Below are 72,089 nucleotides of genomic sequence, written 5' to 3' on the forward strand. Positions count from 1 at the left end.
ACTGGAAATACTGACGAAAAAAATAAGTCACTTGTATTAATACACACTTGTAAATAATAACTCACTCACAAGTAAAATGTGTGTTTATCCTATTCATCAGCATCTGACTCTAAAGGTGTCAGGTTCGATTCTCCAGTTCATAATTTATATTCATGTGATTTTTCTCATGCACATTTGAATTGAGAAAGTAATTTTAACAAACCAGACTTTATTTGCCTCATCTCCGATGACATCAGTAGATTTTCCTTCCCTCAGTTGCCCTCCCTCCACCTCACCGTCCAGCCCAGGGCACACTGCATTACCCTCAATTGTTCTCTGGATTGTCTGCCCAACTAGCAGTGAACCCACCAGGCAGAACTCAATTATTTCTGTCCCCTGCCCTCCACCCCAGGGGGCTCAGCACTGGACGGAGACCCCTAAGTAAGAAGTCACACTGTGTGATGAGGGATTATAGGGGGTTCTGGAAACCTTTGGAGTGCATCAGTTACACATTCATTTACTCGTTCATCCAACTGCTATTTCTTTTGTTTGTTTGAGGTCTTTTTTTCATTATTGAGGTAATATTGGTTAATAACATTATATAAGTTTCAGGTATACAACATTATAATTCGATATCTGTATACACTATAGTGTGCTCACCACCAGAATTCAAGTTTCCATCCATTACCATACAATTGACCCTCTTTACCCATTTTGCTCTCTCTCCTCCACCCACTTTCCCCTCTGTTAACCACCAGTCTGCTTCCCATATCTATGATTTTGTTTAGTTTTCTTTGTTCATTTGTTTCTTTTTTTGTTTGTTTTATATTCCACATATGAGTGAAATAAGATTTTTGTCCTTTTCTGTCAGACTTATTTCACTTAGTATAATACCCTCAAGGTCCATCCAGTTGCCACAAATGGTAATATTTTATCCTTTTTTAAGGCCGAGTAGTATTCCATTGTATGAGGTCAGACAATTAAGTTTGCGAACTCACCCTAGAAAAAGTGCTACATACCTCATTGCTGAATATCATTACGGTCACCTTTGAAGTACTCCCCTTGGGAAGCTATGCACCGAAGCCAGTGCCTAGTCCACCCTTCAAAGCAATTTTGGAACTTTTTTCTGGAATGGCCATCAGAGCTGTTGTCAAATTACCCTTGATGTCCTGAATGTCATCCAAATGTCTTCCTTTCAATATTTCCTTTACCTTCGGGTAAAAAAAGAAGTCATTGGGGGCAGATCAGGTGAGCAGGGAGGGTGTTCCAATACAGTTACTTGCTTACTGGCTAAAAACTCCCTCACAGACAGTGCCCTGTGAGCTGGTGCATTGTCCTGCTGCAAGAGCCATGAATTGTTGGCAAAAAGTTCAGGTCATCTAACTTTTTCACGTAGCCTTTTCAGCACTTCCAAATAGTAAACTTGGTTAACTGCTTGTCCAGTTGGTACAGATTCGTAATGAATAATCCCTCTGATATAAAAAAAGGTGAGCAACATCATTGCAACGAGTTCGCGGACTTAATTGTCACACCTCGTAGAAACCTACCATATCTTGGTGTGTTTTTTTAATTTACTTTTTTCTTTCTTTCTTTTTTTCCCAAGTCAAGTTGTTTTCCTTTCTATCCTAGTTGTGGAGGGTGCCATTCAGCTCAAGTTGTTGTCCTTTCAGTCTTAGTTGTGGAGGGCGCAGCTCAGCTCCACGTCCAGTTGCCGTTGCTAGTTGCAGGGGGCGCAGCCCACCATCCCTTGCGGGGGTCAAACTGGCAACCTTGTGATTGAGAGGATGTGCTTCAACCAACTGAGCCATCTGGGAGCTCAGCGGCAGCTCAGCTCAAGGTGCCGTGTTCAATCTTAGTTGCAGGGGTCAGAGCCCACCATCCCTTGCAGGACTCGAGGAATTGAACTGGCAACCTTGTGGTTGAGAGCCCACTGGCCCATGTGGGAATCAAACCGGCGGCCTTCAGAGTTAGGAGCACGGAGCTCTAACTGCCTGAGCCACCGGGCTGGCCCTACCATATCTTCTTTATCCATTTGTCTGTCAATGGACACCTAGGTTGCTTCCATATCTTGGCTATTGTAAATAATGCTGCAATAAACATAGGAGTGCATATATCTTTTCAAATTAGAGTTTTCATATTCTTTGGATAAATACCCAGAAGTGGAATTGCTGAGTCATATGGTAGTTCAATTTTTAATGTTCTGAAGACTCTCCATACTGTTTTCCGTAGTGGCTGCACCAATTTACATTCCCATCAAGAGTGAATCAGTGTTCCCTTTTCTCCATATCCTCTCTAAAACTTATTTTTTGTCTTTTTGATGATAGCTATTTTAACAGGCATAAGATGACATCTCATTGCAGTTTTGATTTGCATTTTCTTGATGATTAGTGACATCCAACATCATTTCATTTGTCCCAACAGCTATTTCATGGACATCTTCTGCACACGTGAAACTGGGAAATAAGGCCGGCAATTTGTCAATTACAGAGGCGGAACACACGAGTTTGTAGTAAATGTGATGGGGTATGTTCAGGGGGCTGCGGGAGCACAACAAGAGGCACAGAACCTGAATTTGGGGTGTCAGGGTAGAAGTCCCAGGGAAAGTGAGGTCTCAGCTGAGATCCGAAGGATGAATAGGAGTTTAATAGATGAATGAGGTTAGGGGATAGGGATGCTGGGGGCCCGATTTTAAAAGACATTCTCAGCTTTATTTGTGATGGCTGTATGTCCTTGAGCAAACGAGTCACCTAAATTCTCTGAATTTCAGTTTCCTTAGTAGTAAAATGGGGACAAAAGTATCTACATTGTGGATTTGTTGTGAGAGGTTAAAGGAGAGAATGTATGTAAAACATTTGGCAGAACATTGGCATGTAGTAGATGTTCAATAGACATCCAATGGAGTAGAGATGCCTGAGTCATTCATCAGGTCATTCCCCCTGCATTAAAGCAGGGACAGAGCTCTTGTTTGGGGGCAAAGATTCAATTTGAGATCCAATTCACTTTGGCTTTGCAAACTGAGTGGATTAGACTAAGAGTGGACTAGGAAGGCACCAAGAGTTCTGCTATCAATGACAGGTGACCAATCCAGCAGGTGGTTAGTACAGATGCAGGCCATCAGACACCAAGTAATTGTGTTTTACAAGTTATATATTAGAGGCCGGCCCGGTGGCTCAGGCTGTTGGAGCTCCATGCTCCTAACTCCGAAGGCTGCCGGTTCGATTCCCACATGGGCCAGTGGGCTCTCAACCACAAGGTTGCCAGTTCAACTCCTCGACTCCCACAAGGGATGGTGGGCTCTGCCCCCTGCAACTAAGATTGAACATGGCACCTTGAGCTGAGCTGCCACTGAGCTCCCAGATGACTCAGTTGGTTAGAGCGTGGGCGAAGGTTGCCAGTTCGACTCCCGCAAAGGATGGTGGGCTGCGCCCCCTGCAACTAATAACTGGCAACTGAACCTGGAGCTGAACCATGCCCTCCACAACTAAGACTGAAAGAACAACAACTTGAGTTGGAAAAAATCCTGGAAGTATACACTGTTCTCCAATAAAGTCCTGTTCCCCTTCCCCAATAAAATCTTAAAAAAATAAAAAGTTATATATTAGACCAAAAGGGAAATTGCTCCTGAAAGTTCCAATTCGTGGACACAGGGCTGCACTAAAGAAATCTCTACCCCAAGGCTGGGGAAGGGGCGGCTGATGGTGCTCTGGTCAGTCTAGTCATTACCTCATGTCACCAGCAGTAGTTTCCTGTTCTAATAAGAGGGCAGATTTGGTGTCTTTTAGGGTCCTTAATTTCACTGTCTGGAAGTGAGTGGATCAGATTTATTCAAGCAGGGAAATTCTCAACTGTGTGCCCAAAACAGAATCAGGATATTGAGATTGAGAAATCCCACATTTTTGCTGTTAGTGAAGTTTGGGAAACATAATTAATTGTATTCTATTTTTTTATTTATTTTATTTTTTTTATTTTTTTAAGGAGGGTGCAGTTCACAGTGACCCATGCGGGGATCGAACCAGCAACCTTGGTGTTATTGGCACCACGCTCTAACCGGCTGAGCTAACCGGCGACTCCAATTAATGGTATTTTAAAAGACACAATGATGTAACAATGTCTTTAGAATGAGATAGTGGTTGCCAGGGGCTGGGTGGGGAAGGGGCAGTGGGGGAAGTGGGAGATGTTGGTCACAGGGTACAAACTTCCAGTTATCAGATAACTAAATTCTTGAGATCTAACCTACGTGGTGACTATAGTTAATAATACTGTGTTGTATACTTGAAAGTTGCTAAGACAGTAGATCTTAAGTGTTCTTAAGTGTTCTCACCACACACACACAAAGCAACTCGGTGAGGTGATGGATGTGTTAACTTATTTGTAATCATTGCACAATGTATTGGTATATCAAATCATCACATTGTATACCCTAAATGTATACAATTTTTATTCATCAATTCTATCCCAATAAAGCTGGGGGGGAAATGAGATGGGTTATTAGCTTAACTGATCACAAATTCATCACTTTGGAGCCAAGTAATCAGTAATTGTCTGGTGACTTGCCCATCTTCCCTTCTGCATAGAGGCTCTGAGAGGGCAGCAGTTCTGCCCATGTTGTTTGCCATCAGGCTGAACACAGGACAGAGCTGGCGCTCAAAATATTTGTTGAATTGCACCAAAAATAAAATAAAATACCTAGGAATAAATTTAACCAAGGAGGTAAAAGACCTATACTCGGAAAATTGTAAGACACTGAAGAAGATACAAATAAATGGAAGCATATACTGTACTCTGTACTCATGGATAGGAAGAATTAACATCGTTAAAATGTCCATACTCCCCAAAGCAATCTATAGATTCAATGCAATCCCTATCAAACTACCAATGGCATTTTTCACAAAACTAGAACAAATAGTCCTAAACTTTATATGGAACCAAAAAAGTCCCTGGATAACTACAGCAATCTTGAGAAAGAAAAACAAAGTTGGAGGTACCATGCTATCTGATATCAAACTATATACTACAAGGCTATAGTAATCAAAACAGCATGATACTGGCATAAAAACAGAGACATAGATCAATGGAACAGAACAGAGCCCAGAAATAAACTCACACTTATATGATCAATTAATCTATGACAAAGGAGGCAAGTATATTCAATAGGGTAAAGGCACTCTATTCAATAAATGGCATTGTGAAAACTGGACAGATGCATGCAGAAAATGAAATTAGACCACTTTCTTACACCATATAGAAGAATAACCTCAAAATGGATTAAAAAATTAAATGTAAGACCAGAAACTATAAAACTCCTAGAAGAAAACATAGGTGGTAAACTCTGACATTTCTCTTAGTAATATTAGTGTGTGTGTGTGTGTGTGTGTGTGTGTGTGTGTGTGTGTATCCTTAGGCAAGGGAAACAAAAGAGAAAATAAACAAATGGGACTGGGTAAAACTAAAAAGTTTTTGCACAGCAAAGGAAACCATCAACAAAATGAAAAGACAACCTACTGATTGGAAGAAGAAGATATTTGCCAATGGTACATCCGATAATTGGTTAATATCAAAAATTTATAAAGAACTCATACAACTTAACACCAAAAACTAATAATAATCCAATTTTTAAATGGGCACATGACCTAAAGAGACGTTTCTCCAAAGAGGACATACAGATGGCCAATAGACACATGAAAAGATGCTCCACATCACTATTCATCAGAGAAATGCAAATTAAAACAACAATGAGCTATCACCTCACTCCTGTCAGAATGGCCATCATCAATAAATCAACAAACAAGTGCTGTTGAGGATGAAGAGAAAAGGGAACCCTAGTGCACTGTTGGTGGGATTGCAGATTGGTGCAGCCACTATGGAATACAGTATAGAGGTTTTTCAAAAATTAAAAATAGAACTACCTTATGACCCAGCAATTCCACTTCTGGGTATTTATGTGAAAAAATTCAAAACACTAATTCAAAAAGATATATGTACCCCTATGTTCACTGCAGCATTATTTACAATAGCCAAGACATGGAAGCAACCTAAGTGGCCATCAACATATGACTGGATAAAGAAGAGGTGTTACATATATACAATGGGATATTACTCAGCCACAAAAAAAGAATGAAATTTTACCAACTGCATCGACATAGATGGACCTAGAGTGTATTATGCTAAGTGAAATAAGTCAGGCAGAGAAAGACAAATACCATATAATTTCACTTATATGTGGAAACTAAAGAATGGTATAAATGAACAAACAAAACAGAAATAGACTCATAGATACAGAGAGCAAACTGATTGCTGCCTGATGGGACGGAGAGTTGGGGACTGGGTGAAAAGGTGACGGGATTAAGAAGTGCAGATTTGTAGTTACAAAATAGTCATGGGGATGTAAAGCAAAGCATAGGGAATATAGTCAATAATATGGTAATAACTGTATATAGTGACAGGTGGGTATTAGACTAGTCAGGGGGATCACTTCTTAAATTATATAAATATCTAACCACTATGCTGTACACCTGAAACTAATTTAAATGATATTAAATGTCAACTGTAATTGAAAAATTAAAGAAAATATTTGTTGAATGGCTGAATGTTGATGAGACAGATCTAACACATTCTATAAATTTTAGATTGGTTCTTCAGCATAACTGGGTTGCCTGAAAGCAGATAGTTGCATTATTCCTCAATGTTCCTCTCCTGCCTAAGGTCGAATCCTGAACTCTTGTGTGATAACTTCACTGAATTATTTTAGAAAAATAATTGGATATCGAGGATAGGGGTGTCACCTACCAAATCTCTTCAATAACGCCACAATATTATATTAGGCTTTTCCCCTGAGACCCCCAATCAATCCATGGCTCCATGATCTGCGTGTGAGTGCGCATATAAAGTACAGACACACATTTGTTTGAAGAAGTGCCATGTAAAGGTTGTGTAACTGTTAGGTGCCTTTTCAACTCATTAACTGAGTGTCTGGAAATTTTTCAGCCTGTGGTTCAGCTTTCCCTCTATAAAGTGGCAATGTATTTCAGTTTCCTATTTCAATGAAGATGTATAAGAATTACTGTGATATCAGTTTCCAGGATGAAAAATGCCACTTGACCACAGGGAATAACTTTGGCAATATTGTTCAAATGTAAGGTATTTTCCTGAAAATAAGACCTAACCAGAAAATAAGCCCTAGCATGATTTTTCAGGATGCTCATAATATAAGCCCTACCCCCAAAAATAAGCACCAGTTAAGATCATCAGCCAGATGGACGCATTTAGTACATCTATTTCAACACACGATGGACGTATTGAATTATAAAATAATAATATTAATATTAATTAAATATAAATAATATTATTGACATTAACACTTAAAATAAATGATAATATAAATTATAATTAAGCATTTGTAAATACCCAAGCAGGTGCCTTTGGACAAGAGGTAAACACCTACATAAACAGATGAACTCGAGACTTATTGCCGAATGACCAGATTACAGACACAACACATGAATAACGTGCGTACTTGATAACAAACAGATGTGGTTGTGTCTAATATGAATCTTCATAATTCAATATGTCGTGTGTTGTAACGGACGTACTTAATGCACTCGTGTGAAATAAACATTTTCTGAATTTTGGTGCCTGCAATTTTTCGTCGCTTTTGTGTGGACCATCATTCTTAACTGCCATCATTTTTGTTGCCATTCCTGTCTTGTGAGTCTTCAATTAACACTTGACTTAATGATAGATTTAAAGGGAATAATATTTTGACCCCCAGACAAGATGAGTGCAAAAAGAAAGAGCTATTCTGTCGAGTACAAGAAAGGAATCGTGGAAGACTCCAGGACAAGAATCTTATGGCTTTCTGCAAAGAGAAGTTGGATCTCCGAATGGTCCCAAAATAGCGAGCAGAGTACAATAACCTTAGTCAACAGGTGGACGAGGGAAATGCTAAGAAGCGCAAGTGTGGATCGGGTCAGCAACTATTATTTCCTGAGCTGGAAAACATCATCTGTGAATGGATTGCTGACAGGAAAGCAAAGGCTTTGGTTGTGCGCAGGGCTGATATTCAAGCATTTGCTCTTGCAGTGGCACCACAGTTAGAAATATCCCCAGAAGAATTCAAAGCATCACAACACTGGCTGGATGGTTTCCTTCAGCGATATGAACTGTCTCTAAAATCGACAACACTGTTCAAGCTGGAAGATACTGAAGTTATTAAACGTGCGCTTGCATTCAAGTCCTTTGTTGATGGCACCGACTTTTCTAAATACCAGCTCTCCAACATGATTGCTACGGATGAAACTGCAGTGTTTATGGGCCAAGGATCTCAAAGGACCATTGATCAGAGAGGTGTCTCCTCAATCTACATTCCCTCCACTGGTTACAAAGTGCATGTGTTACCTGTATTTTGGCAATTCGTCTAGATGGAAAGAAAGCCCCACCTCTAATTATCACTAAGAAAGATTAGGTTGAATGTGTTTCAGACAATTATGTTCTTGAAACTGAGAAAGCCTGGTGCACATAAGCAGTTATAAGGAAGTGGGTTGATTTAATGCTGCCACTAGTTTTGCGAGGTGGCCAAAGAGGTCTGCTAGTCCAAAGGGATTCAGCCAGCACTCACTGCGCTAAAGACATAAAGAACTTCCTTGCAGAGAGAATAGATCAAATAACGATTCCTGCAGGAATGACTGCCTATCTATCGACTGTTGATATTGCAATAAACAAGCCATTCAAGGACCATTTGCAGATGGAAATCAAGGACTACATTGAAAATAGAATGGAGAAGAATCAGCGTGGAAACTTTGTGAAGCCTAGCCTGCAAGAGGTTGTGACTTGGGTGAAGACTTCATGGGATAAAATCACTGACAGCTGTGTTGCCAGTGCACTACGAGCAGGCTACGTGGACAAAAAGTGCTCATTGAAGGAGAGTGGGCTGGGCTCGAAGTTTCAATGGCCTTACTCACGTGTCTGGCAATTGGTGTTGGCTGTCAGTAGCGATGTCTTGGTTCTCTGGCAAACTCCCTATCATTCTGCAGCAGGCCAGACTATCTTCCTCACATGGAGGGCTCAGGGCAGGGCTCCACTAGGGCCAAAGCAGAAGGCTCTGGAGCTCACATAACAGCACTTCTATTGCATTCTATTGGTCAAAGCAAGTCACAAGGCCAGCCCAGGTTCAATGGGTGAAGAAATAAATTCCGCCTCTGGATAGGGAGGCTGCCCTGCATCTCTGGTGTCTCTTCCTCTTCTTATAAGGACACCAGTCCTATCTGGTTAGAACCCCACTATTATGACCTCATTTAACCTCAATTACCTCCTCAAAGGCGCCATCCCTAAATAGAGTCACATTAGGGGTTAGGGAGCCAACACATGAAGTTTGGAGGGACACAATTTGGCCCATAACATCATCTTTGCAAACAATCTACCCAAATGCATTTAGTTATAAACCAATTATAAGATGTTTTACTCCATTTACTTGTTTTGATTTCAGGTACATGATTTATTTCTTCTGGGAAAATAAATCTTTAGGACGAGGCTCAAAAGCTGTCTGGCCACTAATTGTACGGTAGCCTGGCATCTATTTTTACTCTTTGTAAAACCAAACCACTAGGGTGTTCAGGGCTATCACAAGCAGATACTCAGAGTGTTGGGAGAAAACAGAGATTCTGTATGGTACCTGGCCCCACTCATTGCCAAACACCCGGCACTGCTATAATTCTTAGTAATTCAAATTTTACACGGGGGAGTTCATCTGTTTTTGATAAGACTATTACTAATTAAGCAGAAAAAAAGCTTTGAAAAGATTTTCTTTCTTTTTTTTTTTTAATCCCTGTCTCCAGAAATGCTCCAGGGCCCTTCAGCCCAGCCCTGCCCCCACCCCTACCCCCACCCCACTTTATAGCTTACCCCCATGCCTGGGCAACCAAATATTTTTTTTTTTAAAGATTTTATTGGGGAAGGGGAACAGGACTTTATTGGGGAACAATGGTCAAATTGTTGTCCTTTCAATCTTAGTTGTGGAGGGTTCTGTTCAGCTTCAAGTTGTTGTTCTTTCAGTCTTAGTTGTGGAGGGTGCAGCTCAGCTCCAGGTCCAGTTGCCATTGCTAGTTGCAGGGGGCACAGCCCACCATCCCTTGCGGGAGTCAAACTGGCAACCTTGTGGTTGAGAGGACAGGCTCCAACCAACTGAGCCATCTGGGAGCTCAGCGGCAGCTCAGCTCAAGGTGCCGTGTTCAATCTTAGTTGCAGGGGGCAGAGCCCACCATCCCTTGTGGGAGTCAAGCAGTTGAACTGGCAACCTTGTGATTGAGAGCCCACTGGCCCATGTGGGAATCGAACCGGCAGCCTTCGGAGTTAGGAGCATGGAGCTCTAACCGCCTGAGCCACCGGGCCAGCCCCCAACCAAATATTTTTTTAAACACTGACAAAATCTCCTTCAGTCCTTAATCAAAGAAAATTAAAAAGTGAAAAAATTCTTTAAAAGATTTTGCTTCAATTTTAAGAGAAGAGCATCATTAACAATAAATAAGTTTTTAAAACTTCCTGACCAACGTGTAGCACTCACACAAGCTATGCTAATACTATGCATATGTACAGATTTGTCACCCAATATTTTGAAAGCTCCATTGATCATAAGATTGTAAATACATTGAGTTTTCCCATAGTTGCCAAACTTAGCCCCCGCCTCCCCCCCAAAAAAAACAACAACCCTCTTTTTCTCTTCAAGTTGTCTGTAATCAAGATCTAAACTGGGGGTGACAATGATGAAATCTGTATAATTTAAAGGTCCACAGACATACAATGCAAGCTATATTTATTGGAGGTTTTTTTAAAACAAACATTGTGTTTTATTCAAATAGGTTCATCCCTTTATTCATAAGCTAAAACTTTTCTTTTGTTCCCCTGTCTTCTTTATTTGTATCACTTTTGGGTGGATTTCTGTAAAAAACAAAACTATATAGCTTATTGCATGTTGGATTATACCATACTTTAGGGCAATATCCCCCCCAAAAAAAACTGCACCCCTCACTAACTATGGCCCCTGAATGGAGATACTAAACTGAAGTATACATGTTGCAAACCCAGCCACCATCAGAAACATTCAGTGATGTTAAAGTGCCCACACTTTAACCGAACCTTTGATTTGTTCTACCCAGCACCCCAAGTGCCTATACATGCACTAAAATATCTTCCTCAGGATCAGAACTGATACAAAGGCTGGCTTGTGTTTTCAGCAGTGGAGGCAACCCTGGGCATAGACTTGAAGTTTCCAAGCGTATTAAGGTGAAGCCAGGGGGCTCAGGACTCAGGCTTTCCTAAAATTGGGGGAACCTTGTTCAATTATCTACAGTCTCCTCCCTCTATGCATATGACTGATCTAGGGGAGTGAACTGGGGCCCCACAGCTCCATTTATATAATCTATATATCCCTATAAATCATGTATTTATTTATAGACATTTATATATTTTATAACATTATATATTTATAATGTAAAAATTGCAAACTCTAAAGTAGGTAACTAGCTATATCACCTATGATGTGTATTAAATAACACATGGCAATCACAGCAATCCTGTCCTGTCTGACCAGGCCTAATGCTCCAAAACCATCACTTTGTGCACTGAAAACTGGGCAAAGTGTTATTCTCTTAAACACACTTTGTCAAAGGCCTCACTGTTAGGGCTTTTAATTGCTGTAAACTTTGTACTCAGGAGGAGTAAAATTAATAATTTTAGTACACTGAATCCGAAAACCGCAAGATGTTCGCTGGATTGATGGTATCGGGAGAGCCAGACACCCCACTCTGCCTGTCTCACTGTGACAGGATTTAATTTTATTATCATACTGTCATGCGGGGTGGCCTGCGGGGGTCTCAGCTCCCGCTCCCCACATAAGAATGCAGGACACGGTGAGGCCAAAAAGGAACACCCACGGAGCCATAGATAGGGGAGTCATATCACTATAGTCTCACTGGAGGCTGGATTCACACGACGTGCAACCTGCTGTCCTCTTTTCTGCCAACCGACTCCCACTCCCCAGTGCAGCCACGGCAGTTATATCAGTGGCCAATGGCTCACTGGTTACAGCTGACGGCCAACTAGCCACAGCTGATGGCCATGCAATCACAGTTGATGGCCATTTACTACCTGAGTGAGCACCTTTCCACGTGAGGCCGAGAGCCTGGAAACTGCTCTCTGGGGCTCTGTCCCCACACATACCTTACGACAGTTTTCCTAAAACCCAAACTCAAAGAACGCTTTTTGTTTTGAGGTAACTAGAGAATAAACAAACACCAAGAATCACTGGTGCAGGCATGAAAACCCTACTGGGTTTGTGACTGCATCACCCAGCACACCGGGCGCCAAGCCCTGATGTGATCTCACTAATCACCAACAATAAACACCACCTTCTACCACTTCTACAGGTGAAAAATCTGAGCCTCTGGGGTGATATTTGATTCCACCGGCACAAATCCCCAAAGCCTCTCTTCAGCTGCCCAACACACTGGTCTGTCATCCAGTGCACATGCCCAGAACCCGTGACCAATGGGAGTCTGGCGCACGGGAGCGGGGGCGGGGCTATGTCATTCCGGGAGGCGGGGGTATCCTTAAAGAATAGTAAGGCCGAGAATGTGCCATCGACCAATCAGATCCTACGGCGGCCCCAGCCTGCTGTTCCCACCCTTGAGCCAACTGCCGGCTCCAGCGTGTTGACAACAATCGCAGCGGGGGCGGGGGGGGGGGGGGGGGTGGGTGAAAGTGGTTAAGATGGCGGATGTGAGAGAGGCCAAGGGCGTGGCCACAGAGAGTGAGGTCCACCGAGGTGGGTGGGAGTCGGAAGGATGGGGTGGGGGTCTTGGGGCAACCGGGATTGCGACATAACCCTCTCCGTTAGGGGATGAGGCAGCCTTCGTATTCCTCCCCCACAAACAAAATGGTATGTTTCAAGATGACCGCCCCCTCCCCAGTGGTACGATCCTGGGCGGACTGTTCCATTTTGCGTTCCTTCCTACGCCTGCTGTGGTCCATTCCTGGCTGCTGCCGTTAACCATTATGGGTTCACAGGCAACCCATAGGACATCCAGACTGGGAAGTGGACACACCTTGAGTCGTGCACACAGCGGTTTGGGCACTCATGAGGTCACACACATTGGGGAGTAGACACCCCTAGGGTCATAAGCTCATGTGTGGACACTTCTCGTGTCACAGGCTGGGTAATGGACACTTGGGGTCAAATATTGAGATGCAGGGAGGTAGGGAACACCCATCTAGGGAGAGTTGGTGTGACTTTGAGGGTGTGGGCAGTGAAGGGACTAGGAGGGGTCCTCTGGCTCCCTGGCCAGCAGCCACAAATCTAGAAGGGAAGGAGAGGGCTGGCTGACACAGTGATTTCCTGTGCAGGTGGGGGGAGTAGGGCGGAAAACGTGATGGGTGAGACCTCTGAGGTTGGCAGGAAGGGCTCCAGGAACATATCACAGCCCTGGAGGAGTCTGGCCAGGCCCACGGAATGGGTCTCTGAGATGGGCTTTGCAGCATGGGGAAAGTAGAGAAAGAGTAGTGGGAAGGTGGTCATGTGTTCTGGGTCTCTGACCATCTGCCAATGGTGGTGGGACCTGAAAGTCTGATGGAGGAGGGTGAGGAGAGGGTGGAGAGGACACAGAATGCTAGGCTGAAGGGATGATAGTTCATGTGTCCAAGTTACTTATCTATTTCATAAAAACAACAATACATAATTAGCATGTTAAGCTCTGTCCTGATCACTGTACATGAGTAATCTCGTTTAGTCAACAACCTTAACTGCTATTACTGTCTTCACTTTATGGAGGAGAGAACTGAGGCACTGAGAGGTTACCAGACTAAGTAGCTGGTAAGTGCCAGATCCAGGCTATAGGGCTCCAGAATCTGTGGTTCTACCCACTGAACCATTCTTATTTCTACATGTGTCTCTGCTTTTCTGTGCTTAACTTGTCCTCACTCCACCCCCACCAGGACTAGAAATCAGCTGTGGGGACAGAGCCCCAGAGAGCAGTTTCCAGGCTCTTGGCCTCACGTGGAAAGGTACTGGCTCGGGTAGTAGATGGCCATCAGCTGTAACTAGTTGGCCATCAGCTGTTACCAGTTAACCATTAGCCACTAATATAACTGCCATGGCTAAGCTAGCAAGCACAGATTACAGTTAGCAAGTGGGGTTGGAGGGCAGAGAAGTGGACGGCAGGTTGTGGATAGTGTGGATCCTGTTTCCTGTGTCTCCAACCCAGCCGCCAGTGAGACTATAGTGGTATGACTCCCCTATCCATGGCTCGGTGGGTGTTCCTTTTTGGCCTCACCATGTCCTGCGTTCTTATGTGGGGAGTGGGACCAGAGACCCTGCATGACATCCCGTGTGACATCAACCCCTTCCCTGAGGGTTCGTAAAGCACCCATTTGCCCTTAGCATCAGTGAACAATGTAAACATCTCTGTGGGAGGGGCTGGCCCCTGCACACTCTGGAGTTGAGTTGTTTTTCTTTCCCCTTCCCCTAGGCATGGGGGTGAAGAGATGACAGAGGGGCCTTGTGGGAAGAGGACAGTAAATCACAGCATAGAAATCTAGACTGTACAATGATTATTCAACAAATACTGGTTGAGCTTTTGCATGCAGGATCCTGTGCTAGGGTGGTGGGGATATGGCAATGAACAAGACAGACAAGGGTCCTGATCCTTCCTGCTCTGGGGGTGTATTTTGGGAATGCCTGGTAGGCAGACTTTGGTTGTCAGAGTAATGGGAGTGCCTCAGCATTGAATGGGCAGTGTCCCGAAATGCTGGGGGACAGCCCCACACCACCAAGACTTGTAACATACATGAATGTCATTCCAGGATGGTAAAAGGAGGCCTGCCCAAAGGCTTCTTATTAAAAGGGAGCATTGGGTTGGAGAGTTGAGAACTGCTGTTTTCTTAGGGTGGGATTGTCCCTAGGAAGTAGCCCTCATGGACATGAAGGACTGTGAGGGGCTGGAAGGTAAGGGGAGGAGAAGGATGGTGTGGCAATGGAAATTCTGCCATCTTGACGTCAGTTTGGTCTTAGCGGCCTCCCAATGCCTATATCTCCTCCATGGACTCAGTCACACAGTGGTGATTCGGTTAGGAGAGACACCCCCTCTGTCTTCTTACCTACTTAGGGCTTGAGGCTCGATCTTGTAGGCAATATCCTCTCAAAATAAAGGAAAAGAAGCACAGGATATAAACAAGAAGTGACTCTCCATCTGGTAACCCCTGGGGGCATTGGCAGAGGGAGGTGGAGAGGGAACATTAGGTGAATGTAAGTTATTGGGCACATCCTAGTTCTTGGGGTTTCCTGGGCATTCACTGGATTGCTAAGAAGTAAGTTAGAACTTCTGCTCCCAGCTGTGGTGGACTGAATTGTATTCGACCCACTCTCCAGCTGAGAGTAGCCAGAAAGGTTGGACTAATGTATTGTTCTTTTTAACTCTATTTGAAGGTCCAGGAGAACAAGTAACCTGTGAAGTCATCACCTCCCCAAATACTGTCATACAGTGCAGAAAAGCAAGAGTAGATGGGGACACATAACAATAAAATAAACCAACTCCTAATTATTAATGCAGATCAACGGAGTAAGTCAATAATCTGAACATGAAAAATGGTATTAAGATGATTAATCACTCTTTTAAGATGGAGAAACTCATGCTATTGACTTTATTTCAGGGACTGAAATAAAAATCTACTTTAGCTTTTTTATTTAGAGAAAAATTTTAAACCTGTCTGCCACTTAGAAGTAAGAACAGAAAATATAAAACTTTTAAATGTTAATTGAAACAGCAACCAGCAAATGTAGCAGAGGTTTAAGGCCCCCTGATGTAGACTTAAAAGGGACAGATGTAGGGTCAGAGAGAGAAGGAGTAGGGAGGAGAAGAACAAAAGACAGAGAAGGAGCAGAAGAATTTTGTATCAGCCCCCATGTGGCACTTCACAGTTTCGGAGCTCACATAACTGTCCTCTGCTCCGTCACTCATAAGCTATGTGATCTTAAGTGAGCTAAGCTTCTGTGGGCCCCAGCTTCCCAACCAGTAAAATGGGGGTGACAGTAGTGCTTCGTGTCGTCTGTGAATGTAAAATGAGTTAACACATGAAAGGCATTTAGAAAAAGCTCAGAAAACACTCAACCAGTTAGACATTAATCCCTCATTCATTCCTTTATTTACTGTCTAGTTTGTGCCAGACACTGGGTATATGCTTGGCACTTAGAGCTCAATGAGTAGTGTTAAAATGAATGAATGCAGTGGCGTTTTAAGGAAAAGCAGGGGCTTGCCCTAATGGACAAGCTGGAAGGTGCCCCAGGCCTGGAGGGAGGAAATCACCTGATGAGTTGGTGGCACCATAAACTAAATTGTGAGGGGGGAGAGGAGGGAAGTTGGCTTGAATTGCTACACAAGAAGGGGCTTTGAACTGAGGCTTAGGAGAGAAGCTTTGAACTTGTGGGCATGGGGAGCCTAGCAGGTTTCCAGGCAGGACTGTGGGTCCCACCTTGAGATGTGCTGTTGACCTTCAGGTACCCAGGAATGGCAGTCACACCCCAGACCTGCTCAGCTCCCCCAAACTGCTCTATGTGTGCCTGAGAGCTTTGCGTCCCCCCACCCTCCCCCGCATGGAAGACTGAGGCCCAGGGAGGAGTGGGAATAGCTAGCATTCACTTGGGGACAGTCTGGCATTATCTGGTACCTTTAGAGACATGCAAACCCTCCAGCCCCCTGACTCCCCTCCTGTGAGGGGATGCCTGTGTGACCAAGAAATGTGTACAGGAGTGAACACAGCAGCGTTGCTCCCAACAGCAAAAGCCAGAAACAGCCTAAATATCTGTTAACAAGAGAATGTGAATAAACAAGTTGTACAGTCACCCAATAGAATACTATATAGCAGTTCATATACTAAAAAATGAATAACTGCTACAGGCAAACACGAATCTTAGTAACAGACAGAAGGTGTGGAGCATAGTGATGAAAAGTGTGCCCCCTGGACCCAGCCTGCCTGGCATGCAATCTGGGCTCTCCCACTTGCTGGCTGGGGGCTACTGGGAAAATCACTTAACCACTGTGCCTCAGTTCTCTCATTTTCCTCTGTCAGATGGACACGGTAATAGTGTGTGTCCCACAGGCTGTTAAGAGGATTCAAATGAGTATTTACAAAGGGGTCAGAACAGTGCCTGGCATACATGTTCAGTACTACATGAATGTTGGTTAGATAAAAGTAAAATATTGAGTGGAGAGAAAGCAAATCTCTGAAGATGACATACTTCAAAAGTTTAGAAGCACTGAAAATGAAATATTTAGGCATTCATATATCCTATAAAATTCCTTTCTTCAAAAAGGGGTGATAACTAGAAAGTAATTTGTAATTTGGGAGGTGCGGGGAGGCAGGGGTAAGGGGTGGGGAAGTGAGCTGTGTTGTTGGGGGTCTCAGGAGAGGGATGGGATCCCAGGTGCTCACTGTGTAATTAAAGGAAACGTTTTAGCACAGTAATCCTTCAGCACTAGGGGCCTTGAACCCTAGGCCCAGGCTAACTGGGTGCTGTGGGAGGAAGGAGGCTGCCCAGCCCCATGACTGTTCCCCACCACTGCAGCGTGCCTTGCGGAAGTGCTGTAGTGGCCTAGCTCTTGCTGTCAGCCAATCAGAGGGAGATGGGCCCCAGAGAGTAAGAAAGAAGGAGGAAGACATGAACTGGTCCAAAAGATGAGTTTAACCAGTCAAGTGGAGGAGGGCCCCAGTCTGGTAGAGGGTCCAAGCTTGTTCTAGGGAGGAGGAGGCCAGGCCCACCGAGGGGCCCCTGGAGGACTTGTTTCCCTTGTGGTTTTTTGTACTTCCTGTTCCCTGCTCACTGCGGAAGTTCCTCTTCTTACCCTGCATTCAGAGCCTAGCTGGAGAGGACAAGGGCAGGAGGCACCATGAGTGGGGGCCCTGCGGGAGGCAAGCCTGGGGGCCGTGGAGCGTCGGCAGTTCAGCAGAACATACCCTCCACCCTCCTCCGTGACCATGAGAACCAGCGACTCTTCGAGATGCTCGGACGGAAATGCTGGGTGAGCTGGGGATCACCTAGCCCTCCCTGTCTCTCTCCCTTTCCTCCTCTTCCTCCTCATCTTTCTCATCCTCCCCGTCTCCTCATTTCCTCCCTTTCCTCTCTCCTTATCTTCCCCATTCTTCCCCTCTCCTCCCCTTTCTTCCCCTCTTCTCCTTTCCATCTCCATCATCTCCTCTCCTAGAATCCATTTCTCCCCATTCACCAATCCCAGAGAGACCTCCGTGTCTGTTCACTTTCTCTCTGGTTGTGGCCCTTCCTTGGGGGCTGACAGCCGTGGGTACGGAAGGACCAGGTCTGGCTCCCAGACTCTCTGGTTGCCCCTGACCAGACTGCACTGAGCTCCGCTCTCCCTTCCCAGACGCTGGCCACTGCGGTTGTTCAACTGTACCTGGCGCTGCCCCGTGGAGCTGAGCGCTGGACCAAGGAACATTGTGGGGCTGTGTGCTTCGTGAAGGATAACCCCCAGAAGTCATACTTCATCCGCCTTTACGGCCTTCAGGTGATCCCCACTCCTCACTGGACATGCAAACCAGTTTTCAACCCACAAAAAGATCTGGGTCCATAGCCCTGAACCCTTGGACAGATCAGTGAACCCCTGGACCCCAGAACCAAAGACTTCATCCAGATGTCAGACTCTGGTTTGCCTTTCTAAGTCTGCGATGATTGACTCCAGAGTCTCTATGTCACCACCTATAACTCACCACATATTAGCATACCTCCTAAGTCTAATCTGTTCCACAAACTCCCCCCAAAAATGAGAACTGTATTTTTACCTGCACCTTAAATCTGCTCTAGAGCCACAGTTTGGGTCTCAGGAATCCCCCATCAAAACTTCTGGACCTCAGATGTTTGCCTAGCTCCTAAGTCATAAATCTATTCCACAAATCCCCAACCTGAATATGCCGTTGGGTCAAACTCCAAATTTGTCCTTTTAAACCCACAGCCTGGACCTCAGCTTTCCTGAATCTGTTCCACAAACCCCCAACCTGAACTCCCCAGACACATACCTCCCATTCATCCTTCTAAACCCATAAAGATGAACTCAGCATGACCACATCAAGATCCCAGGACCATCAAATACCGAAATCCTAAGCCATAAAACTCTGCTCCACAAACCTCAACCCCAACTCCAAATACTGGAGCCCTGCCTGCCCAAATGAAGGCCCCCATCGTGGGGGTACGGGCTGGAGTCTAGAATGGGCTCAGTTTCCTAAGACAGGAGCCACAAATCCTCAAATTCAAGCCCCCAAAGTCCCACAGCTAGGATCCCAAACCCCAAATTCAAAGATCTCACTGCAGTGTGTAACTCCCATACTGTACCCCAATCCTCCACATCTGACCCCTAGACCCCCAACTCTTCTGATGCCGAATTGGAAACCTCCAAATCAGATCCTGGGGCCCCAAATTTGGACACATGTTCCCTGCCCAGATAACAGAGACCTGCCCTACGTGTCTCAGTGCCAGTGTGTTCCCCACCTCTCCAGGCAGGCCAGCTGCTCTGGGAACAGGAGCTGTACTCACAGCTGGTCTACTCCACTCCCACCCCCTTCTTCCACACCTTCGCTGGAGACGTAAGTGACCACCCAACCCCTGGGCCTCAGTTGGGCTGTGGGGAGGAGATGGGAAAGGTGGGGGATGGGCCTGGGAGGCTGTTGACCCCAAGGTGTACGCAGGACTGCCAAGCGGGGCTGAACTTTGCAGACGAGGGTGAGGCCCAGGCCTTCCAGGCCCTGGTACAGGAGAAGATACAAAAAAGGAATCAGAGGCAAAGTGGAGGTAAGGAGGCCTTAGAGGAGGGAAGGGGGTTGGGCAGAGGTGAATGCAAGAGTGGGGAGCTGGAAAAGCCCCTCTCATGGTTCTAGTTCCCAATTCACCTGTCTCTCCACAGACAGACGCCAGCTACCCCCACCACCAGCACCAGCCAGTGAAGGTGAGTCCTCTAGTGCAAGTAGGGGTAATAACGGGCTAGCCCAGGAACCCGTGGCAGGGTTGTGATAGCTCTCTGTCCATTCCATCTTCCCAGAGAGAAGAGGAGGGCTCCCACCCCTGCCCCTCCACCCAGGTGGAGACCAAGGCGGTGAGTGCTGATTCTTCCATGTCCCTGGGTGGATGGGTGGGTTAGGGTGTGGATGGATGAGTAATTTGGTGGGTGCAGAGATAAGTGGGTGAATGGGTGGGTAGAAGGGTGGATGGATTGGTGGTGGGTAGATGGTTGAGTGGGGGGATGTATTGATGGGAGGATGAAAATATAGATAGATATATAGATGTATAGGTGAGTGTATAAATGCACAGGTGAATTGGTGTGTGGCTAAGTGGATGAATGGATAGATGACTGAGTAAATTAACGAATGAGTGAGTGAGTGATTGAATGAACCGAACAGTAAATAATTGCATAAGTGACATAAAATTTCAATCAGTGAAAAAAACAATGATTGAATGAATGAAAGAAGGAAGGAATGAGTGAGTGAGTGAATAATTTAATAAACTAGTCAGTGAGCCAGTGAATGAATGAGTCAATACTTAAGTGATAAGCATAAGTGAATGAATAAATAAATAAATCAGTGAATGTATGAATGGTTTGTGGGACCCACCCACCCACCCACTTTTCCATAAACCCTCCTTGGACCCCTCACCCACTCCCTCCATGATCATCAAACACACACAGAGATTCCCCCAACATACTTCCTGTCTCTCGCTCCTATGCTTTGATTGGTCGGTAAGTGGATCAACAGTCTAGTCACCCGATTTTCCCCACAGGCCCAGCAGCTGGTCCACCGTCCCTGGGGCTGGTGACAGTGGACATCCAGAACCCGGACATTACGAGTTCACGATACCGTGGGCTCCCAGTACCTGGGCCTGGCCCAGCTGATAAGAAACGCTCAGGGAAGAAAAAGATCAGCAAGGCTGATATTGGTGCACCCAGCGGATTCAAGTAAGAACCTCTCCCCAGTGGGCCCACAGATCCCTGGGAGGGGGGCAGATGAACAGGTGGGCAGAAGGAGAGCTGAGTGGATGGAAGGATGGGCAGATGGAGGGGTGGGCAGGTAGGCAGATGAGTGGAGGGGTGAGTAGGTGAAAGGCCAGGACTAGGGAGAGGCAAGTGAGGCACCAAGGTTGCAAAATTTATGGAGACAGTCAGTGGCAGTCATGCAAGTACAGTTCTCGACTCTGAGAGTGAGTGCCTCCTTAAATTTTGTACCCTAGGCACCTCACTTGCCTCACCCTAGTCCTACCCTGGGCTGGTGGGTGAGTAGATAGGTGGGTAGATGGATGAATGGATGAAAATGGATGGGTGGGTTGGAGAATGAATGGATAGGTGGTTGGATGGATGGGTGGATAGGTAAATGGGAAATGGGTGAGTAGAAGGATGGGTGCGTGGATGAGTGTGTGGACAGATGGATATATAGGCTGACTGGTTCACAGTCAAGGTGGATGGGGATGGACAGGTGGCCAGACATGTGGATGAATGGACAGAAGTGTGTGATTGAATGGAGACAAATGAGTGGATGGATGGCAAGGTGAACACATAGGTAGATGGATGGGTAGATGGACAAGTGTGTGTGAGGACAGATCGATAGTCAAATGGATAAGCATAGGAGTGTGGGCAGATGAGTGGTGAGACAAATGTATGATAGGTCAGTGGTCTGACAGGTGAATGTGAATGGCTAGGTGGACAAATGGATGGGTGGATGGATGGTGGAAAAGGGATGGGTAGACAGATGGACACCACAAACTATGGACCCCTTCTAATTCCATAACTACTGTGCTCATTCATTCATTCATTCATCCATTCATTCACTTATGGCTTATTCATTAATTCTGGCCCCTCAGAGTCCCTCTGGGCAGGAGCAGGCAGGAGGGCTTCATTAGGAAGGGAGGGAAGGAAGGGTACTGGGGCTTCACTGGGGTCTCTTCACCTCCCATAGACATGTCAGCCACGTGGGGTGGGATCCCCAGAATGGATTTGACGTGAGTAACTGCAAAGTCCCCTGGACCCCACTCAACTCCCACCTACCCTTCCATAGTCTACCAATCAGACCTACTCCCAGACCCCACTCTCCCCACACCTGTCTCAGATCCCTCTCTGGGATGGACCCAATGATAATCCATGCTCCTTTCCTCCCCACCTTATTTGCCCACTCCTGCCCTGGACTTTTTCCTCCCGGGTAGGTGAACAATCTGGACCCGGACCTGCGGAGCCTGTTCTCCAGGGCAGGAATCAGTGAGGCCCAGCTCACCGATGCTGAGACCTCCAAACTTATCTATGACTTCATTGAGGATCAGGGCGGGCTGGAAGCTGTACGGCAGGAGATGAGGCGCCAGGGTGAGTACCCTCTTCTGGACAGCCCCTTCTTCTCCAACCCAGGTAGCTGATTTCTGAAAGATACACTGCAGTCACTCAGTCCTCATGGAAACCCTTCTACCGGGAGTTGGTCAGTTGGGTACCCATTTTACAAATGAGCAAAACTGAAGCTTGGAACAAATTGTAATAACAGCAATATGTCATTTTCTGCCCTCAGAGCCACTTCCACCACCCCCACCACCATCCCGAGGAGGGAACCAGCCCCCCCGGCCCCCTACTGTGGGGAGTAACAAGGGTCGATCTGGTCCATTGCCCCCTGTTCCTTTGGGAGGTGCTCCACCCCCACCAACTCCACGGGGACCCCCACACCCGGGCCGAGGGGGCCCTCCACCACCACCCCCTCCAGCTACAGGACGTTCTGGGCCACCACCCCCTCCGCCCCCTGGAGCTGGGGGTCCACCAATGCCACCGCCACCACCGCCACCACCACCACCACCGCCACCACCCAGCTCTGGGGATGGGCCAGCCATTCCCCCACCCCCTCCTTCTCTGGGGACTATGGGGGGCCTGAGCCCTGGTGGGGGTCGGGGGGCACTTTTGGATCAAATCCGGCAGGGAATTCAGCTGAACAAGGTGAGGACCAGCAGGATGAAGTACTGGGGGTCTGGGACTGTGGGGTGTACTGTGCAAGTCAGGATATTAGTGGTTGGGGGCTGAGACTGATGGGGGTCCCAGGCTTTGGGGGTTCAGTGATAGGGTTGGGAGGTTGGTAGGAAGTGGTGGGCTTGGAGCCTTGAAGGGGACTGGGAGGTGTGGGGACGTGGGAAGGGGCAGGGAGAAGTGCTCTCACAACTCCCTGAGCCCCTGTGCTGCTCTCTGCTTGCTGCAGACCCCTGGGGCCTCAGAGAGCTCTGCACTGCAGCCACCACCTCAGAGCTCAGAGGGGCTGGTGGGGGCCCTGATGCACGTGATGCAGAAGAGAAGCAAAGCCATCCACTCCTCAGGTGAGACCCTGCCCTCCTCTGCCACCTGCGGGCTGCCCTCTCTGGAGCCCGTCCTACCAGGGCAGTGACCCTGCTTCCCAGGGCTAGTGTTGGCCTAAAAAAAAAGCCAACATTCTCCATCAATAGTAACATTAGCCCCATCTGTTGATGATAGTATTACTAACATGAATCTTGTATCAATCTCCTTTGTGACAATACTAACGCTGTCATTACATAACAGTAGTATAGTTACGCCTGTCTTTGACAATAATATTAACATTAATGCCAAGGTACATCCACACTATTGACATTAATCCCATTTGTTCAGTAGTGTTAACATCAGCTCATTAGGTGATGATAATACTATAAAGAACCCCATCTTCGACAGTAACAGTAACCCTAACTCCATGTAACAGTAACTCATTATGTGATAATGATAACCAACCCAATCTTTTTGCAATGATGTTAACATGAATCCCCTAGTGTGTCAACAATATTGTCACCATACAACAATTATGTGAGGATAATATGAACCTCAACTTTTATGTGACAATAACATAATTAACTCCAACTTTGCCAATAATATTAACATTAACCCTAGAGTGTGTCCACAAGGTTAACATGGATCCATTACATGACACTATTATAATGAACCTCATCTTTTGACAATATTATCATTAATCCCATTATATATCAACAGTATTAACATTAGCCCACTATAAAACAATAATATTATAATTTAGTCCACTTTTGCTAATAATATTTAAATTCACCCCATTAAGTGACAAACGTGTTAGCATTAACCCTTTGTGTGACAATAATATCCTAACTAACCACACAGTTTTTACAATAAATATTAACTTCAACTCCAACTAGAAGCTGGACCCCAGTAATAATCCCTATCTTGTCCCAAACAGAAACCCTAACTCTCCCTCCTCTGAGGAGGCCCCATCCTCATCCAACGCATCGGTCCCAGATCTGATTTCCTAGCAGGAGACCTCAGCCCCCCAGGGCCCTGAGTCCTGATCTTCCGGGCCCTAGGAAACCCCTTCCCCCAGGGCTCTTGAACCCTCCTGCTCATCCTGAATTCCACTTTTTCTGTCTCCCTCCAGACGAAGGAGAGGACCAGGCCGGAGATGATGATGAGGATGATGAATGGGATGACTGAGTCACCACCATCCCCACCTGTTCTGCGCCCCCTCGCCTAGCAACCACTGCTTGCTGCTTTCCTCTCTTGGCTTCCAGGCTCCCAAGGTGTATTTCTTCCCCATCAATCCTTCCAATGCTATTACCTCTGACTGGTCCCCACACTCGCCCTAGCAATAACCAGGGCCCCTTTTATACAAAATTTCTCAGTTCTCCTCACTCAAGGATTTTTAAACAAAAATAAAATAGCTGTCTTTCTGTTTCTCTAAATCTCAGTTTGTATACATTCCAAATGTAGGAATTTGGGGTCCTTTTCACCCAAGGTCCCTTTTACTCATCTATCCCATTTCATTTACTTAGCCATACACGTATACAATCCATTCATTCATTTGTTCTCTCAGTCATTTAGCCTTTGTTTCCTTCTGTCCTTCTTTCTTTCCATAAGCATTTATTCCCAGGCACTACTTTAGAGACTGGGGATAAAGCATTGGAAAAAAATTGACTAAAATTCTTGCCCTAGTGGGACCAACATTCTGGGGATGGACATTCTAGGGGAGGAGACAGAAAAAAGAAAGAAAGAATCAGATGGAAACCAAAGATAGTTGCAGATCATAAGTACTACATGCTGAGGAGAAATGACATTTAGATAACAGTGCTCAGGGAAAGCCAGGTGGAGGAGTAATAGTTATGCTGGACCTAAAGAGAGAGGAGTCAACTAGGGGAATATTTGGGGGAAGGGCATTCCAGACACAGGGAACAGCTAGTGCAAAGGCCCTGAGGTGGGGAAAAGGTCGGCATGAGCCAGTTGTGGTGAATGAGTGAGAGTTATTTTTTCATTCACTTACATATTTTTTAAAAACCATTTAATCAACACAGTACTAGATCAAGAGAGTACTAGATGGTCAGACTTCCCCACTCTCCAAGTACATAACAACTCACCCAGGATCCTGATGGGCAGAATCCCCCTCTCAATATTAAAATTTGGTTCTGCCCAGTCCCCAGTGCAAACCAAGTCTTGGCCAATGACAATGGAAGAGGCAAAGACTTACTAATCAGACAGACCTGCTCTAGAACCCAGGGAAGATGCCTCACCTCTGAGCCTCATCTATACAATGGGGGTAACAATATGTAACCGATTTCCATCTTGGATCCCATTCGGTCTCCCCTTCTCCTCCTCCAGGACTTGCTCTCCAGAAAAAAAAGGAGCAACTCAAAACTGTCCCTGGTGTTGAAAGCTATTTCCAAGGGAGTAATGACAAACTCCTGTACATTAAAACCTAGGGTCGCGGTGCCTACTCCTTCCCATTTCTGAACCTGGCGGATTGAAGATCTCAGGTAGCCTAACTTTAGAGGAGGAGGAGGTGAGAGGGGAGAAAGATAAAGGTGAGGAGGAATCCAGAGAGGGCAGGCTTCTTCCATCTGCGAGATGGAAGGTGCGGGTTGGGGGGTTAGGAGAAAAAAAGAAAAAGCCAGGTGGTGGGGGCAGCTGGGGTGGTGAGGTCGGAGATGTGGCTTTGCCCCATAAGAATTCCCCCAAAGCTGGGGAAGCTGGAGAAGGAGGGAGTCTCAGCTTCCCTTTAATTCTTTCATTATTCCTCACCCTCCATTCAACTTCCCACCCATCCCATCCAAGTCTCCAAGGTGAGCATGGAGTCTAGGAAGGTCTTGTCATATCACTTACCCCCACCCCCACCCTCCTGGCAAAGCCCTAGAAATCAGTGTTCGAGGACCCCTTAGGCAGGCTTTGTCCTAGAAAACTTTACAGCACACAACTTCTGAGTCCCCAGGAGCACCAGCTAGAGCAGGCACAGACCTGGGGTAAAAGAATTGACTGTGGGCAAGTTGCTTGACCTCTCTGGGTCTCAGTTTCCTCAGTCCTTAAAATGAGGATAGAAAAACTTACTTCACCAGCTGTGGCCAGAATGAAAATAGATGGTATCTGCTAAGTGCCTGGCTCCTTGTAGGCATCTACGTATAAACATTAGTTGCTGCTGCTGTTGTTATTCCTGGGTGTCACTGATCCTGAGTCACCACTGATTATAAAATGCACCATTATTTTCTGTATCACTAAGAAAGACAAAAAGTACTGCCAACTAGATTATGGCACACCAGTGCATGAGAGATGCAGCCTGATTTTAGAGATGTTAAAAAAAAAAAAATAATGCTTCTGGTGCCCTGGCTGGCGATGACGTTCCTTAACCTGCATTCTGGTTCCACATGTATGTTTGCTGCTGAAAAGACACAGAGCAGGCACAGACCTGGGGTAAAAGGCACAGACCTGGTGTCACTTCACTGGTCACACATGGTCTGTGTACTCTCTGTATGTGTGCTATACTCCAATATGAAATTTACAACAAAAATAGGTCAAATTTGTGTGGCATGTAATGAATGAAACCCCGTATTGGCCCCAGCACTGGGCAAGGAAATATATATACTAGGCAGTAATTAACACAGAACAAACAGACACATGGCAGGGAGTAGGACACAGTAATTACAGTGTGGCCTCTTTTGAGGTATACTGAAAAGGTGCTAGTCTTTTTGAAAGATTCATTTACCAGGTTAGCAGGAGATACCCACTCCAAGGTCACTCATCTGAGGTTTTGAAGATGAAGAAACTACCTAAGGTCACACAATTTAGTAAATGGTAGAGCCGGGATTTGAACCCAGGTCGTGGGGCTACCAGAAGCTAGGCATTTATGCGATATTCTTATACTATTTGGGGGAGGTCCAAGGGAATGCTCCCCAAAGACCCCCACATCACCTCTCCAGATTCAGAGAGAAAGAGGTCATGCTTTGAACCATTCTCATGGGTTGGGCAGGCCTCCTGGACTCCTCAGAGTGGGAGGGTCCTGCCTGTCTGAAAAGACTAGGGGCATTTGACGACAGGCATCTGACTCTCTTCTAGGAGGAATAAAGGAGGGAAGGGGAATCCATGGTGGGACTTACGCTGTTGACCGTTCCATTCATGGCAAGCAGGGGCTGATGGAACCTTCCGTTTCTCCAAGCAGCTCACAGCTGGACTGGCAGGCAGACAGAATAACTTTTGGTTAACTGTATAATCATTTGGTTGACCACATAACTTGTGGGCCAACAGGGAGAGGGGCAGTTTGAGGAACTGACAGTGTGGTTTCCCTATGCTGTGCGGTACTGAATATCTAACTGAATTACAGCCTGCCTTGGACTGCCTGGGGCTGGTGGTCCAACAGTGTAGAAGACAGGAAGTTTCCTGAGGGACTGACATGCTGGCTGACTGCTGACCCATGGTGTTGTTGCCCACCTGGGTGGTGGGACGCTGGGAATGGAAGATTACTGCTAGGAATCACACCCCGCCCAAGGGAGTTTCTGGATGTTAGGCTGGCTGGCAATGTGTAAAGGAGGGCTATCCTGAGGGGATTTCAGGCTGAATGATGGACAGGTCCGTGGCTGTCTGATAGGCACCTGTCTCTGGTGACTGACTATCCGCCCTGACCAAATCACAGCACGCTTGACAGACCAAGTACTCAGTCGTTGAGAATGGCTACCTGACTGATGGACAATATGATGAGGGGCAGACTGAATGAGTCACAGGCTGGCTGACCAACAGAAAGATCAGCGTAGCTGCCTGACTCGATGGCTGTATGAGGTTAGAATCACAACTGCCCGGATGGGTCAGAGGATACTGACTGTCCAATGGAGGGCATGCCTCCCTGAGAAAGTACAGACTGCTGACCCACTGACAGGTGGTGTGGAGGCTTAACGTTACCTTTAGTTTGCTGTGACTATTTTCTCTGAGGGAATCACTGCCTGATCATAGTGGGAACAAGGGGAGAATAACAGTCATAGACAACTAACAGTGGATAGTGTGACTGCCTGACAGAGCTACATGAGATGCTGACAATGCCAGCCAGTCTGGTCAGACCTAATCGCAGCCTGCCTGCAGGCATGGCTGGTGGTTAGGGCTGCCTGAGCCGGGTGTGAGATAACTTCCCCAGGGGGATTCAGAGCAGATGCCAGGCAAGGATAGACGGAGAGACTGATGCTTGAGTGACTGCCACTGTGAAGAAGACACAATCTTAGGCAATGACAGAGTGGCTGACTAGCAGTGTAGTTGTTAGTAAGCACTGTATGTCGGCCTCAAAGGACTTGCCGCTGGCCCGAGAGCACGGATGGCTGCTGCTGGTGACTGACGGTATGAAAGGGGGCGGGGTCTGACTAGACAGTTGTGATGACTGACCCATTGTGTGATTTAAGTCGGGGCTGATTTGAGACTGAGGAGCAGTCTGGGGCCATAGTTCACCCGGGAGGAGAGTCACGGCCTGCTCGGGGTTAAAATGTGGTGACGGGCTGCCTGACGGTGGTAACTGGGATTCTGACAGAACAGAGGATCCCCCCCACGTCTGGCTGACTGACAACGGGATTGGCTGACAGTGTGACAGACAAGCTGGTGGACAGTCAGGGCCTCCAGCAACCTCCGCCGCCGCGACCGCCCAGACGCACGCTGGGAAAACGCCGGCGAGCACCCGCCTTCGAGACCGAGCAGAGTGGCGGGAGGGGTCCGGTCACGGCTTGCCGGTTGGTCCGCGGGGGCGCTGCTTGCCGTACGGCACGGCCAATAGGCTGAGCGTTCTCGGCCACGCCCGCGCGAGCTCTCTTCTCGCGAGGCCGGTTAGGCCCGAATGTCGTTAGCCGTGGGGAAAGATGGCGGAAAATTTAAAAGGTGAAGCAGTGGTGGCAGCGGCGCGGGCCCGGTGGCCGGACCGGGTGGGCTGGAGGGGTCGCGTCGCCGGCTCGGGGCCCTGGCGTCCGAAGCCACGGATCTGAAAGCCCGGCGCCGAAAGGCTGGGGCTCTGGGAGCGCGGGCCTGGCGCGCGCGGGGCTGGGCGGGGCTGAGGGGAGGGGGCGCGTGCTTCGGAAGGCGGTGGGCGCGGGATGAAGTAGGGACTCGGGAAGGGGGCGCGCGCCTCACATCGCGACCGGACGGCGCGCGCACGCGCGGGGGCTTGTAGGGAAGGCCGCGCCCGCGCGCGGGAAAATCAGCCGTCGGTGACCGTTACCCGCTTGGTGTCCACGCGAGACGCCGGAAGGGGACGGACCTTATTTTCAGAGTGGGGGGACAGGGGAATCTTGGGGGGGAGAGTATTTACTCTCAGCCTGATGGGGGAAGGGTCTACAGTAGAGAGGACTCCCCCAGGAAGATGGGCAGGGGGCTTCCTGAATGGGAGAGCTGGACTCCCTCGTGTGCAGGGGAAAAGGGGTGACTTTCTCAGTATGTTGGGGGGTGGGCTCCTCTGGGTGAGGAAAGCTGCGGGAATAATGGGTTCCACAAGTGTGATGGGGACCTCTGCGGGGTAGGAGAGTCCACCTGTGGTCAGTGGGGCACCAGCAGCTGGAGATGTGAGCTGGGACCACTTTAATGGGGTTTCAAATGTAAGTTAAGGGGGTTGAAAGGGAGAGACGTCACAGAGAGAGGAAAGCGTGGGCACAGGCCGAATCTCCACTAGGCCTGCCTCTGTGTGGGGGGAGTGCACACAAAATAATTTTGCAAAGCTCTTGTACATTTTTAGATTGACATCTAGAGCATTTCGTCATGAGTTTAAATGTTTGATTTTTGTAATGGGAGGTAGAAAATACTAACAGGATGAGGACTGACTACATTTGGAATAAGTGTTCTGTGAAATGATCTGATAAAATGGCTTCTAAAGCACATTAAGAATGTGCCTTGAATCTTTGAATCAGAAGGCTTTAAACAAAAAATCTGTCTTGAAAATTTTTGGTAGCCCCAGAAATATTCCAGGTATAATTAAAAGCATTATTGTCCCTAACCTATTAATGTTTTGCCTGTTTCTGAATTCCTTTGGGCAAGCTTTACCCTTCACAGAAATGTGGATGAGACAGAGAAAGTCAAAATGTAATGTGAAAAAATATACCGTGTGGGTTTAAGGCACCAGGACTAATCTTTAAGGAGGCTTCCTGTAATCTGATACCACTCCACAATCTCTTATTCATAATTCTGAAATCTAAAAAGCATTGAAAACTAAAGTTTGGCACCATTTAGTGGAAAAACTAGACTGTAAGGTGGAACTATTCAGTGCGGCTATCTAGCATCTTTATTTCTCCTATTTAATGTGAAAATTCAGACTCTTGCTTCAGAATTATTAAAGTACTTGATTATGGCTTGAAGCCCCTGACCACACTGAGGGTGTTAGGTAATATATGGGAAATACCTGAACTGCACTTGTGAAAAAAAAGAAAAAAAAAACAATTTCAAAACACATCTGGCCTCACGGATTGTGGACCAGTCTTTCCCGTATGTTTGGTGCCCTGGAGGTTTTAACCCCATCCCATCTAGGCCCTTGGGGCACTGCACCCTACTGAGGGGGTGGAGAGGTGTTTCTTTTGCACAGTGTGGAGGAGGAGGATTAGGTCCTGAACGTTAGGCAGGTTTTCAGGCAGGTTTAGGAATGGTATAGAGGGAGTTGGAAGCTCTGGGAATAAATTCCTTTAGGACAATCCATGCAGCAGGTCCTACTTTGAGGTCTGCCACCAGGAGTAGCCTTGGACAGTGAGCCTTGCGGTTGAAGGTAGTGACACATTTTTGTAGTATAAAGGTCTTAGCATTGGGAAGGCCTGTGGATTAAATTTCACTGACTCTGAGGCCGTCCTTTGGAAGTGCCAGGAAGGATTTGGGGTACTCTTTGACCCCTGGGCTCGCCAGGATGCCCAGTAATTGTTCTTCTGGCCCCCTTGTTTTAGGCTGTAGTGTGTGTTGCAAGTCTTCTTGGAATCAGCTACAGGACCTGTGCCGTTTGGCCAAGCTCTCCTGCCCTGCTCTCGGCATCTCCAAGAGGAATTTCTATGACTTTGAAGTCGAGTACCTGTGCGATTACAAGAAGATCCGCGTGAGTCTGGGGTGACCATGGCTGGGGCTGGGGGTGTCTCAAGGAAGCTGGCTTCCTGCCCCCTTAACCCCCACTGCCTACATCTGTTTCCGAAGGGAATTTTCTCTATCTATCTTAGTTTCCGGTGTATAAAACAACATAGTGATTAGACATCTACACCCCTTATATAGTGATAACCCCAACAAGTCTACTACCCATCTTGACACTGTACATAGCTATTACAATACCATTGACAATATCCCGTATGCTGTACTTTATATCCTGGGACTATACATATGTATATATTTTTATTTATAGTTGACATTCAATATTATTTTATATTACTTCCAAGTGTACAACGCGGTGGTTAGGCATTTATATAATTTATGAAGTGATCCCTCTGCTAAGTCTAGTACCCTTTTCTCCTCTGATCTTAAAAAAATAGGATTAGTAGGCTCTCTTCTCATCCTCACCTTACTGGTGGGGAAACTACGTGGCTTTCTGAGGGAGGCAGGAGCCAGGATGAATCTCCAAATCAGTCTCCCCTCCTACCTCCCTAAGAATACAAACCAACTGCAAAGATTGAGCTGCTGAGCTGAGGAGTGGAGATGAGGATAGCTAACGGTTCTTGAGCACTTTCAGAGTGCCAGGCACTTCCTCTCAGAAACTCATTTAATTTCCCCAGCAACACTGAAATGGGAACTGTTATCGTGGCCAGAAGGGGTAATAGCAAGATAGTTAAGAGAACAGACTGGAGCCAGCAGGCTTGGGTTCAAATCCTGGCCGTGCAGCCCCGGTATTCTTGCCTAAACTCTCTGTACTTCATTTTCCTCATCTGTAAATGGGGCTGCTTAGTAGTATCTGCCTCGTCTAGAATGGTGAGGCTTAAATTCGTTAATAATACATGTAAGTTGCTTACAACAGTATGTGCTACATAATGAATGCTAGAAAAATGTTAACTTTTTTTCCTTATTTACATATGAGGAAACTAAGGCCCAGCAAAGTTAAATAACTTGCCCAAGGCCACACAGTTCGGGAGTGGCAGGTTCAGAATTTGTAACTAGTTACTGTGTAGTTACTAGCTAGCAACTTTGTAGTTAAACTATTCTATAGCTGCCTCTCAGGAAGAAAAGGTCCCTCTGGCTGCTTTGTAGAGAACAGACTATAGGGGCAAGGGTGGAAGCAGGGGTACCAGTGGGGAGGCGACTGCCCAAGTCCAGGCCAGCGAGGACGGTTGAAAGTGGTCCGATTCTGGATGGAGTCTGAAGGTGGGGCTGACAGGATTTGCTGAGGGTAGATAAGTGTGGAGTGAGAAAAAGGAATCAAGAATGACTCCAAGACCTGAGGCCTGAACAGTTAGAAAGAAGGAGCTGATGATGGGGAAAACAGAGCAGGGAGTAGTTTGGGAGATTAAATTAAAAGTTGGCATTTAGACGGTAAGGAGAGCAGGATTTGAACCTAGCGATCCTGACTTTATTGCGTGCTTTTTACCCACTGCATGAAGTCATTCCAGGCAAGGGTGGGGAGTGGTTTGGGTGTCATCCACTGGCTTTGGGATGGCCCAAGGGTCTCGCCACTTATGGTGCCCCCACCCCCCTGCCCCCACCAACAGGAACAGGAGTATTACCTGGTAAAATGGCGTGGCTACCCAGAGTCAGAGAGCACCTGGGAGCCACGGCAGAACCTCAAGTGTGTGCGCATTCTCAAGCAGTTCCACAAGGACTTAGAACGAGAGCTGCTCCGGCGGCACCACCGGTCAAAGCCACCCCGGCACCTGGACCCAAGCTTGGCCAACTACCTGGTGCAAAAGGCCAAGCAGAGGCGGGCGCTCCGGCGCTGGGAGCAGGAGCTCAATGCCAAGCGCAACCACCTGGGACGCATCACCGTGGAGAACGAGGTGGACCTGGATGGCCCCCCACGGGCCTTTGTGTACATCAACGAGTACCGTGTTGGGGAGGGCATCACCCTCAACCAGGTGGCCGTGGGCTGCGAGTGCCAGGACTGTCTGTGGGCACCTGTTGGAGGCTGCTGCCCTGGGGCATCGCTGCATAAGTTTGCCTACAATGACCAGGGCCAGGTGCGGCTGCGAGCCGGGCTGCCCATCTACGAGTGCAACTCCCGCTGCAGCTGCGGGTATGAATGCCCCAACCGCGTGGTGCAGAAGGGCATCCGCTACGACCTCTGCATCTTCCGCACGGATGATGGGCGTGGCTGGGGCGTCCGCACGCTGGAGAAGATCCGCAAGAACAGCTTCGTCATGGAGTACGTGGGAGAGGTAGGGAGACAGGGCCGTGTGTTCCCCCGTGTGTGTGCCCGGCTCTCCTCACTGTGTGCCTGCAGCTTCCCCGCTGTCCCTGGGGGAAGGGTGTTGGGGGGTGTTTAACATAAGTGCTAGGGATACCTTGGCAGGGCAGCGGGTTCCAAGCTGGGAGTTAAATGCACGTGGAAACACTTCTGGACTGGGTTGACTTCATGAGGATACCTAGCAAAGAGGAGAGTGGGAGCGAAAATGCAGGCAGCGTTCCTTTTAATGGGCAGTGTGGTCTGCACAGGGTTTTGTCACCTGAAAAGGCACTTCCTCTTCTCCTTTTACAAGGGTCCAGATTATTGCTAAGCAGTGTCTGCCTGGAAGGAGCACCTTTTATTAATCTGCACAAAGGAATAGTCTGGGGTAGGACACAGACATGACTTGCGGACGTTGGCTGCTTCCTCCTTAGACTTGTGGACACGGGGGAAAGGCCAGCTGTCTGAGGCGGTCTAGCTGCTGTACCTCACAAACCGCAAACCTTAGTGGCTTTCACATGACAAGTCTGTTCCTGTCACAGCCTGCCACGGGTGTTTGACCGCTGTCCTTCCACACAGCCGCACGGCCACCCAGGCTGTCCCTCCTGTGCCTTTGCCACGCCTGGGAGCCTCAGAACTGCCTCTGCTCCTCAGCTTGGCCTGGAGCATGGGCCGAGAGTGGGGGAGAAGGGCACGTTTCTAATGGGCCAGGCCTGGACACAACGTACCTCACTTCTGCCCATATGGCTGGATCCGAGTCACTGGCCTTACCTCTCAGTGCAGGGGAGGCTGGGAAGTGAGATGTAGCCGTGTGCCCAGATGGAAAACAAACGGGGTTTGAGTGAATAGCAAGTGTCTGCAATGGCAAGTCTCACATGCTAAGGTGGAAGGCAGTGGGCATTTGGGGTCGGGCAGTTCTTTGTTAGGCAGGACCCTCTCATGTATTGGGGAACCTTTAACATTCCTGGACCACGTAAATCCATGAGTATGCCCTGTCATGGTGACAACCCCAAATTGCTCCATATTTCCGCAGATCTCTTAGGGCTTGCTATGGTTAGGAAGTGACAGAAATTGGCCTGGGGATGTCCACGCTGTAGTAATTACACTGACAGAGAGGCGAGACTCTCGCTCGGACAAACTCTAAAGTAGAGAGGGTTGTTCGGAGCCCCCTGGGGAAGAGACAGTCTAGACCAGGGGTGTCCAAACTGTGACCCGCGGGCCAACTGTGGCCCGCAATCCATTGTTAATTGGCCCGCAGCAAATTCCAAAAATATATTTAGTTTACTTAAATAAACCAGGTGAGGCATTACGTACTTCTCCTCGAGTGAGTGGCCTGGCTCTTTGTGTATTTTACTGAATATGGCCCTTGGTAAAAAATGTTGAAAAAAGTTTGGACACTCCTGGTCTAGAGGCAGAGCAGTCCACACTGCAGAGGAGCCTGGCAGTCTGGGTGAGGCCGTGTCCATACCCCAGATACTCCTGGTGGTCTGGTGGAGGAAATATCCATACGTCATAGGACCTCACAATCTGGAAGGAGGAGGAGGTGGCCCCATCTCAGCGGGATCAGGACACTGCAGGGAGATGTGTCCACATCCCAGAGTGATCTTGGGGAGAGCAAGCTCTCCACTCTCCAGAGGACCCTGCTGGTCTGGCTTAGGAAGTGTCCACATCCACACCACCCTGACAGTCAGGAGCAAGAAGTGTGTGTAGCCCAGAGGGATTGGACAGTCAAGGAGATCAGGGCTCTGACAGCCTGGAGGAATCGTCCACACGCTCAGTGTCCTGACCTCAGAGGGACATTGACAATGGAGAGGAGGTGTTAACATCCCAGAGGGGTGTCACCCGTCTGGAGGAGTGCATGTGTGTACTCCAGAGCCCCTGACTGTCTGGAGGAGGAGGTGTCCCGACCCCACACGAGCCTGACAGTCCTAGAGGAAGTCCAGGGCAGGTAGAATCTCCAACCTCATTCTACTGTCCTGACGGGAGGAGAAGGAAGAGTGCAGCCTCCAGGCACCCCCGAGTCCCCTGGGCTGGGAACTTTCCTGGCTGCTCTTCCCTAGTGTCCTTACTCCTCTATGCTGTGACCATTGGGATTTCCAGAGACCCTCTGGCTCCCTGTCTTCACTCTTCCCACTGTCCACATTCTCTCTGAGCTATTTCTTGGCCTGATGCCACATTCAGCAACTTCCAGACCCCCCTCCAACACCCTTAGACCTGTGGAGCCTCCTGATGGCAACAGAGGCCCCCAAACCCTGCCAGAGACAACTCATCTTCCTGTATCCCCCGTGAGCAGGCAGCACAGCAAAGTGGGCAGGAGGTGGAACCCGGGGCCTGGCTGCCCAAGGTTGAACCCCAGTTCCACCACTCATCAGTAGTCACTTCACTTCCTGGTGTCTCAGTTGCCTAATCTGTGGAATGGGAATGACAATACCGTGTTTCCCCGAAAATAAGACCTAGCCGGACAATCAGCTCCAATGTGTCTTTTGGAACAAAAATTAATATAAGACCCGGTCTTATTTTGCTATAAGACTGGTTCTATAATATATAATATAATACAATATAGTAAATACAATGTAATATGATATAATATACTGGGCCTTATAAGAATTCTTGCTGCAAAAGACGCATTACAGCTCATTGTCCAGCTAGGGCTTATTCTCGGGGAAACACGGTGGCACCCATCTCATACACTTGTTACAAGAACTAAATGAATTGTCGTGTGTGAAGCACTTAAAAAGTGTTCAGTATATAGTAAGTCTTCAATAAATGTTAGCCATTACATCCCAAAATTCAGATAACAAATTTTTGTAACCCATCTGGCTATAAAACCTAACTGGGCCTGATATGGACCCATTCATAGGCTTTTTTATCCCACTTGGTGTGAATGTTCATAAGTTTCATTGCAGAAATATTAATTACGTGGTGCTGTCCCAAACCCTAGTTGGTGTTACATCATGGAGGGCACATGCCCCATCCCTGTTCCCCACACTGTCGTTTCGCAGCCTGGACACTGTTCTTTGCTGCCTCCATCTCTGCATGGACAGCCCCGCCACCTGAGCCGCCCTTCCTCTCCTTTGCATCTTTGCACCTGCCCTCAAAACATCCCCATCCTCACCCAACAGAGAACAGTAGCCTGTTTTATCCATTCTAAACATGCATTTTCTTTGTATTTTAACAACTCCGAAGTGACGGTGAGTCTCCATTTGTTTAATTAAATGATGGCGTATCATCATTTAATCAGCAGCAGTTTTTCCTGTCTTGGGAAAGGGCCCATAAAATAAGGGAGCATCTTAGATTTTGACAAGATACAGGACTCAACCCCGCCTAACACTGCTTGGTGTCTGAACTAAAACCAAACCAGAAACACCTTTCACATCCCTGATCTTGCTGAATCCTTTTTTTTTTTTTTAAGATTTTATTGGGGAACGGTGTGTACTTCCAGGACTTTTCCAAGTCAAGTTGTTGTCCTTTCAATCTTAGTTGTGGAGGACGCAGCTCAGCTCCAGGTCCAGTTGCCGTTGTTAGTTGCAGGGGGCACAGCCCACCATCCTTTGCAGCAGTTGAGGAATCGAATCGTCAACCTTGTGGTTGAGAGCCCGCGTTCCAAGCAACTGAGCCATCTGGCCACCCAGGAGCTGAGCGGCAGCTCACTGACTTCATTCTAGTTGTGGAGGGTGCAGCTCGCTGGCTCATGTGGGAATCAAACCGGCAGCCCCATTGCCCAGAGCTCACGCTCAAACCAACTGAGCCACCTGTCCACCCCCCTCGCTGAATCTTAACAGCCCATCAGGCTAGGATTGTTGCCATTGTCATCCCCATTCTACAGATGAGAAAATTGAGGCCCAGAGTGGTATAGTAAAGTGCTCAGAGCCATTAAGCTAGTCAAGTGGGAAACAAAACAAAAACAAACAAAAAAAACAATTGTCTAAAACTAGTGCCCTACCAGACCTGGTGGGGTTTTGTTTTCTGTTGTTTTTGGCTGAGGAAACAGGCACAGGGAGAGAACATTCAGGATCTCATATCCAGGAGGAGGCAGAGCAGCAACAGGCCTTTGAATCTTCTGATTCCCATTCATGTCAGCACCCTTTCCAAGCTGCCAACTCATAGCCCATGTCCTCCAGTCACTGGGGAGAGCTGCTAGAGGGCGGGGAGGGGGGCATGGACTGATTTGCCCTCCCGTTCTCAGGGTGGCCCAGCCCTACAGAGCGGGACTAACCGCAGAGAGAAGGGATGGTTTGTGCCGGGAGGGCGTGCAGTGCGACTCCCTCTTGGTGAGATGCAGAGCAGGCAGGGGCAGAACAGCCAGAAGAGCGGACTGGGGAGGCTGGGGGCATTCCCTCGGGTTGGGGAGGGGCTGAAAGGAAACAGTTGGGTCAGACTCTACCCAGTAGGCTCCTGAGCCCAGTGGGGGCTGCCCTTTGACCCCAGGGCTTCAGAGCAGCTGCAGTGGGTAGGTAGCGAATGGGAGGTTTGGGAACACTACAGAGAAGGGGCGTCTGCTGCAGCTGAGCCGCAGGAGGAATGCGCTCTCCGGGAGGTGGAACGAAGCAGGCCTTGACCTTCTCCTCAGAACGCTGCTGTCCCTTAGGAGAGTCCTCACTCTTCAGCTCGGTGTCAAAGCCCTTTTATGATCTGCAGCTTGCGTTAGAGGTGTCTCGTTTCCATTGCCTCCCAAACTAAGCACTGGGGGTGCCTGAGTCCCTCTCTGTCACCAGACTGACCCGTGAGGGACAGGATTCAGCTTGGTCCCTGTGACTCTCCTACTAAACTGACCCCCGAGGGCCAGGGCCAAGTTTGGTTCCCATGTCCGCCCAGCAGACTCTGATTCTTGAGTGCTGGGACCAGACACAGGGTAAGCCTCATCTAAAGCCACTGAATGAATGAGTGAACGAGTAAATATTTGGGGTGTAAGGGAGCCAGGTTTCTGAGGGAAGAGCTGGAGTGTGGGTCAGTGAGCAGAGCGACCCGAGGGTCTTCTAAAGGTGTTGTTGATCAGTATCCGGCAGGGAGCGGAGGCTGCAGGTGACGGTCTAAGAGGCAGGCAGGAGACAGGACTCTAGCTTGGCCATTCCGACTGGCACAGATGGAGGTTGGTCAAGACAGACGGGGACAGATTTAAAAGTAGGAAGAGCGTGGCCACTGGCTGGCACGAGGGTGAGCAAGGAAGGTGGCCAGTGGGGCGGACCCAGTGTCTGGCAGGGGGCTGGTGATGGGCCGTGGGTCTTCAGTGAAGGGAGAGAGCCAAAAGCCGGGGTGAGGGAGGGGCGAGTGTCCGAGGTGCCCACAGGACCACAGCTGCACAGAGCACAGGTCGCTGGGCACAGCAGAATACAAGCATTTCTTGCGAGTCTGCCCGTGTCTGAGGGGCAGGCAGGAACCTGGGAATGGAGAACTAGCTACGCCTTGTCTGGAGGGACCCCAGGCTGAGAAGTGGGCAGTCTTGGGTACCCTGGGACCCTCACCCAGACACAGGCACACTTGCTACACTTGGGGGTTACCAGAAGGCTGTGGTTGGCTCTAGGGGGTCTGAGGGGGTCCATGAGCTACGGAGAAGAGGGACAGGACGGGCTGGGGTGACGTGTGGAGCGGAGCGACAGCATTTGGGGGGCAAGGACAGGTCAGGGCTGGGATGGCGGAGCAGCCGCGTGCTCACTAGGACAGCGGTGATGCTTCCTACTGTCTTCAATACCAGTTGTTGGCACTGCGCAGACTCAGGGCTGACGGAGGGGTTCTCACCCGAGCTCCTCTCTCCTCTTTCATCTTCTTTGTGACTTTTTGGCCTTCGCCTCTTGCTTGCAACCTGAGACTCGAAGGGGTCTTGGTCTTCTCTCCAACCTGGGTCTTTCATGTTAAGCTTCTGTCTGTGTTTCTTACTTTCTGCCTTTGGCCTCCTGTCTGAGCCTCTGCCCCCTTCATTCTCCCTTTCCCTGCCAGCCCCGGGCCCTTCCTTCTCAGTTTCCGTGTCCTGCCCACTGCTGTGTGCATGGCCCGCAGGCCCTCCCCTTGTGCTGGGTGCTGCAGGGCCTCAGGCCCGCCTGCCCTCCATCAGTCAGCCTCGTTCTTCCCCACTCTCCTCTCGCCGCTGGGTCTCTCATGATGCAGGGGGTGTCTGTGTCCCTACTGGAGCTTGTGGCCAGTCTCCCCCCACTATTGGGAGACCCTCCAGACCATCCAGAGGCCCGAGGAGGGATGGGTGGTGGGCAGCTGAGGCCCGGCCCCAAGAAGGGCTGACAGCCCCTGTGCCCATGCCTGCCGTCCCTGCTGAGCTGGCTGCAGGGGTGGGGCGCCTCCCTGCTCCCTCGTTCTTGTCCTGCTGGCTTTCCTGAGCCTTCCTGGCCAATTCCCCTCCCCAGATCATTACCTCAGAGGAGGCGGAGCGTCGGGGTCAGATCTACGACCGCCAGGGCGCCACATACCTCTTCGATCTGGACTACGTGGAGGACGTGTATACCGTGGATGCCGCCTATTATGGCAACATCTCCCACTTTGTCAACCACAGTGTGGGTACCCCGCAGGCGGGCGGGTGGGCGGGAGGAGCAGGCTGGGCCCCTCCTCACTCAACCTCCTGCTGTTCTTTTTGTCCCAGTGTGACCCCAACCTCCAGGTGTACAACGTCTTCATAGACAACCTTGATGAGCGGCTTCCCCGCATCGCTTTCTTTGCCACAAGAACCATCCGGGCAGGCGAGGAGCTCACATTTGATTACAATATGCAAGGTGGGGGGGGCAAGGGACCGGGGGCAGGGGCACACAGTGACATGGGACATGAGGACCCCTCCCCGAGGAACTTTAAGATGCTCTTTTTGACTCCCCGTTCCCATTTCGACTCCTGGAACCCTGCCCGCCCCTTGGGGAGGTCCCTTCATTCCCAACCTCTGGACCCCAACCTGAGACACTCGTACCAACTTCTCCTAAGACTCCTGGGGGAGGATATTTAGCTCGAGAGTTAAGACACTTCTCTTGACTCCAGTCTTGTCTGAATTTCCCCAGTCCCCCCACCCTCCCCGCTCCTAACCCTCTTTGGCCTTCCTCATTCCAAGCCTCTGGACACCCTGTGGCCTCCAACCAGTCCCCTACTTGACAAACTAGCCACCTCTGAGACACTCAAGGGGGGATCTTTGGCAGGAGAGTTCAGATGCCCTTCTGGATGCCCAGGTGACCCTTTATTCCTGGACCTCTGCCTGACACAACCCTCCTCGTTCTCCCCGAGCCCCCTGCTTCCCCCACAACCCCCAATCCCTGGCCATCTTCCTAACACTTGAACACCCTCTGGTACTGAGCCCTGCCCTAGCCCCAAGCCACCAACTCCATGACCCCCTCCTGACCCAGATCCCAGACCTGCCCCCAGCCCCCAAGCTCCCTGGGTCTCATGGTAAAGGGGCAGCGGGACACTGCACCTAGGCCTTCTAACAAGTCCCCTCCCCCCTCCCGCCCTCCCTGGCTGTGACTCCACAGTGGACCCCGTGGACATGGAGAGCACCCGCATGGACTCCAACTTTGGCCTGGCCGGGCTCCCCGGCTCCCCCAAGAAGCGGGTCCGTATTGAATGCAAGTGTGGGACTGAATCCTGCCGCAAATACCTCTTCTAGCCCTTCGAAGTCTGAGGCCAGACTGACGGTGGGGGCCTAAAGCCACCCATTCCACCCACCTACTACCCACTGCGCCCCTCCTGTTGAGGAACAACTGCCAGGGCCTCCTGCCTGCCTCCACCCACCCCCACCTGCCCCGGGCCAGGGGACTGTAGTGAGGACTCACTCCGGGAATCCCCTCTCCCTGTCATTTGTCAGCACCGGGACTTTCTGCAGGTGGGATCCCTGGCCCATGAAGGAGGTACAAGGGGCAAGCCCAACCCAGCCCCAGAATAGAAAAATACTTGGTTTTGCACCTGCTTATTCTGCTTTCGGGGTCGGTCTGTTGTGGGCCCTCTCCCTACTGCCCCGAGAATGGAGAAGCCGCCCGAGGGCAGACTGACGTCAGAGCCCCGGCTGCCCAGCCCTCTTGGTTCCCCTGCCATAGAAACTTTGTGCTAAGGAAAGCAAGGGGCTCCCCGGGGCCAGGGACTGAGGCTGCTTTCTGCTCACGTTCACGTGCCCGCTGTGCATCTGACAAGTAGACACCCACTGGAAGGGGTGTGGGCGCCCATGGGCCACTGACCAATGAAAGGAAGGCACTCCAGATCCCAGCCCTTAAGGTGGACTGGGATTGAGCTCTGCCTTTGGGGTGCACAGAAGGCGCCTAGGGCACCTCAGAGGGTCCTGGGAACCCTGGCCTGGGGTGCGGGCTGCTGGGACTGTTCAGAGTGGGAAGCACGACCAGCCATGCTGTAGATAGCACTTAGGACAAAGCTGTAGCGACGGGGAGCAGTGAGGTGCCAGGCGCGGGCTGGGCGGAGAGCCTGGTCTGCGTGGACTGTCTCAGGGAAGCCTCGAAAACTCTGGTGGTGGGTCCCAGAAAAGGGCCTGTGTGGCAGAAGGCCAAGTGCAGGCCGAGGATGGGGGGTGGGGCGGGCTTACCCGTGAGGGAAGCCCTGCTGCCTGCCAGCTCTAGGCCCCCATCCCTTGGCATTCACCTTGGGTTCATGGGCCTCAAAAGTTCCCTGCCCACAGATGTACAGAAGGCGAAGGCTCTCATGGCTGCCTCGGCCCTTGCTTCCCCTGTGAGGTCTTCTCCAGGAAGCCTTCCCTGACTACCTGTGCCCACAGTGACCCTATGTGAGACTGTGCCCTGCTACCAGATGCCAGATGTGTGGCTGTCTGTGTGTCTGTACCCCCTACCCCCAGATTTCACTTTCAGGCATGGACTGAATCTGAGTCTCCTCTTGTAAATTCTGTGGCCCTACCCATTCTGGGGTGGGCACCAATAAAATGAATTGTTGACTGAACAAACCAAAGTGTGGGCATTGAGACCTCGTGTAGAGGGGGGTTGGGGGAATGAGGCTGGGAGCTGGGGTGCCCAGGGACGTGGTCCTCAAACTGTAGCCATTTGACTAGAACAGCCCCCCACACAGTGTATCACGTGCACCATCATCCATCAAAAAGCAAATGAAAACCATTGCTGTCCAAATGGATAAACCATCATCATTTGCCATAAACAAAAATAACCTGAGAAGTAAATAGAGTGGAAATACAGAAATATACAATTCTAGCTGGACCCTCCCCACTCTTAAAGGCTTTGAACCCAAAGCCTGCCTACTCCATTCAAAGAGAAGTCGGCTTTTATAATATTTATATTTTCTGCAAATATTTATTGAGCCCCTAGTATGTGCCAGGGTAGAAAGTGGAAAACAAGGAGATGACGTTTCAAATATACCTGTTTTCATCATCCCTCAACCTGAATGTAAGCCTGCCTCGGCCCTTTGTTTTTGCTCAGGGACCTCACATGCAGTGACGCAGATGGCCAAAGATTTCAAAGACCTGACCCAGGTGACAGAATCCTAAACAGCTCAGAGACCTCTACACCTGAGTCACCTAGGACGGAGGCTTCCAAACCACTCCTAGATCATATACCTTGGGTACCCCAGGTCCATCTGGGGTACATATCGTACAGCTCAGAGGTCTCTTACCTGGATACAGGCCCCGAGTAACTGCCAGGCTGCACTGAAACTAGGGGACCTACACTCCGAAAGAGCTCCAAGACCTAAGTGCTGCCTCCTACACTGGGATTCAAACAGACCCCAAACACATCAGAGAACTTCCTGGGATAGAAATGAACAAACATCTCAAAGTCCTCACAACCAGGGAAACTGCGACCCCAGTTATGTGGAGCCTTCATCCTGCGACAGATCTCCAAACAGCCAAGACATCACACCCCAGACACAGCCCAAACACAGATCCCTGTGATTCTGAACTCTTGCACCCTGGACACCCCCCAAAATTGCTCAGAGACACCCTGGAAACTCAAGCACTAAACATCCCAAAGGTCTCACTCCCTAGAACGTGGTGCCACAAACTCAGAGCCTCAAGTCTTGGCCACAGACCCCAAGGAGCTTCAAGATCTCATGTCCCAGCAACAGATCCTGTTCAGAGAATTCTGACCATGAGAAACATCTATGTACAGCTCAGAGACCTCACAGTTTGATACAGACCCCAAAATGGTTCAGAGTAGGACACCCCAATGCTTCAGAGAGCTTGCGTTTTATAATACACCTGAAATTATGACTACAGACCGCCCCCCCCCCCCCCCCCCGCAATGCTCAGAGACTTCACAGCCAGGGATAGAGACCCATTAATTTCTCAGAGAACTCACTGGGAGAAACCTAGACAAACAAGTCAGAGACCTCACACCCTCTTTTCAGACCACCAGAAAGCTCAGACCTGCCCCTGCACATGACACGCAAGAGCCCCCAAGTCCCACACAAACACAGGCCCTAAAGCAGCTCAGAGACCTCACGCTCTCGTGCTGGGCATAGATGTCCTAAAAATAGCTTACAGTCTTCAGACATTGAGATTTATCCCCAAACAGCTCAGAGGCCTCACTCATTGATTCATCGAAGTGCTCAGAGACCATCTGGACACCAGTCCTATACATAGTTTAGAGACTTCATACTCTGTGATACAGACCCCAAACATCTCTGAGATCACACATCCTGGACGCAGACTGCAAACAGCTTAGAAACTTCACAGCCAAGGCTCACGTCCCCAAACCACTCAGCCTCTTCACACTCTAAACACAGACCTCCAAATGATTCAGAAATATCACACCTGGGACTCAGCCCTCAAAACCGTTCATGGAACTCACCCTTTGTACTCATACCCAGAAAGATTCCAGACATCTGACACTCAGGGACACAGATCACCAAACAGCCTGGAAACCTCACATTCCGTGTCAAGTCTTCACAAACAGCAGAGACACCTGATAACCGAAACAAAGACCCACACAGCTAAGAGCCTCACGTCACGCACATAGGCTCTCAAACAGCTCAGAGAACTTTTCACCTGGGAGACAGACACAAAAACAGCTCAGAGACAGCACATCTGGCTGCCTATACCTACGTAGCTCACGTGCCTCGTTTTATGGGACAGACACCCTCAGAGACTTCATTAACCTCACGACCTGAAAAGCAGACTCACAGGTTTTCCAGAGACCTCACACATCAGACATACAATACCAAAATGCTCCAAGTTAGCGAGACCCCCCAAGTAGCCAAGAGACATCATAAACTGGTAACAGAACCCCAAATGACTGAGAGACCTCGAACCCTGGAAACAGACGCTCATAGTTAGGGACCTCGACACTAAGGGATGCAGACACCAGAGAGCTCACACTCGGATGCACTTCAGAGGTCTGAAATAACAGAAGGATGTCGAACTTGGGAAACAGATCCTGAAACTGCTCTGAAAAATCACACCCAAGGACAAAAGCCACAACATCATAGAAAACTCATTCCCTAGGACATGGGCTCAAAACTGTTCAGAGTTGTGACACCCTGATCACAGACATTCTAACACATCGGTCCTCACACCTGAGAGACTTCTAAATCGTTCAGATACACCATACCCTGCATACCCCGCACAGAGACCACCACAGCACTGAGAGATTTCACACACTGAACAAAGACCTCCAGACAGCTCAGAAAACTCACTAACTGGCGTGCACACGCGCGCACACACACACACACACCATTGAGAGCTCACAGACCATGACCCTGGAACAAAATGCCTAATGAGTCAGGTAGTTCACACCGTGGGACTGAGACCTCCCAAGAGGAAGAGACTTCACACCTGAAAATATATCCCAAAAAGGTCAAGGAACTCTCAAACCAAGAGCTCAGGGACCACGTATTCTAGGACAGTCACCCAAACAGCTCAGTGAACTCACCCTTGGAATGTAGACCAGAAAAAGCTCAGAACCCTTGATTCCAAGATTCATAAATTCTTCTGAGACTTAGGGTATAGATCCCAAAATATGATTCAGAGAATTAATATGCTGGAGGCATAATATCAAATAATTCAGAGACCTCAAACTGTGGGACATTCACACCCAAATAAATCAGGGACCTTACATCCTGGACATACACCGACAAACAGATCGGGTACCTCGCAGCCAGGGACACAGACACAAACAGCTCAGAGAATTCAAATTCTAGGAAATACACACCCCAAAAGAATAGACCTCACATCCTGTGACATATGCACAGAAATATCAAAAGCCACACAAGCTGAGATATACACCCACAGATATTTCAGAGAAATAGCACCTCGGGACATACGAGGTCTGACAATTAAGTTCGTGAACTCATTGTAGAAAAAGTGCTACACACCTCATTGCTGAATATCACTACGGTCACCTTCGAAGTACTCCCCTTGGGAAGCTATGCACCGATGCCAGTGTCTAGTCCACCCTTCAAAGCAATTTTGGAACTCTTTCTGGATTGGCTATCAGAGCTGTCGTCGTATTACCCTTGATGTCCTGAATGTCATCAAAATGTCTTCCAATATTTCCTTTATTTTCGGGTAAAGAAAGAAGTCATTGGGGGCCAGGTCAGGTGAGTAGGGAGGGTGCTCCAATACAGTTACTTGTTTACTGGCTAAAAACTCCCTCACAGACAGTGCCCTGTGAGCTGGGGCATTGTTGGGATGCAAGAGTCATGAATTGTTGGCGAAAAGTTCAGGTCATCTAACTTTCTCACGCATCCTTTTCAGCACTTCCAGATAGTAAACTTGGTTAACTGTTTGTCCAGTTGGTACAAATTCATAAGGGATAATTCCTCTGATATCAAAAAAGGTTAGCAACATCGTTGCAACAGGTTCATGAACTTGTCAGACCTCGTATACCCACAAACAGATCATAGATCTCAATCCCCGTGACCTATGCATATAAAAATATCAGATACCTCACATGCCGAGACATACACCTATGAACAGATCAGAGCACTCACATCCCGGGAAATAAACCAAAGAATGGGTCAGGGACCTTACATATTGAAATCTATACCCACAAAGAGACCAGAGACTCAAAGTGTGGGACATAAACCCAAAACACCTCAGACACCTCACATGCTGGGACAAAGAAAGACAGGTCAAAACCTGGCCCCCTGGGACACAGAGCCACAGACAGATCCGAGACCATACACTGTTGACAAACATACAAAAAAACAGACCATCACAGCCTGAGACATACAACTACAAGGGATCACACATCCTGATGTACACCCACAAACAAATCTGACATCTTGGGACACAGACCATCAAATCGATGAGAGACTTCACACCCTTGGACATACACCCACAGACAGTAGAGCTTGCAAGCTGGAAATACACACAGAACTAGATGAAAGACCTCTCATCCCACGATATAAACCCCAAAAGAGGTCAGAGTACTCAGGTCTTAGCACAATACACCCACAATCACAGCACAGACCTCATATCCTAAGACATCCGCAAAACAGCAGAGAGCGTACTCCATGGGACGTACGTATACCTGCAAAGGGATCAGATACTGCCCACCCTGCGACATACATAAAAAAAAAAAAGACCAGCGAGATACACATTCTAGGAAATACACTTCAAAATCTTAGGAAGTACATCTACAAAGTGATTAGAGACCCACAAACAGATCAAAGACCACATACCCTGGGACATATATCCAAAAACAGTTGGGGATTTCACATGCTGGAATAAACAGCAAGAAACAAATCAGAGACCTTAAACACTTGACAATACACATGAAGAGATCAGAGATATCACATCCTGGGACATACAGTGACAAAATGTCTACAGACCTCACATGCTGGGAAATAGGCACTGAAACAGATCAGAAACCTCACATCCTAGAACACACACCCTCAAATAGATCACAGACATAAAATCCTGCAAAACACACCCACAAACCATTCACAAACCTTGCGTCCTGGAACATACAATGACAAACAAATCAGACCTCATGTCGGGGACTGCACCCACAAAAGGACTGCAGATAACAGATCCTGAGACACCCACCCAGAAACATATCAGATGAAATCCTGGGAAGACAGCCATAAGCAGATCAGAGACCTCCCACTGTCAAAATACACAGGCAAATGAGAAAGACACATTCTAGAACACACACCCACAAACAGCTCAGAAAAATCACACATATTGGGCTATACCAACAAACTCCTCAAAGACTTCACATCATTGGATGTCTACTGACAGATCAGACACCTCAAAACCTGCACATCTCACAGGAAAACAGGGCGGTCTTTACATATAGGGAAATACGCTCCCGAACAAATGAGAGGGCTCGTGACAAAAAGATTAGAGACCTTGCAGCCTGGTCATGTGCCCCCACACAGCTCAGAGACCTCGCATCCTGGAGCATAGAAAATAAATAAACAGGTCAGAGACTTCAAATCCTGCAACACATATCCACAATCAAGTCAGACACTCCACGTGCTGAAAAATACACCCAGCAAATACATCAGATGGCAGACATGACATCTGCGGCACAGCCAACAAAGAGATCAGAGGATTCAGCATTTTAGCTTCAGATCTCTCTCTAACCTCTGCTTCTGCCGCCACATCACCTTTTGTGACTCCACTTCCATCATCACATGGCCCTCCCTGTCCTGGTCGCTTAGTCTTTTCTGATCCTGAAGGCTTTGCCTCCCTCCTCTAACGACCCCTGTGATGACCATGGGCCCTCCCAGGATAACCGCCCCGTCTCAGGATGTTTACCTACTATGTATCTGCAAAGTCCCTTTTTCCAGGTAAGGCAACATATTAACAAGTCCCAGGAATGGGTGAGGACATATTTGGTGATCCATTATTTAAATAAATAGAACATACGTGCACAAACAAAAAGAAACCTCACCTCCTGGGACATCCACCCATGAAGTGCTCAAAGACTTCACATCTGGAGTCATGCACCTCCAGAGAGATCAGAGCCCTTCCACCCTGGGACATACATGCAAGAGATGAGAGAGCCACACATTCTGGGGCATTCACCCAAGAATGCTAGAGTCCTCGCACTCTAGGAATCCAACCCACAAAGACATAAGAGCACTCACTCTTTGGAACATACACCCACTAAGAGAACAGGGACCCACATTCTAGGACCCCCCAAACAGACCTCTGACTCTGAGACATACACAAAGAGCAGGAAAACACCCACATTCTCTGACATACACATACAAACAGATCAGAGACCTCACAAACTGGGACACATAATCACAGATAGAACAGACCTCCACCTCATACCCTTTACAAATATACCCAAGGAGATGACACACTCACATATGTGACAGATACACACAAACAGATCAAAGACCTGATCTGAGAAATACAACCCAAGCCACACCAGGGACGTCCAATCCTACACCACGGACTGACAAACAAATTACAGCTCTCACATGCTGGTAAATGCATCAGATAAAGACAGACACCTGAAATCTTGGGGCACACAGACTCAAGGAGATCAGACAGCTCACATCCTGGGATAGACACCCACGAACAGAGATCCTCCCAGAAACAATATGCATGGAAATACACTCAGAAACACATCAGAGAGCTGTCAATGTGGGCATGCACCCCCAAATAGATCAGAGGCCTTACATCCCAAAACACACACACAGAACAAGCTCAGAAATCTCATAGATATATAGATGAATAGATATGTAGCTATATAGCTATATAGATAGATAGATACAGATATATAGCTATATATATAGGTAGATAGATATAAATAGATATAGATACAGATACATCCACGCACACACCTTAACAGATAAGAATTTCACTTCATGGCATATATACCAGCAAACAAATAAAAAATGCTTGCCAGTATCCCCATAAGACATCAGACTTCTGACAACCTGGAACATACACCCAAAGGCAGCTCAGAGACCTCCCACTCTGGAATGTACAGTCACATGACATCCGATCTCACACCCTAGGACATGCATTGAGAAACAGATCAGAGGACTCACCTCCTGGGAAAACACCTTCAGACAAGTCAGAGACCTCACACCCTTGTGTATTCACCAGTGAAAAGATCAGACGCTTCCCATTATCACACAAATACCCACAAGCAGATGGGGGAATTCTCATCATGGGACACACACCCTGCCTCACTCCCTGCTTCCTTCACCAGCACACATACCAGTGGCTTCACACCGCCAGACAGAGACAAACGAACAGGTCAGGAAGTCACATCCTGGGATATAAACCCAGAAATAGATCAGAGCTTTCAAGCAAAGGGAAATATACCCACAAAGAACTCAGAATCCTTACACTCTAAACGCATACACCTCAGCAGTTCAGAGAACTCATATCCTGGGACCTGTACACAAAATCAGATCAGAGACGTCTTCTCCTAGGATATACACCCCCAAACAGCTGGACCCACGCATTCTGGGACACACACCATCATAGAGATCAGAGACCTCATGCCCTGGTTCATACACGTGCACACAGACGTACGCCTCCCAACACCGGACACACTCACAAACAAATGTGGACCTCACATCCGGGGATGCGCACCGACAGCCAGGTAGAGGCATCACAGCAATTACTTTCCTCCCTCCCTCCTTCCCTCCCTCCCTCCCACCTTTCTTCCCTTCCTTCCTTCCTTCTTCTTCTCCTTCTATATTTTTTCTTAGAAAAGAAGACCACATGTATTCCATTTCTTGAAGGTGCAGGCCTTTTATCTCCTCAGGGCTCTGGACTTGCTGCTGTAACAAATCACCACAATCTCACTGTCACAAAACAACACAAATTTATTATCTTATATTTCCTCAGGTCAGAAGATTGACAAGGTGTCTTCAAGGGTAGAAGTCAAGGTGTCAGCAGAGCTGATTTCCTTTTGGAGTTCCTAGGGGAGAATCCAGTTCCTCTAGGAACCTTCATTCCTGGGCCTGTGGCCCCTTCTTCCATCTTCAAATCTCTCTCACTCTCTATCCATCTCTGCCTCTATCTTTCTCTGATCTCTGCTTATGTCACCACATCACCTTTTCTGACTCTGTTTCTGTCACTCCATCATGTTCTCTGACTCCTGCCTTCATGCCTCCCTCATATAAGGACACTAGCGATGACACTGAGCCCACCCAGATAATCTAGGAGAATCTCCTCATCTCAGGACACTTAGCTTAATCATATCTGCAAAATCCCTTTTTCCACGTAAATTAACATAATCATACGTTCCAGGAATTAGGAAGTGGACACCTTTGGGGTGCTGTTATTCAGCCACCAGAGACATACGTGCACAAACAGCTCACGGAGCTCACATTCTGAGTCATACACTTTCATACAGATGAGACACTTCCCACCCAGTAACGTACATCCAAAAAGAACAGAAAGACACACATTTTGGGACATAGACACCAAAAAATGCTCAGAGTCCTCAATCACTTGGAATTAACCTCACAAACACATAAGAGAACTCACCGTCTGGGACAGACACACAGACACACACACACACACAGACACACACACACACACACAAACTGCAGAAAGAAACACATCCTTCAACCTAAGCCCACAGACACATCATACCTCACAAACCTGGATATGTAACGGCAAAATCATGAGACCTCACACCCTTGATAAACCCACACAAAGAGATCAGGCACTCACACACATGTCAAAGGCCTAATGTGAGAAGCACAACCAAATAGAGACCCCAACACTCAAACCTTGTACCATGAGACTACACACAGCTTAGAGACCTTATATGCAGGAAATACACCCAGAATAAGCACACAATCCTGACAGCTTGAGCCACAAAAATCAGAGACCTCACAACCTGAGTTAGGTGGATACCTACAAACAAATCAGAGATCTCAAATCCTGCAGTATAGATACATCCACAAGCAAGTAAGAGGCCTCAAAAGATAGGACAAAGAGCCGGAAACTGATCAGAGGCCTGAGAGCTTGCAACAGACACTCATGAAAAGATCAGAGTGTTTGTAGTCTGGGACACACTCCCAAACAGGTTTCAAACCAGGGGAAATGACCCACGAAGAGTCCAGTAACCTCACAGCCTGGACATACACATCTTCAGATCAAATAAATAAGTAAACAAATAAATAAAGAGAGAGAGAGAGAGAGAGAGAGAGAGAGAGAGAGAGAGAGAAACATAGATATTAGATATACAGGCATCGACACACATATATATATCAGCAAACAAACCAGACATCTCATATGCTTGGAAATACATCCCCAAACCTCAGAGAACTGACAGCCTGGAACACGCACGCCCTGACAGCTCAGAGAATTCACATCCTGGGATGTACATCCACTAAGAGCCAGAGACAAAACAACTCCTAGGGCATGCTGAAAGCAAAAAGATGAGAGAACTCACGTCCTGGGCAGACACCCTCACACAGTCAGATACTTCACACTCTGGTTCACAGCAGTGAACACACCAGACAGTTCACACTGTCAGACACTGCCTCCAAACAGATCAGGGAATTGACATCCTGGGACATATACCAATAAGGAGATTACAGACCTCACAACCTGGACATGTAGCCACCAACGGATCAGAGACTTCAAATGTCAGATAGTTCAGAGCCCTCACACCACATGACATATACCATCAAACAGATCAGGGAGCTGAAATTCTGGGATATGCACCCACAAACAGATTAGAGACCTCGCAACCTGCGCAAAAAGACCACATAACCCACAAAAAGACCACAGACTTCAAACTCTGCAACATATATCTACAAACAGATCAGAAACCTCAAATCTTGGAAAATTAACCCTTCTGACAGATGAGAGAACTCACAACCTGGGACAAACATCCATAAAAAGCAGAGAAACACACATTCTGGGACATACCCCTACAAATGATCAGAGACCTTAAGTCATGGGAATTTGACTCACGATGACATCAGAGTCCTTACATTCTGGGACATATACCCAAAACACATTAGAAATCTCACCCATTGGACAAACACCCAAACAGATCAGAGACTCTACATCCTGGGACATACACCCATAAACAGCTCACACAACTTGGGACAAACATCGGCAAACAGCTGGGGTCTTTCCGTCCTGGGACATATACACACAACCAGATCACACCTTACACCCTTCACAAAAACACACAAACAGATCAGAGACCCCGTTTTGTGATATACACCCATGAAAAGATTTGCAACCTCACAAGCTGAGACATACCTGCAACATAGACCAGAGAACTCAAATCCCGCAGTAGACACCGCCACGAACTCAGAGACCTCACATACCAGGAAACACACTCAGAAACGAAGCAGTGTCCTCTCAAATTGGGACATACCATTCCATAGAGAGGAGAGATCGCAGATCCTAGAAATATACCCGCAAATAAATAAGAGGCCTTGCCTCATCGGACGTACACCCTCCCCCAGTGGAGAGACCTCCCATGTTTGGAAATACACTGAGGACTAGATGAGACGCCCTCGAAAAGATCAGAGAAACACATCATGGGACACCATACTTGCAACAGACTGGCAATGCCAATCTCAAACTCTAGGAAATAAATCCATAAACTGATCAGAGGCCTCACGCCCAGATGTTTTATATGCACCCGTGTAGGAGACCTCATACACTCAAACAGTCACAGACCTCATGTCCTGGGACATACAATGACAAAAAAGTCATAAACCTCACATCCCGGTAAATAAACCCCCAAACAGATCAGAGACCTCACACCATGGGACACACACCCAAAAAGACCTCGTGGTCCCCACCCACTGAGACACACACCCACGAACAAACAAGAGCTCTCACAGCCAGGTTCACGCAATCACAAACATATCAGAGAACTTACATTCTCATCACACATTGGTCATTCCAGTCACAAGCAGATCACAGCCTTCAAATCCTGGGGCCTACGTACACAAACAGATCAGTGACCTCACACTCCAGGATATATACCCGCAAACATACCAGAGGTCTCCCACTATGGTGAATACACCCACGAACAGACCAGAGGCCTCACAACCTGGGACATGCTTGCAGAAATAATCCACGTACCTGAAATTCTAGGACATATGGCCACAAACACAACACAGACATCACGCCCAGGAATTACAACCACAAAGAGATGAAAGAACTCAAACTTTTGCTACAGCTAGGAAAAGATCAGACAACTTACATACAGAGACATATCAGACCTTCTTTCTCTGGAACACACACCCAGGAACAGATCAGAGACCTCCTACCCCGGGAAATATACCCACAAACAGACCTTGACACATACATCAATGAAGACAGACTCACGTACTAGTGCACAGCAACAAACGGAGCAGAGATGTCACATCCTAGGAAACGTACCACCCAACAGACCAGGGACCTCACACCTTGGGATTCACACCAACAAAGAGCTCAGAGACTTTACACCATAGGATATACACACCTAAACAGACCAGAGACCCATACCCTAGGTCATATCACCAGAAAGAAACGTGAGGACCCACATTATGCAAAATTCCCCCTTCGCGACCCCCCCCCCCCGAAAAAACAACAGATCAGAGACCTCAGCCCCTGAGACGTACCAACACAAAAGTATCAAAGAGCTCATCCCCTTAACACACACGGAGAGAGACCACACATCCTGGGATGTATACAGGGATAGAGAGATCTGAGAGCTCACATTCGGGGATATACACCCACAAAGAGTTCAGGGCACTTACTTGTACGTCTGACAAACTCCACTCACAAACGTTTTCAACATCTCACACCCAGAGACATACACCCACAAACACAGCAGAGACTTCATACCCTGGAACATATACCCTCAAACCGAACAGTCCTCATCTCCTGTAACACATGCACAACAAACCGATCAGAGTACTCACACTCCCAGAAAACAGCAGCAAAAAAGCTCAGAAGTATAACAACCAGGGAAATATAGCCACAAAGAGCTCAGAGACCTCATACCTTGGGACGCATACCCGCAAACAGGTCAGAGAGCTCACACATTGGCACATACACCCAGAAAGAGAGCAGAGATCTAACATCCAGGGACACAAAATCAGAAACAGATCAGAAACCTCATACCCTTGATGTGCACGCCGGGAGAGAGACCTCACATCCTGGGACATATAATGACAAACAGATCAGAGACCTTATACCTTGGGACACATATTCACAAACAGAGAGGAAACCTCACACCCTGGACACACACATCCACATGGATCAGAGAACTCACATCCTGAAATCTACACCTACAACCAAATCAGAAATCTCTCATCCTGGGAAACAAGCACTCAAACAGATCAGAGACCTCACAATCTCAGACATACTTAAAGAGCTCAGATACCTCCTCCCTGTGCATTCAGCCATGAACAGAGACCTCATACACTACAACAGACAGCCACAAGCATGCCAGGGACCCCATACATTTGGGACATACAGCCCCAAACTGCTCAGGAACCTTCCATCCTGGGATATACACCCAGAAAGAGTTCAGAGGGCTCACACCCTGGGACACAGATTCCCCCCACCCTCAAAATCAATAATATCAATATCTGGACACAGACTCTCAAACGCCATAGAGACGTCACATCCAGGGACTCAGTGGCCCAATCTGCTCTGACATCTAACACCCTGGAGACGCAGACTCTGGTCATCTTGGTGATATCTCTTCCTGGGACTTACAAATCCATACATCTCAAAGAACAAACCAAACTTGGACAGGGCCCTCCAAAGAGTTCATGGCTGTGAAACCTGAGACACAGACTCCCAAACACCTCAATACCCTCACCCCCAGGGCACCGACTGCCAGAGACTCCCCGACTCCAAAGACGGGCCCCAAGGACAAAGCGTCTTAGAGACATCAGACCCTGGGATGAAGGATCCCAGTTATGATCACAGTCTGGATATAAAAAGAAAACAGCCCAGCATCCCCACACTTAGGGGTACAGAACCCCAAATAGTTCAAAGATATGAAAACCTGGAGAGAGAACTCAAAGAGATCAAAAAATGTGAAACAGAGTACCTAAAACACCCCAATATGGATACAGGTCACAAAAAGCTCAGAAATCTCGAACCCTGGACAGAGACTCTCAAAGACCTCCGGACCACCACAGATTACCCCAAAAGGTAGCAGCTGAAAACAACAGTACACATTCATTATCTTACACAGTATTGGGGAGTCAGGAATTCAGGAGACGCTTAGCTGTGTGATTCTGACTTGGGGCCTCTCAGGCTACAGTCACCGTGACTGGGGCCCGCTTCCCTGTTGGATCCGTCCCGTGGCTGGCGAGTTAGTGCTGGCTTCTGGCTGGGGTGCCCCCCTCGTGCGGGCTATGGATCTCTCCATGGGGCTGCTTGAGTGTCCTCACAACATGGTCGCTGGCTTCTACTAGAGCGAGTGATCCAAGAAAGAGCAAGGTGGAAGCCAAAATACCTTTTAAATCTCCCTCTAAGTAATCACTGTTTTGCTGTATCCCACAGATTTGGTAAGATTCGTTTGCATTTTTATTTAGTTCAAACAGTTTTTGCATCTCTCTTTTTTCATTTCATTTAAGGCTTCTTTGACCCACTGAGGCCCTGCAACCTCTCCCAAAGCCTCTCTCCAGAGCTCAGACCCTGACTCTTGCATAAATGTACAAACCTGTCTCTCTTCAAACCAGATTTAGTTTTCCTAAGAGGAAAAAGGTTTTTGCTCACTGTGCACCCAGGCCTGAGGTGCACAGCCTGTTACGTATGTTCTCAAGAGAACAGCTGACGTCGAATTGCAGGTTTACTAGAAATGGAGACACAATTCTGGAGAGTGTTCACTCTCTCTTGAACCCAACACACATTTCTGTGAAACAACATGTCCACGTTACTCCAACATTTCAGCTGAGACAGCCTCGGACTCGCATGGGCCCCTGGCCCGAGATGGCATTTATCTGGATCACATCCCCTCCCCCAGCCCTGAATTCTGTTTTCAGAAGGAATGTGTGATTAGGGGGACGGGGCTGAAATTCGGGGCATGGAGCTGTGTGGATGGCATGTTGTCCTGGCACAGAGCACTCTCGTAAAACCTCAGCAGGTCAAGTAAAGGCTTCAAAAGATGATCCAAAAAGCTAGACTCTCCTACCATCCAACCAGGACTTGGGGGTTCCGGGCTCTCAAAGAGCCTCTACCAGGCTGTAAAACCCATGTGCACTAGGTATGAACCACACGGAGTATGAACAAAGCCCGAGGGGAGATGGACTCCCAACGTCCACAGTCTGATATAGGGTTTCCCCCCCCAGGGCTGGTGTCAGGAGACCCAACAAGTGCCTCTCGACAATACCATGTCTGCGAACAGTGTCAAGGAGACAGTCACTTCCAGAACGAAAGGCAAGAAGAGGTTCTGAAGGAAGCGGCCCCCTATACTTCATGGTCTAGACGCGGAAGCCAGGGTTGCTGTGACCAGTGTGGAGGAGGTCACATCCAGTCATGTGACTCGCACTTCTCACTGCCTTCCTGAACCGGCATATGGCCAGGGCAGGGGCAGGTGCCACACACACCTCACATCGGGATATGGGTACATGATGAGGTCACTCATTCCTGATACAGCATCCAAAGAACTCAGAGCTTTCAAACTTTGGGGCAGAGACCCGGATGCAGACCAGAGACTTCCCATCCTGAGACACAGACCCAAACATCTCTCAGAGAACACAAACGTCAAAGACCCCCAAACGACTCAAACAGCCGCATACCCTAGCCCCCAGGGGACATCTGGCAATATCTAGGGACAACTTGGTCGTCACAGCTGGGGCAGGGGGGTAAGGTGCTACGGGCATTTAGTGAGTAGAGATCAAAGATGCTGCTTATCAGTGCCCTTTAGCCAAAGACCCCCCAAGAACATACCTGTAGTTGAACAAGTGGGTTTATGATTCATTGCAGTGAGGAAGCGCACGCACTGGGGGAACCGTGCCATGTCTTAGTGAGAGGGTGTTAGAAGTGATTATAGGCCCTGGGCTTCAGTTGAGTGGTTTGGGGGAGGGTCTAAGGAAGTGGGGGCTCACTCTAGATTAGATGCTGTCAGAAAGTGAGGGCAATATTATGACTGGATGCCTCAAGAAATCTTACCTACAGGGAGGGCAGACGATGGTGAGGATAAAGCTATAACTGGTAAAGAAGCAGCAGTCACTCATTTTAATCAACAGAGGTGGATATTTGGTATCTTGTGAGTGGAACGGTGACCTTGTTTTTGTCTGTGCTTAGACAACATTATAAAGTAGGTTTGCTTTGGCTCATTTTATCATGGTCTCAGAGTAACCCCATCTGGGGTTACTGTTCTGTGAGATTGTTTATGTCTAACAGGAGAATAACATGGCCTAGTTGTGAGTGCCAAGACAGCTCCTGGAGGTTGGGGGCTGCTCCCTCCCTCTCGCCCTCCTTTCCTTTCTTTTTCATGCTAAACATCTATTATGGGTTGAATGCGTGTCCCCCAAAATTCATATGTTGAAGTCCTAATCCCTCTGAATGTAACCTTATTTGGAAATCGGGTCATTGCAGATATAAGATGAGATCACACTGGAGTAGGGTGGGCCCCTAATCCACTCTGAATGGTGTCTTTATAAAAAGGGGAAATTTGGACACAGACACAGACACAGTCACACACACACACACACACACACACACACACACACACACACACACAGGGAAAATGCCTAGTGAAGATGGAGGCAGAGATTGGGGTGATGCAGCAGAAGCCAAGAAAAGTCAGACTGCCAGCAAACCACCAGAAGCTAAGAGAGAGGCATGAAACACATTCTCCTCAGCCCTCAGAAGGAACCAACCCTGCTGACACCTTGACCTCGGACTTCTCGCCTTCAGAATGGTGAGAAAATAAATGTCTATTGTTTGAGCTACCTAGTTTGTGATAGGTAGCCCTAGCAAACTAACACAACAACCTACAATGCCTTCCAGAACAAAGAATTTTGTGGCCCAAAATATCAGTGGTGCTGAGGCTGAGAAACCCAGCCCTAGGCACAGAACCCAAAAGTACTTACTGACCTCAGAATCTCTGATAGAGACCCACAAAAACTTAGAGTATACACAGCCTTGGACATAGACCCCCAAAGTGCTCAGAGACCTCATACCCCGAACACGGAAACCCAAACAGCTCAGAGAACACATGCCCTGAAGAGATCCCCTAATAGGTCAAAGGCATCATTCTCTGTGACAGTGTCCACCAAAAAGATGGAAGACCAAGCATCCTGGAACATACACCAATGCTCAGAGACATTGCAGCATGTGACATGGAACCCACAAGAGTTCTGGCCCCACAGCCTCGGACACAGACACCAAACAGGTAAACGACAGCTCAGGAACAATAGCATCATTCATTTCCTGGTTTTGAAATTGTACTATGGGTATGTGAATTCTTTACATTAGGAGAAACGGGACGAAGGGTATACAAGAACTCTGCACAATTTTAGCAATTTTTCTCTAACTCTAAAATGATTTTAAATTTTTTAAAAGGAAAAAAGATCAAAAGACATAAAAGGGAATTTATAAAACTTAAATACGTCTTGTCAACAAGCTCAGAAAACAGTATTAAGCCACTCTAGTAGTCAGAGAAATGCCAAAAAAACAAAAATGAAATTCAACTTTAAGAAAGAAAGAAAACAAGAAAAACAGCCTGCACATCCAGGGACAAAGACCCCTGGCCCCAAACAGCTGAGATGTTATACCCTGAACTGAGATTCCAAAACAAGTCTGAGATTTCACATCCTGGACACAGTCCTCCAAACTGCACCCAGTGTGTAATAACCACCTTAGGAGTTAACTGACTTGAGAACCACTTTCTTCCCACTTACCGATACACTCAGCCAAACACCTCCCCTGCCTGGTGCTTAAAATCCCATCATTAGAAAGTTTATTCCTTTGAGTTAAGTCTTGCCCCCCCACTCCCCCTGCCAAATTCTCATTTTCATTGCCACCCACCCCTCCATCCCAAAGCATGAAAGCATGCATCTCTCTTTAGTCATTTACCACCCACCCCGTCACCTTACTCCTCCACACACACACCTCCACACACCCCTAGTCCGGCCTGGTCCAGAATGGGCGGGACACCTCCAGGTCATCCTCTCCAGGGGAAGGTGGGTATGGCTGGGAGGAGGATCATGAGATCAGATCACCTTGAACCATCTCTGCAGGACTCAGACCTGCAGGCTGCCTGAAATACAGCTGTCAGGAACTCTGGAGAATTTTTATCAGTGCTGTTGTGAACGGTGAGTGGGTCATGAAATTAATATAATGGGATGCAATAAGCATTGCTTTAAAAGAGAAAGAATAGGTAGAAGATAATAGAAAAGATTACCCGACACATTCTGTGCCGGCTAATAATGCCAGCTTCTTTTACAGGCGTGCAAACTGAAGTTCCTAGACAGGATTCGAACCTGTGGTCTCCAGTAGCCAAAGCCCTGCCTCTGCAACCTCGAACGCCAGCCCAGCAGCCATAGCGCCTGCGCCGAACAAGCAGCCAATGGCAACGCTGAGCCAGAGGACCCGGCTGGTCGCCTGTAAGTAATTACGGAAACTCTCGCTACCCTGGAAGAGGTTGGACAGGCAATCTCGCGGCGACCGATCAGAGCTCGGTGTAGGATTTAATCCCGCCCTACCCATCCCGAAGCCAATCACCGCTCCACGGCCTTCCACCCCCACCCACTCCGCTGTTGATTCCAGTGAACAGAGCCAACCAACCGAGCGAGATCATGACGTTGACGGCTTTTAGCCCAGGGAGGGGTTTGTCGAGGCAGCACCATTCTCTGCTCCGTCTGGGGTGGGGACCGATCCACGCGCGGGATGAGACATTTTGTGTCCCCACACATAAAGTGGTTTCTTCCAAAATATACGATCCCTCCCCCCGACTCCTGTGGTACCTCCTGGAGTGGACTGTTCCATCTCTGCATCGCACTAAGGTATGTCCTGGAGAGCAATGCCATTAACTCTTCTTCCCCACCCCTCACGCTCTCCTTGTGTGTGCGACCTAGGAAGGGCTGTTTCATGTCACTGTTCCAGGAATCATTTAATCTTCGTTTCACCTCAACACGACTGAATGGACTCTTTCATGTCTTCCTCTCCCCCCCCTTCCATCCCTGACTCCCCTCCAAATGTCCCCCAGTGTACCATCCCAGCCCCGTACTCTGATGGTCGTCAAGAACCAGGCCAAGGTGTCCAACCCCTTGCTGCAGTGCCCCGGTCCATTAACAGGCATTCATTCCCCTGATGGAAATGTAAATTTATGGGGCAGCATCTATCAAAATAAAAAATAGGAACCCCTCCCCACTAGAATGTCAGTAACACCTGGGTGCATGTGGATTTCTAGTTTCCCCATGTCTCCACAGCCCCTAAAACTGCCCTGTGCACAATAGCTGCTTAAAAAGGGGTTTGTTAAATAAATGCCTCTTTTGACCTGGTGATTCCACTTCTAAATATGTGTTCTAAGGAAATGCACATACACAGGTCTGTGTGAACAAGAATGCGGGGAGCAAACACCTAGGAGGAAAAGGGTAAATGAAAAAAAAGGTGATTCATGTTATACCATGGAGTGCTGGCTGGCACTGAAACAGAATGAGACCTCAATACAGGAAACATACCCGAGATGGCTCAGGAATGTCACATGCTTGAACACAGAGCACAAAGAGTTTGAAGACCTCACAATGTGGACACGGATCACAAAACAGCCTAGAGACCTCACACTCTGGTCAAAGGCTGGCATAAAGCTCAGCGAATTTACATAATGAGACATAGATAATCTGTTATTTCACAGATCTCACCCTCTGGTCACAGGTTTCCTACAAATATCTCAGAGACCTCACAACCTGAGACACCAAAAAACCCTCAGGGACCTTCTACACTGATACACAAACGCCAAACAGCTTACATACAAGGTCAGACAATTAAGTTCAGGAACTTGTTGCAACAATGTTGCTAACTTTTTTTGTTATCAAAGGGATTACTCATTATGAATTTGTACCAACTGGACAAACAGTTAATCAAGTTTACTGTTAGATTGGTGCAAAAGTAACTGCAGGTTTTGCAACTATTTTTAACCTCTTAAACCACAATTACTTTTGCACCAACCTAATATTTGGAAGAGCTGAAAAGGCTGCGTGAAAAAGTTAGACGACCTGAACTTTTCGCCAACAATTCATGGCTCTTGCATAAGGACACTGCACCGGCTCACATGGCACTGTCTGTGAGGGAGTGTTTAGCCAGTAAACAAATAACTGTTTTGGAACACCCTCCCTATTCACCTGATCTGGCCCCCAATGACTTCTTTCTTTACCTGAAGATAAAGCAAATACTGAAAGGAAGACATTGTGATGACATTCAGGACATCAAGGGTAATACGAAGACGGCTCTAATGGCCATTCCAGAAAAAGAGTTCCTAAATTGCTTTGAAGGGTGGACTAGGCACTGGCATCGGTGCATAGCTTCCCAAGGGGAGTACTTCAAAGGTGACCGTAGTGATATTCAGCAATGAGGTATGTAGCACCTTTTCTAGGATGAGTTGCCGAACTTAATTGTCAGACCTCATATCTAATACCATAGACACAGACCCCAAAACAGCTCAGAGACTTCACCACCAGGTGTATACATAAAAAATCTGGACAAAGACCTTGCACTATTATTGTAGACCACAAAACAGAAGTTAGACACAGACAGAATGAAGGCAACACACATGTACCGGCTGGAAGGACCGTGTAAAAGACATGCTATTAATGGGGTGGGAGGAGCAATTAGGAAAAAACGCACAAAGACATGAGGTGAGCACCAGCTCTGCAAAGTGTTTCTGAGACCTCACACCCTAACAACTCACAGATCTGTGACACAAACTTTGGGACCCAAATCATAATCACTTCAGTGACTCCACTCCCTGGGATATTGACCCCAAACAGCTCAGAAAGGTGACACCCTGCTCATAAGTATCCAAACAACTCAGGAACCTACAGCCTGGGACAAGACACAGAACCAAAAATAGTACAGTGACCTTAGATTTGGGAAACACCTCTAAATAGCTTATAAGACTTTGTACTCAGGAACATAGACATTCAAACACTTGGAGACCTTACACCCTGGAAGAAAGGTTCCAAATAGTGTGGAGACTTAATACCCTGTAACAAAGGCCCCTAAACATCTCAGACACTGCAAAACCTGGGACACAGACTTCACAACAGCATAAAGACCTCACACCTTAGACTATTTGGAACCTTGGACACAGACCTAGACACATTTCAGAGACCTTACAATTTGGCACACAGATTAAATAAATAAATAGATCAAAGATTTCCAACTCTAGAAACAAACCCCAAATAGCCTATGAGACTTCATACTCAAGAACACAGACACTCAAAAACACAGACACCTCACACCTTGGAAAAGAGATGCTGATACAGCTCAGTGACCTCGCTGGAAACAGACCCTCCTAGATCAGACATAATCACTCTCAAACTGAGACCAGGAAAAAGATCAGAAACTTTGTGCCTAGAAACAAAACCCAAATTACTCAAAGACTTCACATCATGAAACTCAGAATCCACCGGAGCTTGGACAACTTGCATACTAAGACCGAGAATCTCAAACCACTCGCAGATCTCCAGACACAGTACTCAACACCTTGCAGACTTTATACGCTAGACACAGACATCTAAAACATTTCAAAGAGCTCATACTCCGGGATACAGACTGCCAAGAAAATAGTGATGTCATATCTTGTGACACATCCCCATAAATAATTCTGGAAACACTGGAAATAAGGCAGGGCTCATCCCAAACAAGAAAGTAATCCCTTAAATAAGACAGAAACACCACACCCTGGGACTGACATTTCTGAAAGGAAAAGAGATTTTACATCCCAAACAGTTCAAGGATATCACCTCATGGAATTCGGAATTCAGAGCTTAGTTACTTCACACCCTGGAACACAGTCTGAAACAGCTCTGGGACTGACACCAGGACAGAGACCCCAAACAGCTCAGACACCTCATAGGTCAGGACACAGACCCTGAAACACCTTAAAGATGTCAAACCATGGCCTACACAGGCATAAAAATACCTTAGAGAGCTCAGACTCTGGAAATATACCCAGAAATAAATAGAAGAGCTCAGTCTTGTAACTAAGACCCACCCAAACATCAGAGACCTCACACTTGGAAACACCCACCAAATGGCTCTAAGATCTCATGTGATGGGGTTTCGACTCACAAGCGATATGAGGTCTCATACCCTTGACAGAGACTCTCACAAATTCAGAAAACTTCAACCCTGTACCCACATCCCAAAAGAGCTCAAAAGGCTGACATGCTGGGAAAAAGACACCCCAAGAGCTCAGAAAACTTACACTGAGACAAAGAGAAGTACAAACTCCTCAGCAATCTCATTCTGTGGTACTGGACTCCAAGATGACGAAGAACTCACATTTGGACCCAGGACATAAAACAATTCTGAGGCCTTACACACTGGATGCAGACAGTGACCCCAAGACACTTCAGAGACCTCACACCCTGAGACACAGTGTCCCAAAGAGCTTAGCACTCTCACACATGGGGCACAGCACAAAACAATTCTGAGGCCTTAAACTTTGCCCAAGGACCACTCCCTCCGCCCCATCCACCCGCCCAACCTCACAGACCTCATGAGGGAGAAACTAAAAAACAGAGATCTCACATTCTGTCCCACAGACTACTAATAACTTAGAGTCCTTCAGACTGGGCACGTACCCCAAATAACTTTGACAACTCTTACCCTAGGACCCGCACCCCAAAACAGCTCAAACAATTCACCATGGGGCACCGAAAGCACGTACCTCAGTGATCTCATCTCCAGAGATTCAGCCAACCAAAGCAGCTGAGAGGACATGACACTCTAGACACAAAACCCCAAACAGCTCAGAAATCACATGCTCTGGAAGCTAAATCCATGAACAGTGATCTCATACAGTCACACAGCTGGTTAAAAAGCTCAGAGACCGCAACCCTATGAAACAGAACAGAGATCAGAGACATCACGACCTCAACAGTGACTGTCAATAGGAACATAGACCTCACACCTAGAACGTATCACAAATGGCTTAGAATTTCCATCAGGGGACAGCCCAGAACAACGCAGATACTTCACACCCTGGTCATAGTTCCCCAAATCTCAGAAAGCTCACATCCTGGGACCCAGACCCCAGAACAGCTCAGAGAATTCACACCCTTGGACACGGGCCACAAAACAATTCAGAGGGCCAGCCTGGTGGCTCAGGTGGTTGGAGCGCTGCGCTCCTAACACCAAAGTCACCAGTTTGATTCCCACATGGGCCAGTGAGCTGCGCCCTCTACAGCTAAGATTGTGAACAACAAGTCTCCCTGGAGCTGGGCTACTGTGAGCAGCTGGAGGTTGGCGTGAGCTGCGCGGGCTACTGTGTGTTGCCATGAGTGGCCGGCAGCCATTGTGAGCTGCTGTGAGCCGCCGACTGACGACTGGTGACCGACTGCCTCAGCCGGGGGAAGTACAAGGCTCATAATACCAGCATGGGTCAGGGAGCTGTGTCCTACACAACTAGACTAAGAAACAATGGCTTGAACTGGAGTGTGGGGTGGGGAGGAAGAAAGGGGGGGGGAAAAGACATTCTTAAGATAAAAAGAGCAATAAACCTGATGATTGAAACATATGTTTTTTTAAAAAAAATCATAGAGCTGAGGGATAGTGGATGGGGGCAGGGGGGATCACACAGTGTGCGGGATATGAATGATAAACGTCTAAGTATTGCTTTGTCTTGTGCACCTGAAACTAATAAAAAAAATCAGAGAGCTCATGCTATGAACACAAATGCCCATGAACTCACAGACCTCATGTGTTGGGACCCAGAGCTAAAAAAAACCCCAGAGATATCACACTATGCATACAGACCCCAAAAAGAGTCCTTGCAACGTGGACATAGTCACTAATTACCCAAAGAGTTCAGACACCTCACACCTTGGCCACAGACCACAAAACTATCAGATCCCTCCTACCTTGGTAACAGATTTTAAATGGGCTCCTACATAGCACACAAACGTCAAAGAAACCTCCAACTTGAGACACAAACCCAATCAAATTCTGGTATTGCATACCCTGGGAAAAGACCGCTAATAGGTCAGAGGCATCACACCCTTATAGAGAAACCACACCTTGGCACATACCCCAAATGCTGCAGGGATTTCCTAGCATGGAACACAGATCTGAAAGAACTCATCCATCTCACACCCTTTAGACAGCTCAGATCCCCAAACAGCTAAGAGATCTCAACTCCCCGGACTCAGACTGAAAAATAATTCAGAATCATCATACAATGAACAAATATAACCCAGAGAAACTTTGAAACCTCTTATGTTAGAACACAGACACAGAACCACCTCAGAGACATTGCACAGTGGAACACATCCAGAGACAAAGTAATTCAAACAGCTCAGAGACCTCACCCCCTGGATCAAGCCCCACCTTCAAATACCTTGGAGACCTCTCATTCTGGACACAGACCTTAAAACTGATCAGAGACCTCACACCCTGAAACAAAATCCCATACACAGTTCAAATACCTCAAATTCTTGAGAAAAAAATTTTAGAGATCTTATCCCAGGTCTTACATACCACACACCATGAGGCACAGAGCCAGTAACTGCTCTGTGGCCTCACAGGCTGGTATATACAATCTCCAAAAGGTCAGAGACTCCAACCCTGGGACAGACCCCAAACACTTCAATGCTGTCATTTACAGAGATAGAGACCACAAAGCTTGTCAGAGACTTCACCCTCTGGACACACACCTCCGCAGCTCAGAGACCTCACACTCCAGAAAGAGATCCCTAAAGAGCTCAGAAAGCTCACACGGTGGGGCACAGATTCACATGTATCCCAGAGACCTTACACCCTGATACACAAACCCCAAATAGTACAGAGACCTCAAATCCTGTGACACAGGCTGATAAATAGTCCAGGTAACTCATACCCTGATTAATCACATAGCTCCTAATTAATCAGAGACATCAGCCCTGGAATACAGATTTTCCAAAAAGAACAGAGACATCATGCCTAAAAACATATCCAAAATTCTTCGAAAACCTCACACCCTGCGAGGCAGATGCCAAAAGAGTTCTGAGAATTTACATCCTAAGATCCGGACACCAGAACAGCTCAGAGACCTCCCACGAACTACAAACACCTTAGAGATTGCATTCCTTGGGCTCCTGGCTCATAAATGGCTCAGACTTCATTCACTGGAAACAGTACCATATTCAGTCAAAAACATCACACTCTAGGACTGATACCCTCAAAAGGAACAGAGACTTCACACCTGAAAACAGACCCCAAACAACCTAGGGACCTCATGTCATGGGACACAAAACCCAAAAGTTCTCAGAGACCTCACCCATTGGACACACACACACAGAGTTATCAAACGCTCTGTCACAGGTACCCAAATAGTTAAAATTAGTCCTAACTCAGATGCCCCCCCCCCCCCGCAAGAGCTGAGAAACCACATATTCTGAGGAATGATCTTCAAACAGTGTAAGGATCTGCCACCCAGAACCACATACCCAACTATAGTCTGAAGACTGTGTGTGGGGGCGGGAATCTCTGGGGATATTTTGTTTTCTTTTTTCTCTCCTGGTCTTGCCCTAATGGTGGCCTCAGTTCAGAACTATATGGCAGCAGTGTAGGCAGATAAATCAGTCAGATAAATAAATTCATCCTGGCCAGAGGACCAGGAAAATAAGCCCTTGAAGACTGGAGAATATGGAGGGAAATTCCACAGAGGAGAGAACTGGAGAAAGGAATTCTCTAATCCTGTACATAAACTGACACAGGCTTGCTCCTGAGCCAGCCTCAGGCTTGCTCCTGAGCCACACATGCATGACCAGACCCATAACAGGATAGCAAAGGCTTTGAAAATGGAATTCACATCAGAACTACTGCCCACAGAAGGTGAGACAAAACTTGTGATTTGTACCCAAACAAGTTGACTGCCTGGTAAAACAAATAAATCTTATTTTCAGGAACTTAACAAGACCTAGAATCTAAACAATATTCAAAATGTCCAAGATATAACCTAAAGTGATTGTACATACAAAGGACCAGGAAAATGCAACCAATTCTCAAGAGAAAAGACAACAGATATCAACACGAAAGGACTCAGATGTTAGAATTCTTAGACAGAAACTTTTTAAAAGACTGTAAAAAAGCAATGTCAACCATATTCCATGAAATGAAGATAACCACACTTGAAATTAATGGTAAGATAGAAGTTCTCAGCAGAGAAATATATTAAAATTACAGTTTTTAATACTCTATAGGGTATATAAAACTATACAGAAACTGCAAAAAAGAACCAATTGGAAATTTTAGAACCAAAAAACATAACATTTGAAATTTAAGAAATTATCTGGATGGGATAAATAGCAAAATGAATATGACAGAGGAAAAAAAATCAGTGAACTTGAGGATAGATCAATAGAAATCATTCAATTTTGAGAACAAACAAAAATATTGGAAAATGTGAGCAGAACTTCATGGACTTATGGGACAATGTCAAAAAGTCTAATGTTCATGCCACTGGAGTCTCAGAAAGAAAGGATGATATTGGTGTAGAAAAAAATTGAAGAAATAACAGCCAGAACATTTCCAAAACATTTATGATAGACATAAATGAACAGACTCAAGAAGTGCAGTGATCCCCAAGCAGCATAAACTCAAAGAAAACCACGCCAAGAAATACAATAGTCAAGTTGATGAAAACAAAAGATGAAGAAAAGTACCTTAAGGGGCCGGCCCAGTGTCTCAGGCAGTTGGAGCTCTGCGCTCCTAACGACAAAGGCTGCCGGTTCAATTCCCACATGGGCCAGTAGGCTGTCAACCACAAGGTTGCCGGTTCGACTCCCGCAAGGGATGGCGGGCTGCACCCCCTGCAACTAACGATGGCAACTGGACCTGGAGCTGAGTTGCGCCCTCCACAACTAAGATTGAAAGGACAACTTGAATTGGAAAAGTTCTGGAAGTACACACTGTTCCCCAATAAAGTCCTGTTCCCCTTCCCCAATAATTTTTTTTTTTAAAGACAGAGGTTGATTATATATACATATTTTAAAAACAAGCTCCAACTATATACTTTCTGCAACAAATTCACTTTAAATATAAAGATATAGATAAATAAAAAGTAAAAGGATGAAAAAATGGAGAGCTTATCTTACTATCAGACAAAGTTAACATTGGAACAAGATAAAATATCAGGAATAAAGGGACACTGCATGATAATAAAATGATCAATTCACCAAGAAGACATAACTATCATAAATGTATATGCACTTAACAATAAATCTTCAAAGTACGTGAAGCAAAAACTGATAGAAATGCAAGGAGAAACAGGCAAATTCATAGTTATAGTTGGAGACTTCAATACTTCTCTTCTAATAGTAAAGAGAATAAGTAGACAGAAAATCAGTAAAAATATAGACGTCTTGAACAACACTATCAAACAATTTGACTTAATTGACATTTATAGAGTATCCAACTCACAACAGCAGAATACAAATACTTCTCACGTGCACATGGAAAATTCACCAAAATAGACCATATTCTGTGCCATTAAATAAACTTTATCAAATATAAGGAAAAATGAAATCACAGGAAATGTGTTCTCTGACCATAATGGAATTAAACTAGAAATTAATGACAGAAATAGATATGGGGGGAGAAAAACCTCAAAATATTTGGAAATTAAACAACCCACTTCTAAATAACCCACAAGTCAAAGAGCAAATCAGAAGGGAAATTAGAAACTATTATGAAGTGAATAAAAATGAAAATACAACAAATAAATTTTGTGGGAATACAGCTAGAGTAGTGATAAGAGGAAAATTAAAAGCATTAAAATTCTTATATGAGAAAAGATGAAAACTATCAAATCAATTATCTAAATTTCCAACTTAGGAAACTAGAAAAATATGCCTGAAGGAAGGAAATAATAAAGATAAGAACAGATATCAGTAAAATTAAGCACAGAAAAACCATAGAAAAATCAATGGCAGCAAATGCCAGTTTTGGGAAAGCATCAATAAAATTGAAAGTCTCTAGTACCAAAAGCAGTACAACTTTTCTCATGAACTTCTAATTCAATAGAAGCGCCTCTGCAAAAAGATTCCATTGTTTCTGAAGTCTCAACTGGAAGGGATTTTACTCTAAATAGCCTAATTAGCAAGTCTTTTTTTTCATGAGAAAAAATACTGCATAAGCAAAGTGAAATTTTTTCCTCTGCATTATGATTACTTGCATTCATGGGAATATCATAAAAAGGTGAGGCATTCAGAGATTTCATAATATCTGTAATAGTAAATGGAGCTATTACATTTTTTATTAGGTGTAGTTTTTTTATTTATTGGGGTGACAATTGTTAGTAAAATTACATAGATTTCAGGTGTACAATTCTGTAATACATCATCTATAAATCCCATTGTGTGTTCACCACCCAGAGTCAATTCTCCTTCCATCACCATATATTTGAACATTTTTATTATTGCAGTATATTTCATCCTAGCACTTGAAAATTAGCTTGTCATTGGGAATCAGAAAATACTTTTGTTAACAGTACATTTAAGCAGTCATTTGAGCTGAAAATGTAAAGATAATATAGTGTGGAAGGCCATTACAACTTCTGCTGTGAATAATTTATCTTCATCTTAATTCTTTAATCAAAAAATTGTTATTTTATCAGTTTATTTGGTATGAGCTGAGGAAATCATACACCTTATTTGCTTAGCTGTACTATGTTGGATTATATCTGACTTCCTACCAGTTTTGACATTGAACACATAATTGGATCCTGCTCAAAGAAATTCACAAGGACTTTAACCTCATTTAATAAATGTCTAGGGTGGTGGGTTAGCTCAGTTGGTTAGAGCGCAGTGCTCTTAACAACAAGGTTGCCGGTTCAATCCCCACATGGGCCACTGTGAGCTGTACCCTCCACAACTAGATTGAAACAACTACTTGACGTGCAGCTGATGGGTCCTGGAAAAACACACTTAAATAAAGTTTTTTAAAAATGTATTTAAAAAACTGTTTAAAAAAATAAATAAATGTCCACCACTTAGAAAATTCACCGCAAAATTTACATCTGGGTTTTAGCATTTGGGGGTTTAAATATATACAAATTAAAAAAATAGATAACAGCACGTTTCTGATCAAGATAGTGAAGTAGGTAAATGCTGTGCTCGCCTCCTCCCACAACCATATCAAAATTACAACTAAACTACAGAATAACCTTCATTGAGAATTGCCTGAAATCTAGCTGAAGAGAAATCCCATATTAAGGATGTATAGAAGAAGCCACACTGATACTGGTAGGAGGGGCAGAGACGCCGAACAGGCTGATCCCACACCCACATGTGGTGGTTAAAAAATCAGGAGGGATATCTCGGCTGAGAAGTTCTCCCCTAAGGATCAAGGGCTCCCAGCCCCACACCAGGCTCTCCAGCCTAGTGTTCCAGTGCTGGGGAGAGAAGTCCCCATAACTTCTGGCTGTGAAACCCAGCGGAGATTGTGGCTGAGTGAGATGGAGGGCTGCCAGAGTCCCGGGCATTCCTTTTAAAGGGCTGGCACATGGACTTACTCACTGATGGATTCACTCGCTCTGAGCTCCAGTGATGGGGCAGCAGGTTGATACGTGCCAGAAACATATGGGGAGGAACTGAATTGTCTGGCTTCAGGGTGAGAGTTGACGGGACAGTTTTCTCCTGGACAGAAGAGTGGCAGAAGCCATTGTTCCTTTGTTGATTCCTCTCCCACACAGCCTACACACACACAGGTGAGAGCCTTATCAGAGTCTCCATCAACCTAGCTAACCCTGTTTGCCCCACCCTGGTGATTCCCTCAGACCCAGACCCACCTAAATTGCAGGCCCATGCAAACTGCTTCCAGTGGCTTTTCCATACAAACAGCCTGTCTTGGCTCATGCTATGGAGTTTCCTAAAATCTCTCAAAGATTCACAAACCCCTAACAAGCAGCATCTGGCCTTGGCATGCCCTGTACCTCTTGCTAAGCAGCCTCAAGCCCAGCACTACTGGCAGCCGGCCTCAGTTAGCAACTTAGCTTCTTCCAGACACCTCCAATCCCAGCACAAGTGGCAATCATCTGCAGATTACTTTGTAGCTCATACCACGTGGCCCCAGTCAAGGCACAGGCAGAGGCTGACCTTGGCCTGTGACAGAGCCCCTCCCAAGAGGCCACCTGGTGACCAGACCACACTAGAGCACCACCCAACCACCTCCACAAACGACACACCCAAAGGGAAGATTCAGCAACCACCCTGCTAATGTGAATCCTGCTCTACTAGATGCAGAGTTCAAAACACTAATTATAAGAATGCTCAGTGATCTCAGGGAGAACTTCAAAAAGAGATAGGAAACATAAAAATGGAGATAGAAAACAAAAAAGAGCCAGTCAGAAATGAAGACCACAATAACTGAAATGAAGAGTACATTACAGGGAATCAACAGTAGATTAGATGAAGCAGAGGATCAAACCAGCAATTTGGAACATAAGCCAACCAGAACAGCAAAAAAG

At 47.2% G+C, this 72,089-nt stretch overlaps 2 protein-coding genes across 3 annotated transcripts; both read left to right on the plus strand.

Moving 5' to 3' along the window:
• The first annotated feature begins 17,674 nt into the window (after positions 1 to 17,674).
• WAS (WASP actin nucleation promoting factor) lies at positions 17,675 to 24,742 on the plus strand. The gene is made up of 12 exons (XM_019714354.2): positions 17,675 to 18,038; positions 18,399 to 18,539; positions 19,525 to 19,611; positions 19,714 to 19,816; positions 19,929 to 19,970; positions 20,064 to 20,117; positions 20,798 to 20,972; positions 21,967 to 22,009; positions 22,211 to 22,364; positions 22,561 to 22,976; positions 23,233 to 23,347; positions 24,439 to 24,742. Exons 1-12 carry the CDS (start codon positions 17,907 to 17,909, stop codon positions 24,492 to 24,494), a joined length of 1,518 nt encoding a protein of 505 aa, XP_019569913.2. The 5' UTR covers positions 17,675 to 17,906; the 3' UTR covers positions 24,495 to 24,742.
• A 3,664-nt stretch (positions 24,743 to 28,406) lies between these two features.
• Positions 28,407 to 42,496, plus strand: SUV39H1 (SUV39H1 histone lysine methyltransferase). Of its 2 annotated transcripts, none has more exons than XM_074323550.1 (6): positions 28,407 to 28,640; positions 31,205 to 31,350; positions 32,942 to 33,604; positions 39,966 to 40,112; positions 40,199 to 40,328; positions 41,067 to 42,496. In XM_074323550.1, the coding sequence occupies exons 1-6, from the start codon at positions 28,532 to 28,534 to the stop codon at positions 41,198 to 41,200; spliced, it is 1,329 nt and encodes a 442-aa protein (XP_074179651.1). In that variant the 5' UTR covers positions 28,407 to 28,531; the 3' UTR covers positions 41,201 to 42,496. The 2 variants fall into 2 exon arrangements, with proteins under 2 accessions (XP_074179651.1, XP_019569911.1); XM_019714352.2 differs by lacking the exon at positions 28,407 to 28,640 and adding an exon at positions 28,761 to 29,168.
• The last annotated feature ends 29,593 nt before the right edge of the window (positions 42,497 to 72,089 follow it).

This window comes from Rhinolophus sinicus, chromosome X, assembly GCF_036562045.2.
Source record: "Rhinolophus sinicus isolate RSC01 chromosome X, ASM3656204v1, whole genome shotgun sequence".
NCBI lineage: Eukaryota > Metazoa > Chordata > Mammalia > Chiroptera > Rhinolophidae > Rhinolophus > Rhinolophus sinicus.

Excerpts from the sequence above, each read along its gene's own strand:
- SUV39H1 (XM_074323550.1), top strand. The coding sequence starts at position 28,532 with ATGACAGAGTGGCTGACTAGCAGTGTAGTTGTTAGTAAGCACTGTATG. Across the intron at positions 28,641-31,204 it reads GCTGCTGCTGGTGACTGACG|GCTGTAGTGTGTGTTGCAAG; the intron begins GTATGAAAGGGG and ends CCCTTGTTTTAG. Across the intron at positions 40,113-40,198 it reads CCCACTTTGTCAACCACAGT|TGTGACCCCAACCTCCAGGT; the intron begins GTGGGTACCCCG and ends TTTTTGTCCCAG.
- WAS (XM_019714354.2), top strand. The coding sequence starts at position 17,907 with ATGAGTGGGGGCCCTGCGGGAGGCAAGCCTGGGGGCCGTGGAGCGTCG. Across the intron at positions 19,971-20,063 it reads ACCAGCACCAGCCAGTGAAG|AGAGAAGAGGAGGGCTCCCA; the intron begins GTGAGTCCTCTA and ends CCATCTTCCCAG. Across the intron at positions 22,010-22,210 it reads ATCCCCAGAATGGATTTGAC|GTGAACAATCTGGACCCGGA; the intron begins GTGAGTAACTGC and ends CCTCCCGGGTAG.